The 68,941-nt window shown below is 55.8% G+C and overlaps 2 protein-coding genes and 2 long non-coding RNA genes across 5 annotated transcripts in view; 1 reads left to right on the top strand and 3 right to left on the bottom strand.

Annotated features, from left to right (window-relative positions):
- The first annotated feature begins 12,930 nt into the window (after positions 1-12,930).
- Positions 12,931-53,011, top strand: ASB2 (ankyrin repeat and SOCS box containing 2). The gene is made up of 10 exons (XM_059373873.1): positions 12,931-13,207; positions 25,522-25,802; positions 33,357-33,446; positions 36,711-36,877; positions 37,711-37,866; positions 40,148-40,393; positions 43,304-43,475; positions 49,517-50,081; positions 50,867-51,020; positions 52,339-53,011. Exons 2-10 carry the CDS (start codon positions 25,597-25,599, stop codon positions 52,473-52,475), a joined length of 1,893 nt encoding a protein of 630 aa, XP_059229856.1. The 5' UTR covers positions 12,931-13,207; positions 25,522-25,596; the 3' UTR covers positions 52,476-53,011.
- On the bottom strand, positions 48,002-50,015 carry LOC132000221 (uncharacterized). Its single transcript, XR_009399211.1, has 3 exons — positions 49,929-50,015; positions 48,364-48,419; positions 48,002-48,089 (listed from the first exon to the last, which is right to left on the bottom strand). It is a non-coding gene; the product is annotated as an uncharacterized LOC132000221 (long non-coding RNA).
- Positions 53,012-57,007: 3,996 nt separating the features above from the next.
- Positions 57,008-59,721, bottom strand: FAM181A (family with sequence similarity 181 member A). Of its 2 annotated transcripts, none has more exons than XM_059371338.1 (2): positions 59,569-59,721; positions 57,008-58,383 (listed from the first exon to the last, which is right to left on the bottom strand). In XM_059371338.1, exon 2 carries the CDS (start codon positions 58,294-58,296, stop codon positions 57,418-57,420), a length of 879 nt encoding a protein of 292 aa, XP_059227321.1. In that variant the 5' UTR covers positions 58,297-58,383; positions 59,569-59,721; the 3' UTR covers positions 57,008-57,417. The 2 variants fall into 2 exon arrangements, with proteins under 2 accessions (XP_059227321.1, XP_059227322.1); XM_059371339.1 differs by lacking the exon at positions 59,569-59,721 and adding an exon at positions 59,090-59,222.
- A 6,178-nt stretch (positions 59,722-65,899) lies between these two features.
- Positions 65,900-68,941, bottom strand: part of LOC131998911 (uncharacterized) — a 7,220-nt gene continuing 4,178 nt past the window's right edge. The window contains exon 5 of the long non-coding RNA XR_009398921.1: positions 65,900-66,186. This is a non-coding gene — a long non-coding RNA (uncharacterized LOC131998911). The remainder of the gene's footprint in view (positions 66,187-68,941) is intronic.

The following is a 68,941-nucleotide window of genomic DNA, read 5'->3' as shown; positions in this document are numbered from 1 at the left end:
TTGTGCGCTACCTCCCCACATACAGGGTAAACTCAAATCCTAGTCGGCTCCTGGAGGCCCCAAACAAAGAACACAGCCTCGTTTCTTTGGGGCTACCTTCTCCTGGGGCCTCCTCGCAAACCCTCCTCGGTGCTGTCAGTTGTGTCATTTCCGGGGGCAAGGAAGTGAGGCTGAGGCCACCGGCCACCACAGAAATGGTTTCCCCTTCTTCCTGGGAACAGAGCCAGAAAACGTTCCCCAGCCTGTCTGAAGTTACTAGTGGCCGGGGACCACGAGCTGGCCAATGTGACAGGAGGAGTGTCTAGCCTTCCCAGGCCGGGCCGACAGAACGTTCTCTGTGTCCTCTTTCACACTCTCTCTCTCTGCTCGCCCCTCTGTGCACACGAGTGCGGCGGCCCAGGAAGGCACACGTGATGGTAGAGACACACCACAGACACCCACAGACACAGCCTGGGTCCCTGCGTCACCTCGGGATGGACAGCTGTGAGCCGATGAAGACCAGCAGCTGCCTGTAGATTTTCAAGAGCGGGAAACACACTGTTGTGTTGAGCCCTTGTAAATTTTGGGATTTGTTACAGCAACAACTATTTCCTAAGTCAGAGGACGACAGGCTGGGCCTCGGGAGGCGGGCAGGCCTCAGTGTAGTCCCGAGCCTGTCGCTTACTGTGTGAGCGCCACGAGCTGTCCTTAACTGAATCTCACTGCGGGCTGCCCTCTAGGAATTACTGTCCCATGTTACGGATGAGGAAGTTGAGGCCCAGAACCCCATGGCTAGGGAGTGAGAGAAAGGGCATTCGATCTCTGCACCCAGTTTAAAGTTCACAGGAGGACACCAGATCTTTTGAATGCCCTCTCTCTCTCTCCAAATGTCCTTGTCCTGTTTGCCAGACCTGGTGGAGCGCTGCTGTGGCCTCAAAGGTGCTGAGAATCTGGTCATGTCACTGTCAATGGCCAGGACCTGCTCATGGGAGCAAGGACCCGGATGCCTCTGCGTGCGCTCCTGGGGACATTTTAGGAGCTGATGCCAGCAAGCGGGGAGATGTCTGGGTCAATCTCAGTTTTAGGCTACGTTCTGGTCCCCAGGGCAGCCTCCTGCTGTCCCATCTTGAGAAAGAAGCATCCCCAAGTGCTGTCTGTGCATGGGAACGTGTAAGGGGTTCAAACCCACCTGTTCTGGAAACATTCTATGACTCACGGGACACGTTAGTATCTATCAAGGGCCCTGCAGCTAGGACTGTCAGGTTTGGAAAGAAAAAGACAGGATATACAGTTGGATATGAATTTCAGATCAACAGCAAGGAATCAGAGTGTAAGTATGTCCCATGCCATACTGAAGATATACTTATACCAAAAGTGCTTGTTGCTTATCTGAAATTCAAAAGGAACCGGGCATCCTGTATATTATCTGACAACCCCAACCACAAAACACCGCAGGCACACGCGTCAGGTAAATAAAGAGAAGCAATGAACTGGTAGAGGTGTGGGCAAGTCAAGGGCGCTGAGACTGAGCAGGGCATCCGGAGTCCAGCCGGACAGGTGCTGCGGCCATGGCAGACGGAGTCCCCATCAGAACCCCGGGTGCCAAGCAGGGGAGGAGCTGGAGAAATAAAGCCCTTGCCCCCTTGCCCTGGTCCCGCCCACCTGGCCTCCCATTGGCTGGATTCAGTCAAAAGCCAGAGGGCGAGTCTGGGGCAAAGCTCTGCGCATAGAAGGGCTGGGAGCACCTGACAGCAAAGGAGGGGCCGTCTCAGTCTAGAAAAGGAATCCAGGGTTTCTTAATCTCCCTTGGGCTCTGTCCCCTTGATCATGTGTACTGAAGACACTCCTTGCAAAGATGGGTAGGGACGGAGACGGAGTCACAGATACTCCTCAGGGACCCCCAATCCTCCGTTAAGAGACTCTGTTAGGAGTCCATCAAGAGGTGCAGAACAGAGGCAGAGCGCTGGAACCTGATGTCCACGGGGTCTCTCACCTGCGTGGCAGTGCCGTGATCGGCTCCAAGCTCCTCAGGTCCCCGGGACCCTTGTGCCTAAACCTTCCCCTAAGATTTCTTCTGATGGTGGGGCCTGTGCTCTCCTGCCATCCAAGCCCCTTGCTGTCTCCACCCCGACAGGACCCTGTCCCCAGCACACTGGCCGCTGTCTTCAGCAGCCACCGTCCAGCAGCCCAGCTGGCCTCTCTGGGAAGTGCAGGCAGGCGGGCAGTCACCTGCGCAGGGCTGGCCCTCCACACCGCCTGTTCCCACTGCCCTCCTCCCTGGGCCCACACTCTTCGCTCCGTCCTGCAGAGGTCCTCCCCCTCTCTGAAGACCCCGAATGAGATGGGAGTCACATCCACCCCACGCTTTCATCCAAGTATTTCCCAACACGTCTGGCTCCCTCCTCCCTCCCCCCCTCCCCCATCTCGCTCCCTCTCTTCCTCCCTCCTTCCTCAGACCCCACCCCCAGCCCCTAGACCTTGCACTAGGCTGTAGAAATGAAAGAAAAGAGACGAATTCTGAACTGCTAAAAAACTTCCCTGTGCTGCTTTTGTCGAGGAAGGGTAAGCCGAGAAGGCAGCCATCTACAAGCTAGGGCTGGGGGCCCGCATAGACGTGGGGCTGGCCTTCCCAGCCTGCAGAACTCTGCAACCTGTGGCAACCACCCCTCTAAACATGCGGACGGATGGACAGACGGACGGCCACAGGCTTTAAGGAATGGCTGGCAATTTGGGAACCCGGTTCACCGACTGAGAAGAAGCAGAGCTCCCTGCCACCCTGGTGGGCTGACCTTGGGCTAATATATGAGCCAGGGAGAAATGTCTGCCTTTCGTAGGCCAAAAGCACCCCAACACCAAACCCCAAACCACCACACCCCCTTTTCTCTCCTTTGCACCCCCATACAGTACAAGCCCTTGACATGACGCACAGAGCTCTCCCGATCCAACCCTGCCACCTGCTCAGGCCCACGTTTGCCCTCTGGCCACGCCCATCGCCCGTGGCTGCCAAGCTGGCCACCAGCCTCAGTGCTGTGGACCTTGGCTCCTGCTGTGCCCCCTGCCTGGGCTACCCAGCACCCACCTGTGCACCTACACACTCCTCCTCTGCCAAGACTCAGGACGACCATAATCCCCTTTGTTGGAAGGCCTCCCCTACTCCCTCCTCCCCGCCCCACCCCTCCTCCCTGACCCGTTCCTCCTCCCACCCCTCCTCCCTGTCCCCACCTTCACCCCTCTTCCCTGATCCTATCCCTCCTCCCAGGGAAGCCTGGTTTGAGGCCGTGCCTCCCGACAGGGCTCGAACATCCCAGCAGCTGACATTGCTTCTGGCTCTCTGTAGGGCTCACGGCCTTTAATGTGTGCTTTGAGGATGGAAATAGGAGTCACAGTTACTGAGCACTCGCCTCAGGCAGCCGCTGCCCTAGACTTTCTGGGTGCGTTACTCAGGTCAGCCCTATACCAGCCCCATGAGGAAGATGCTAATTGTGACTCCGACAGATAGGTGAGAAGGGCCTGCTCCCTGAGCCGAGCCGGGGAAATCAGCTGCCTTGTGTATGAGACACTCAGCGGGAGCACCACCCACCCTGCACCCCTGCTCTGCAGAACCTGCCCAAGGGCCCAAGGGAATGTGCATTCGAGTCCAAGAGGGTCCAAGAGCCTGTGCATACAGACAGGGGGAGGGAGGAAGGGGCATTTGATGAAAAGAGGGACTGAGGAAGGTGTGCGGGGCTGGTCACGGGGGGACCTTGGAGACCCCATCAAGACGACTAAGCAACAGGCATGACCCTGGGCCTGTGTAGATTCTCCTAGGATCTGCTTTCCCCCGGGGGAGGCGGCAGCCCTCAGCCGGATGGCCCCGGACTGCCCCGGCCATGAAGCCAGTCGCTGGGCACAGCAGCCCACTGAGGACTCTCTCCCAGGCCTCTCTGCACAGCAGACACCTGCTCCTGTCGGCGCCAGCACTGCTGGTAAATATAGACCCGGGGCCCTGGCGGGAAGGGCGAGGACTGAGGGGCCACAGACAGAAAAGTCCTGCACGGACAGAAAAGTCAGCTCCCATCCAGGAGCCCTGCGGTTGGCAGCAGCCCCAACCTGAGCAGAGCCCTGGCCGCTGCAGGCGGCGGTGGCGGGGGGTGGGGGTGGGGATGTTGTGCCCGGGTCACACGCTTTCCGACAGCCAGGCCAGGAGCTATGACAGTGCAGTTTGGAGCCGATACTGGCTGGCATCAGCGGCCCCAGGAAAACTTGAAAGTGAAGGACAAAGGGAATGCACAGAGAGAGAAAGGAATTTTAAAGATCGGAACCCCGTACTAACTGAGCGAACTTGGAAATTCACCTTAAAGTCTCTGAGCCTCCATCTGCTTAGTAAGATGGGGTGGGGGTCACATCCCCCTGCCACACTCCGCAGGTGTGAGACACATCCCACCCTCCTTCCCAGTGTCCACTCAAGCCAGGGTTCCCTGAGGCCTGGCGGGCTTGGGGGAGGGGGTGCAGCCTCCCTAGGTCACGTGCAACGCGGCAAGCGTGCATGGGTGTGAGACTGTCTCCACGCACGAAGATCAGCGGCAAACACATTAACTAAATTGTGGCCAATAGCCTGTATTTGGAAATTACATAGGATGAGGGGTTGGAGCCCAGGATTCAGGGACTCTTCCAAAATCATTCTTATCCATTTTTTATTTCTGTTTTGAAAATATGTAGGGTAGGCTCGGTTGGAATTCCAGCTGACGAGTAGGAATCTTGATCTCAGAGGACAAAGGTGCGTGTGCCGACCCATCTCACAGAGACTCAGAGTTCTCAGAATAGCCCAGAATAGCCCATTCAGCATCTGGAGCACCAACCGGTGGGTTAAACGCACCTCTTTTCTTCATTTAAAGAGTGTGAGCTCTGTGCGTGTGGTGTGCCCCTGCACGTCCGTGTCTGAGTGCGCCCGCCGCCAGCAGGAGCCTGGCCCGGCAGAGCTGAGACTTACTTGGGGGCCGCCCTTTCCTGCTAAATGGAGAAACCCTAACCTTAACAATGATCACCGAAGCTATTCCTTTTGCTTTGCTCAAACTGTGACTGCATTTCCCTCTGCCTGTGACCTTCAGGTTTATGAGCCCCGTTCAAGGAGCCATTCCTGTAACAGTCAAAGACATTTGAAATCCAGACACCTGGGCCCCATTGATGGCAGCTCTTCCTGAAGTCCGAAGTCAGCCCAGGAGCGAAGGGGAGACCCCTGCGCCTTCCCTCATCGGCTCAGGGCAGACCTCATTTTTTTCCCACTAGCCTTTGTCCCATGGCAAGCCAGGCTTCTCCCCCACAGCCCTGCGGTCATCTGGGCTGTTAATTCCAACAGTTAACTCTGTGCTGATTCTATCCTGGGGAGGTGGTTCTCTGCTTTGTCGCGTGTTTGTTGTGTGTTTATCCTTTGTAGGATGTTTAGAACATCCCGGGCCTCTAGCCACTAGATGCCAGGAGCAATGCCCCTTCAGTCCTGGCTACCATACATGTCTCCAGGAATTGTCAAATGTCCACTGGGAGGAAATTGTCCCAGTGAAGTAGTTTTTTCTTTGCCAACCCGCATCTTCTCTGTCTCTACAAGGAAGTTTAAGCTAATAAGCACTACTAACATTTATAAGTCTTTATTCTAAGGAAGATATGGATACTTTCTTATGAGATCTGGGTACGGTCATTCTTTCTTCATTTTATGTACCAGGAAGCCAAGGCTCAGAGAGGTTAAGGAGGTGGTCCAAGGTCACAGAGCAAGCAAGGGGCAGGGCTGGTGGATGACTGCAGTCTGGATCCTTGGCCACTGGGCTCCACAGGGAGATCAGGGACAGTCACCTCCCAAGTGGTCCTACGCTGGGAGTGGCCCCAGTTTGACCTCTTGGAGTGGGAACGATGAGGCACAATGACATTGACCCCCAAACTGCCTGTGAAGCCTCCTGCCACTCACTAGGGCTTGCCGTCTATCGTAAACCTTATCTTCCCCACCCAAGCACCTCTGGGATTCACCGGGGGTAGCACACATCTTGAATGCACTCATGAGGAGGTCCAGCCTTGCTTTCTGGGCTCATCTTCCTCTGCTGTGGTGGGCTTGCTGCCCATCTGCCCAACAGGGGGAAGACAGGCTCCACAGCACCCTGTGACTGTCCATCGCTAAGGGCGCACTGTTATCCTGGGAGGGAGCTGCAGAGAAGGCGGGAGTGGGTTTCTAGAAGCCGAGGCCTCCACAGAGACTGGCCAGCTCCTCTTGCTCTTTGGCTCTGTCTCCCTGGCCTCCAAGAAAGGCTGCTGGATCCTACAACCTGCCCGTTCCCACATTCTTTGCTCTTTGGCTCTTATAGTTCTGTGTGGGAGAGAGGCTGGTGGTCAGATGTGTCACCGTCACCGAGGGCAGGTAAGTCCCAGGCATGCCCCGGGGCCTCCACCTATAATAGTAGGGTGCTGACTCTCCTGTAGGAGGCAGCCATGCCGCAGGACCCCCAGTCCACTCCCCTGGCCCATCACACCCAGGACCCAGGCCATCCTCATCAAAGCAACCCCAGGACCCTCCCCAGAGCGGCGGCGCTGGCCAACACCTCTGCGAGGTCACATCGCTGGCCACTTTGGATGCCCCAGGAGCAGGGCTGGGGTGAAAGTTAAGCCTGGGAGCGGTCCACTGGCCTGAGGTGCCAATTCTGGGACAGCTGCGTGTCTGGAGTGAGCTCTGCCTCCAGAGCAGTGGGCCCAGGGCCTGCGTTCGAGAGGCATCTGCTTTCCCCTGTTCATGGTAATTCCAGAGCCAACAGGTCCACGAATGGCACCGGCTCTGGCTGGACTGGGAGGGGCCAGCCGGGAGCTGCTACGTCCCCATGGCCCTACAGTGCCTGACCCGGCCCATGGCTCCTTCCTGGGGAAGAAGGCTGGGTGTGAGGGTCTGCATGCAAGGGTCCTTTCTCTCCTGCCAAAGGGTAGTAGGAAGCTCCAGGTCCCACCGTGGACACATTGGTGTTCCTAGAAAACCCATTCCCAACAGTTAACTTGGGTTGAACTTTGTTTCTCAGTTCCCAGGGGTGACTCAGGCACAGTGAGATCAGGCCCTCTTGGAGGGGGCCAAGGGACCTGACCCACGGATAGGGCCAAAAGCCTCCAGGATGGGTCAGCCTCAGGCCTGCCCACTGCCTGAGCTCACCCGACCCATGGGAGACGCCCTTCCCTCCTCCACAACCCCCTGCGGGTGGCAGGAGCAAAGAAAGAAATCCCGAGGATGAGCGTCCCCTAAGTCGGGCTCTCTGAGCCCTGGGATCTTATCAAACCCCCTACGAGCCGTGGGACGGAGGGTGGTCACTCCCATTTTTCTCCAAAGATGAAACAGATTTGGGGAGGTGCAGGGCCGTGGCCAGGGCCCAGCAGCAAGGGGGGAACAGGTGGGGATTATTGGACCCCGGTGGCCGTGCGGGAATTGGGATGGTGTGGCGCTCCCTGGAATTGCACGTGGGCAGCGTCTCCCAAAAAAGACGATACTGTCTGCACAGTGCAAGCCAAGCATGTCCCAGCCATGTCCCTGCCAGGCCCAGGACACCCTCCAGGGGCGAGACAGCCACCGGCGGGTGTCAGAACACTCACACAGAGGGTTCCGGACTCCAGGGTTTCTGCTGGAGATGGGCCTTTCCCCAGGGCTCTGAGAGCCAGGAGCGGTGCCAGGTGGCCTCGCTCTGTGCCTCTGGGCAGGGGTCCCTCAGCACGGCCAGCCAAGGGTGGTTGATGGGATGTCTGAGGGGTCTAGAGCAGGGAGCCACGAGGCCAGCTGATCCCAGGGCCCTGCCATGTCTTTTTGTCCTGTGGCTCTGTCCAGGCTGCTCTTGTCTGGGGTCAGTTATGGCTCAGGAAGGCCCCAGCTGGCTCCAAGAGCCCCACATCCCAGGATTGGGTTTCTACCTCAGATCTGCTCATACAAGGTAACCCTTGTAAGATCCACAATTCCTCCCCTCACATGCACTTGGGGCATTGGAGAGAGCAGGGGGACCAGGTGGCCTCTTGCCAGTCCCGAGGGCTCCTTCTCCATTCGCTCATGTAGGCTGTTGGCAGGGCACGAGGCCGGCCTGTGCTTTCCTCCCGTCTGAGGGCTGAGCGCTGTGCCCCGCTCTGCTCTCTAGAAATGGGAAAGAGCGTCTGTCTTTTCTCCCTTGGCCCCCTGAGCTGCGAGGTTGAGGGGGTCCGGATTGTTCCAGAAGAAAGCGTCGTTGGCCGCACAGCAGAGGACATAGTGCCCACTTTAAAGAAAGGCAGAGAAGGGGCGCCTGGGGAGCTCTCGGTTAAGCATCTGCGTTTGGTTCGGGTCATGATCCCAGGGTCCCGGGATCGAGCCCTGCGTCGGGCTCCCTGCTCGATGGAGGGCCTGCTTCTCCCTCTCGCTCTGCCTGCTGCTTTTCCTGCTTGTGCTCTCTCTCTCCTTCTCTGTGAAATAAATACATAAAATCTTAAAAAAATAAGAGAGAGAAAAAAAAAAGAGAGGCTGGGGTTTGTCTCTGCCTCCTCCTTGATCCCTGCTTTCCCTTTCCATAGATGCACCTTCCTCCCTCCCAGAACTCAGCCTTCGTGGGCACCCCTCCCCCCCTGCCGTCTGAGCTCTGTCCACCCTCCCTCCCCCATCCAGGAGGCTGTCCAGAGTGAGGACTGGACTCTTGTCCGTGCTTCATGTCTTGAAACCAAAATAAACTAATATCAAGAGGCAGCCAGGGCTGGGGGCCAGGATGCCAAGGCCACAGGGGTGCTTATTTTGGTGGCTGACATTCCATGGCTGGGTCAGAGCCGTCCCTGGACTTGGCACTGACCCACATCTCAGCTCCCTCCTCCCTGCTTAGCTGGTGCTTCCTCTTCTCGTGCTCTCTCTCTTTCTCTCGTTCCTGGTTCCTGGAAGAGGTGTCATTGTCATAGGAAAATATGCGGGTGTCGGCATCTTCTCTGGGCCCTGCTGGGGGTAGGGCTCTACGAACAGCCTCCCCATCACATGCACACACACACACACACACACACACACCCCTCTATTTATGGGAATTCAGATTAAAGTAAATGAGGAGGGAAGCCTGAAAGTGATAAGCTAGAGGTGTATGTGTGTGTGTGTGTGTGTGTGTGTGTGTGTGTGTGGCCAAGACTCAGGCTGAAGCTGGCAGGCAGGGCTGCAGGCCTCCCCCGTTCAGACCTAGAAGCTGTGTGGCTTGAATGTTAGCACAGACATTCAACACGTGGCGAGCCCTTACTACATGCCAGGCGCTGTTATAGGCACTGACAGCCAGCAGTGGACAGAAAGACTATTTTAGATGGGAGACATAGGCAATAAACCAATGACATAAATCTGTGATAAGAAAGGTGGGGGTATAAGGGTTATAGAGAAAAAGAAAACAGGTTAGGGGACTAGAGAGGGAGGGAGGGTGGGTTCTGTTTAGGATCAGAACGTAGAAGCTTCCTGGCGCCATGTGTGGGCCCAGGGGGCTTTGTCTCGCGGGTCGTGTCCTTGCTGCTCCCAGCAGGTTGACCAGTTGTTTGCTCGTGGCCCCAGCAGGGACCCATCCCTCTTCCACCCCTTTTTGTCCCTATAAAAACGCTCCCTGGAGGGCTGTTCCAGGGGCCCACCTCTGGGGTCTTGTACAAAATTGGTGACCCTGGGAGGGCTCCGGAGGTCGCGGGGGCCAGGGACTCTCTCTGGTGCTCAGTGTTGTTTGTCATCAGGGACATGCGAATTAAAGCTGCAATGAGATGTCTCCAAAGCCCATCAGAGCAGATAATATTAAAAATGTCAGAGCGACTGGAACTCTTATCAGCGCTGACAGGAATGCAAATTGGTACAACTTTGGAAAACTGATAGTTTTACTAAAGTTGAACACACGCCCATCCCAGGACCCAGTGACTCCCATCTGAGGTGCATCCCCAACAGACATGGGACATGCATGCAGCAAAGGACAAGTGCTGGAATGTCCATAGCTCTGTATTCCTCACTGTCGCAATGGCCCACATGGCCGCCCATAGTAGAACAGATAAGCTGTGGCGTAGTCTGGGTGGAAAACCGCATAGTCCTGAGAAGGAATCTTGCCATACACCGTGGAACAAAAGTAGACACAGGTGTGATGCCATTCGTATGACACTGAAAACAACATTTACCGTTAAAGGTCAGGGGAGTGGTCACCCACCTATGGCAGGAGGAGATGGGTGGTGGCTGTCGAGGCAGAGCAGAGGAGGGGTGCAAAACCGGGATGTCTTTTGGGGTGCTGCTAATATCCTCCCTTTGGTGCAAAGGCTGGGTGTCTTCCGTCTGTGAAATTCCATTGAGCTGTACACGTATGTGCACTTTCATGTGTACGATGCTTTAATAAAAACTTGTAAGAAATCAGGGCTGTTCAGGCTTCAACTCAGATGAATTCATAAGGATGTCTGGGGTAGAGTGACGCTTGGGTGGCTCAGTTCATTAAGCGTCAGACTCTTGGGTTCGGCTCAGGTCATGACCTCAGGGTCGTGAGATCGAGCCCCACATCGGTCTCCATGCTGGGTGTGAAGTCTGCTTAAGATTCTCTTTCTCGCTCTGCTTCTGTTCCACCCCCTTCACTCTCTCTCTCTCTCCTCTCTAAATAATAATAATAATAACAATAAAGAATCTCTGGGTAGAGTCAGGCATAGATAAGTTTAATGGGATTTCACTGCCGGGTCCAGAGGGAGCAGCCCATGACGTCAATAGCCAAGTGTTGGACGTGGGCTTGACTGCAGGGTCACGCCTCCCGACTGGGATGAGTGAGGACCAGGGGAAAAGCAAACATTCACTAACTGACTTTCATAACCTTGTGGGGTTCCTTGTTCTGCCCCAACGTTTGGATTCCCTGCTACATGGGGGGTTGGGCCAGGGGACGGCGGGCAGACCTGTGGCCGAAAGCGCTGCTTTTTATGTCAGGCAGTTGTTCGGATCTAAACCATCCCTTATACAGTTCCCCAACTCCCTGAGCCTCAGTTTCCTCATCTGTCAAGTGGGGGTGATGACAGCACCTGCCAGGAAGGTGGTGTGAGGACAGCAGGACGATGCCATTTAGTTATTTTTTTTTATTTTATTTTACTTAAATCCAATTCGTGAACATATAGCGTATCATTAGTTTCAGAGGCAGAGTTCGGGGATTCGTCGGTTGCGTGCGACACCCAGGGCTCGTTCCATCCCGTGCCCTCCTTAATGCTCTTCACCCAGTTACCCCAGCCCCCCCCCCCACTGATGATGCTATTTGTTAGAGGACTGGTGCCCGACCAGCCCCTCCCCCTGCAGGCCACCCCCAGAGCACTCTCTGTTCCCCGTGGCTCTTTACCCACAATTGAGGCTCTGGGTTCTCAAAAGCAAAGCGAAGGCATGAGGCAACAGGACTAGGAGAGCGAGTTTCTCCAGCTCGCTCCACTTCGAGAGGTTTGGATTGGGAGCGAGAGGAAAGGCGGAAGGCCACTGGAAAAGGGGCTCTTGAGAAGGGTTAGAGAGCAGAGGGGCCTGTGCCCTACCCCTGGGGAGCCCATGGAAGCAGCAGGACCCCTCCGTGGGCTCCGCTAGAACTTCTCCCGCCGAGGACAGTCCCCAGACAGAAAGAGAACTGGATGGCCCCTCACTGCCCTTCGCTCACCCCACACCATGTCACAGGGGTCTGGGAGGGGCTGAGCGTGAGCTAACCTTGTGGGGCCACCCACTGCAGTAGCCTGGGGGACGGGCAGCCCCGCCTGGGGTGAAACATGATTTAGCAGGTGCCGGAGCTGGGTGGCTGGGACACAGTCTGGGCCTGACCTTGCAGGGACTAGTCCCCTGCACCAGATTCGACGTCCAGAACCTCAACCAGAGCCCAGGGTACCCGGCAGTCACTGAGATTTATTTCCAGGTGGAACATTCCAAGAGCCCGTAAAGGCATCCTGAGGTTCTCTTGCATTTGACTCCATAAGAAAGCGTCCTGGGAGATTGTAACTCCAGTATCTTCCAAGGGGAATGGGCCTTTGAAATTGACATTTTTTTTCCATTTAGACCAAGTGACATTTCCGGCCCCGTCCCTCACTCTAGCCAGTGGGGGATGTAAGTGTTTGGCAGTGTGCCAGGAGCATCCTGGAGGCTCAGTGTGTGTGGCTGAGTTGAGGGTGGGGCTTGGGCTGAGTGTTCCAGAAACAGCGGCTTTCTTCCCTGGCTGTGTGCTGGGGGAAGTCTTCCGTCTGCTGTGTGCTGCTGCCAAGGCTGGTGCATGGGCTAGTTTGTTTGTTTGCTTGTTTGTTATCCTGCCTTTTGCAGCCCAGCCCAACCCAGAGACAGCCTCGGCTGTATTCCTGAACCTCCAAGGCAGGCTCTGCCCCTGGGGCATGCTCAGCAGACTCTGCTGCTAAGGCTGCTTATCCTAAACCCAAGTACCTTCCCTCCAGCTCTGCTCTGCTCTCACTGCATTTCCTAGTTCGTCTTCTGCCTCCCCGCCTTCCCTCTGGGCCCCCTTCTTCCTCCCGCCCTCTTCCCAGCCTCCCTGCCTCCCCCACCTTCCCTGTGCCCTCCCCCTTCCCTGCTCTCTCCCTTTTACTCTTCTGCCTTCCACACGCCCCTTTCCACCCCCGGATTAATCTCAGGGTCCCTCTCCCTTGCTTCCCTGTTTCCCCCAATTACCTCTTCTTTCTCCTCTCATGGATGCCTTATCCCCTCTCCTCCTGCTCCTGGTCCTTTCTTTCTTCCTCTCCATCATCTCTTTGCATGCACTTCCCTCCCCTCTCCTGTCCCCTAGTGTTCCCCCGCTCTGCTCTGTCTCCTAATCTCCCAGCCCCAGCTCCCCACCCTCTTTCCCTCCCTGTCTCTCTCCTCTCTCTCCTCTCGCTGCCTCCTGGGGAGTTCCAGAAACATACCCATATATGGCCTCCATGTCAAGGATCACAAATGACGACGTCACGTGAGGGCCAGCGCTCCGAGATGCTCTCTGCCTCGAGGTCCGTAATTGACGCACGGTGCAGGGACAGAAGGCGGGAGGGCAGCCTCCTCCGTGCGATCTTCAAACAGGACATCCGAGAGGCACAACGTCTTATAGTTTGGCTGGCCATCACTGGTCATGCGGTGGGCCCGAAATAAACTCCCTGCTTCAAAGGAAAGTGTTTCAGAACGGCCTGGCAGAGCAGCCAGGAGCTCGGGGCCAGGGCAGAAGGAAAACTCAGGGAGAATGTTCTGAATTAAGACACTCAAGAAAAGCTTCTTTAGTCCCCCTGAATCGTGTGCCCCTGTTTCAGAGCCTAACAGGTAATGCATGCTTTCAACTTTCTTACACTGACTTCGAGAAAGATTGTTTGGCTAGGACTTGACCACCGAGCTACTTGTTGGTGACTCCTTGTCGTCAAGACTCCTGTCTGCGTCTCTCTCTCCTGTCTCTTGTGTTACAAAGCATGCTGGGGACTCTGGCTTTGGAGGTGGGGGAGAGAGAACCAGCCGTATGCATGCACTGGTGCCTTCTCCACGGGACACTCGCACAGAATATGCCTCCTCTGTGCACTTCTAAACATGGAAATGGAACAGGGTTATCCACGGTGCTCTTGTGGGTGCCCTGGACCTTTGGCAGGATCTGTGGGGGACAAATGACCTTCAGAAAGGCTTTTAGGTCAGGTGGGTAGATAGCTCTGTTTATGCACGTGGGCATCAATGTCCATGGTGCTGAGAGAGAGTCTCTGTGTGCAGTTGTGCAGTTTGGGGGGAGACAGCCGCCAGGTGCCAGGAGTTGTACCTGCAACAGCTTGGGGCTCAATGAAGGGATGTCTGATCTGCAGAAACTATGACACAATGTAATGAATGAGATGTTTGGTCAGATTTAACAGAGCACCGTGGGATTGGAGAAATGCAGAGTACCTTGAGTGCGCATGCCTGCTGTGCGTGTGCCCCTGCGTGTGTGCGTATGTGTGTGTATGTGTGTGTGACCATGAGGACATATCCAGGGACGGGATAGCTTTCGAAAAGCTGGGTGGATGCCACCAGGCAGAGGGACAGGGACAGAGACCATCTCTGCAGAGGTGCAGCTCCGGCAAAGACAGACACGCCACGGGGGGTCTGGGGTGTCAGCGGGAATGCAGAGTGGCTACAGCAAAGGGTCATGAAGGGGAGAGGTAGGGACAAAACTGGTAGGGAGGGGAGGGAAGCCAGAGCGAGAGGTGGCTCCCACCAGGCCAGGCAAGAGGATGTAACATTTTTGGGTTGTTTTGGAGCAAAGGGGATGTAGGTGGGATGTGACTGCAGGGAGCTTCCCGGTAGCAGGGGGACATGGCCTGGAATGGGGGGGCGGGGTGGAGAGCAGTGCCAAGTAGGGAGGCCAGGTAAATGACAGAAACATGAATCAGGGCAGAGGCCAGTCCACCTCCCCCCTCCTTGCACAGGAAGGGTGGCGGGGGTCTCCTCACATAAGGGGCATGAGCCCAGGGTGGAGATGGCTCCAGGGCTCAGGCAGAGGCAGCTTGGGACCAGCCTAGCAGCCGCAGTCGGCGCCCTCTGCAGCGACGGCCCGGGGCAGAGCACGGCGAGGCAGCCAGTGGCAGAAGCTCCCGTCCCTTCCAAAACAGTTGGATGGGTCCCGACAGCTGGTGGCAGGCCTGTTTACAGCGTGGCCTCCTCCGGGAGCTGGCAGCAGCCCCCACCTGGCGCTGTTCTCCTTTGCATCATCCATTCTTTGCACAAACAGACCGGGCAGTGAGCGCCCGGGATCCTCTGCCCCCAGCGACCTTATAACAGACCACACGGCCATCCATATCCGTGGACGTTCGTGGAGCGCTGACTGTCAGCCAGATCCTGGCCCAGGGCTTCGGGTGGCTTTTCTCCTTGACTCTTCTCAAGGGCATCCTGCGTTAGAGGTGATCGTTAGTCCCATTTCCCAGATGGGAAAACTGAGCTTCTGAGAGGTTCAAGGTCTTGCCTGGAGTCAGACAGCCAGGATGCGTTGGAGTTGGAAAGCCGATCCTGGCCTCTTGGCCTCCAGCGTCCACATTCAACGCCATGGCCTCCCTGGGGCCCAGCACAGCAGTAAACAGACCCGTCCCTGGCACAGTCAGGGTATCATAAGGTCCCCGTATATTGTGGACAGGCTAGGTCCAAGAGAGTTTTCCCGAAGGAGGCACAAAAATATCTCTGGACCCGCCCAGTGTCCTTCCATTTCGGAGCTGCAGAGGGTCAGGCTGCCCAGGGGAGATGGTTGTCATGGGGCTGGTTTGTATCTTTTTTATCCTTAGCACCGTCTTTTGGACTAATTAGTGCCCAGGAATATCAAGGAAACCCTTAAAAGCTTTGCAGCCGGGGGAGAGGCTTTGGAGAGGGGTAGTGATGTCAGAGTAAGGGACTCCTAATTTGCCAGGTTTTTTTAAAGAAAGGGACACAAAGGAGAGAGGGTAGACAGAGGAAGCGCAGGGCAAGCGGAGAGAAGAATGAAATGATGGCCGGGGAGTGGGAGGGAAAAACAAAAGGAGAAAGATTTTGGTGGGATCCTAATTCAAAAGATTTCCTGCCAGTCCCTGGTGAGACATGAGACCAGCAGGGCTGGGAGGGCTCTCCTGGCCCGTACCCCACCCCAACCTTCCCACTGTGTGGCCTGGAGCTAGAGCTTCCAGAAGCCCCTGCTCCCCAGGGGCCAACTGAAGGCCCCCGCTTTCCTGGAGCCCAGGACAGGGCTGGCAAGGTGGGGCTTGGGCTGCAGAGGGACAGAGCTGCCCCAGAAGCCCCGCCCCTCCTCACCCCTACCCCAGGCTGCCCACAGAGGTGCAGAGGCCCGCACTGGCTGAGCTCCAGGCAGGAACTGGATTGAGGCCTGGAATCTGCCCCCAGACCTATATGTGGCCAAGTCCTGCTGATGGGCCTGGCTGCAGCAGGAGAAGGACGGGGAGGTGGGCTGAGGGGTGTGGAGGGGCGGGCTGGGCAGGAGGGAAGAGAAGAGCCCTCCATTTGGGAGACTGAGGCAAAGGCTTGCTGCCAGGGCCCTGGGACCGGAGATTCAGGTCAGCAAGGCACATTCACCTCCCCTTGAGGTGGGGCCCCCATCCCCCCACAACCCATCCATTGGGCAGAGTCCGGGGTAAGGTGGAGTGGGGCAGAGCCAGCTTTGGGCAGGTTCAAATCTCTGGTCCACCTCCCACCTGGGTGACCGTGGCTGGTCCTGACCCCGCTCCCCTCCTCAGGGCCTCAGCTTCCCCTCCATACACTGGGGGACAGTGTCCGTGTTGGGGGGTGCGGGTTGGCTGGGGTCCGCTGCTGGGAGCAGTATCTCTCAGTAACTTCCAGCCCAGCCCAATCTTGGAAGTGGGAAAGTCCTGGCCTGAGGGAAACCAGCAGCACAGTTTCACTTGTTTGTGGAGCATAACACATAGCATGGAGGACAAGAGGAGATGGAGAGAAGGGAGTTGAGGGAAATTGGAAGGGGAGGTGAACCGTGAGAGACTATGGACTCTGAAAAACAATCTGAGGGTTTTGAAGGGGCGGGGGGTGGGAGGTTGGGGTACCAGGTGGTGGGTATTAGAGAGGGCACGGATTGCATGGAGCACTGGGTGTGGTGCAAAAACAATGAATTCTGTTATGCTGAAAAGAAATTAAAAAAAAAAAAAAAAGATACATGAGGTGGGGGAAAGCCCTGGACTTTGATGTTCTTAATGAATCCTTACTTCCCAAGTAAAAAATTAAAAAATAAAATTAAATTAAATTAAAAAAAAAGGGGGGCTTGGGATTAGCAGAGCTGGGAGGAGCTTCTTAGAATCTCTAGAGTCTGAACAAAAGACCCCAACTCCCAGTAGCTGTGAGGCCATCAGCACTGCCTACCGGTAAAAACCCACCCTGGGGCTTTGACCTGGTGGCCTGGATTCCACGCCCCTCTCCCCAAGCCTGCTCACCTCTTCTCCAGAGCAGAAACTTCCGGAGTGAGTGACCTCTGGGTGCTGTCCTGAATACTCATTGCTGGAGGATCCGGGGAAAAGAGGGGCAGGCAGGCCTGTTCTCAACCTACTGTGCCGGCTGTAACTCAGTCTTCCCATCTGTGCAATGGGAAGATCCCTACGCCACCCCCCCCACCAGGGACCAGAAAGGTATACATGAAAAAGACCTCCAGCACCAGCTGTTTTTATGATTGTGATTTTTATTTATTTATTTTAAATTGTATTTATTCATTTGAGAGAGAGAGAGAGAGAGAGAGCACCAGCAGGACAGAGGCAGAGGGAGAAACAGACTACTTGCTGGGCAAGGATCCCAAGGTGGGACTCGAACCTAAGACCCTGGGATCATAACCTGAGCTGTAGGCAGGTGGTCAGCTGACTGAGCCCCCCCCCCCCCCCCCCCATGACTGGGATTTTAAAGCAGTAGGACCCAGGAAGGGAAGAGAATATTTTAATGGTTCATGGCCAAGAGCCCTCAAGCTGGAAGTGTTGCCATAGCTTTTCTGGGACCCCTCTGCAGCCTGGGGGGAACGGCAGACCAGAGAGAAGTTTTGACAGAAGATATTGAGCCCTGCAAGGGGTGATAGGGTCAAGGACCCTGGGGGGCAAGTTCCCACTTGCTGTCGGGATCACCTGGGGCCGAGGAGAGACCCTACACGTTTGAAGTCCGCTGAGGGGTGGAGCGCGAGTTGCATATACGCATGTGTAAGGTGGATATGCCTGTCTCATGCACTCCCAGTGCTTCTGAACACACACCCGCCGTCTTCAGCGGGACTCGGGCCTTTCCTCAAACCCACAGAACCCCCGGCCCCTGCTGTTGGTTACACGGGGTGAGGACAAGGGTCAAGTCAGACACGGCAGCCTCTAGTCTCTTCCTTGTCAGCTTTTCCCTGGTGTTCCTCGGTTTCCTCATCTGTAGAATGGGACCAATAGTCTTATCACAGATTTATCTTGTGTCTCAAACCAAGAACACACGTGAGACCATGAATGAACCACAAGAGGAGGCCGTACAGTGTTCTTTCTTTCATTCTGCATCCAGCATGACATACACATCCACCGTGTCTCTGGCCTTGGGTTATGTCCTTGGGGTCATGATACGAATGCGACACAGTCCTGCAATTTAGAAGTTTCTAGACTCAGTGGGAGGATAGGTCCAGAGCAGGCTGTTAGGGCAATGGAGGAAGCTCAGGATGCCTCAGACAGACATCAGATCAGGGAGGCTTCCTGGTGGAGGAGACGCTTGAACTGTATCTGGAAGGATGACGAGCCAGGAGACAGGCCGAGGGGACGGGAAGGCGGATGAGCAGGGCTCCATCTACAAACAGCCCGAGGCCGGGAGGAGCTTGTCCAGGCTCACACTCCTGACCCAGGTCCCTGGCTGAAGGGGAGCCTGGCCTGCTGGAGGATGTCTGTCAGTCCTCCTCTTTGCCCCTGGCCCTCCCGGCCACGCCCCCACCATCAGTCTTCCGACTAGACGTTCCAGGAGCCGCTCTTTCCATTGTAGCCCCCAAACCTTCCAGAGATCCCATGCCATGCACGGAGCCCAGGCCCCACTGCCATTTCCCAGACAGACCAGCCGCCCGGGACTAGGGGGAAGGGAAGGAACAGGGTTGGAGGGGAGGGGAGAGGGCGGAGAAGGACCACCTTTCTTTTTTTTTTTTTTTTTTTTAAAAGTTTTTTTTTTTTTTATTTGACAGAGAGAGATCACAAGTGGGCAGAGAGGCAGGCAGAGAGAGAGAGAGAGGAGGAAGCAGGCTCCCTGCTGAGCAGAGAGCCCGATGCGGGACTCGATCCCAGGACTCTGAGATCATGACCTGAGCCGGAGGCAGCGGCTTAACCCACTGAGCCACCCAGGCGCCCCAAGGACCACCTTTCTAATGCGAAGCCTTGGCACAGCCCTGAAAGGGCCATGTTTCTATACCCATTTCACAGATCTAGAAACTGAGGCCCAGCTTAGAGGAGCACTGACGACAGATGGACGGGGTGCTGCTCTGAGTGCTTTGGATGTGCTAACTCAAGGAATGATCATGAAGCCACTGTTGTCCCATTTTACAGATACCCCTGAGGAGGGGGTTTCACTGGAAATAATGTTTGTAGCACTGCAAAGGGGGTAAGGGAGGAGACCCTGGAGGCCCCAGTGGTGGCCCTGGTCTCCCCGTTCCAAGCTGGCCGTGGACTGGACGCCCTTGAACTCTATGCTCCCCTGCAGGCCCCTCACTTGCCTGGGCAAAGCTACCAGCCTCCTGTTTTTCCTGGGAAAGGGCTATTTTTTAATCTCAATCAGCCTCCCAAAACGTCCCTCGGGACTGCTGGCCTCTCTTCAGGACTCAGACCTAGAAGGTGGCCCAGCCCCAGGCAGGGGCCTCAGAAATCAAACTAGGCAGCGTGCAGAGTTGGGAAGCTGAGGCCGAAAGAAGGACAGGGCCCCCCGCAGGACCACCCCTCCCTCTGACGTGACACAGGTGATCTTACCACGTCCATTTAACAGACGGACAATATGAGATTCTAAGAGACCACACAGACAATAACTGGCAAAGCTGTGGCTCGAACCTGGTCTGAGCCCACCGGCTGCTTTATAACTGCCCCTCAGGGGAGACCGAGCAGCCCCAGCGGCACCCCCCCGCCCCTCTCCCCAGGGCCTCCGTGTCCCTGGCAGGCGTGCCTGAGCCCTGATTCTCGCGTTTTGCACATGTGGGAACTAAAAATCCAGCACTTCCCCAAGGACCCCCGATGGCTGAGGACCTCCGTGGGAAAAACAAGAGAAGTCTGGGTTCGCAGCAGACCGGGGGAGTTCGCCCTCTCCAAGGCGGAGACATACTCTGTCAGGGTCCCTTCAGGGTCATCCCCCCGCCCCTCACCTGCCTGTGTGCACCTTCCTCTGGGTCAGCCAAGACTCTGATGCGGGCTCCGCGCACAGGCGCAGGTCAGGTGGCCCGGCTGGTTGAACAGGCAATGTCAGCCCTGCCTGCTCAGAGCCCAGGTGCGAGTCGGTTACTTGGATCGTGCTCCTGGAACCCCCAGAAGGAGGGCTGGGGCTCCAAATCCCAGCTCCCCAGCTATCTGTCCTTGTGCAAACCTTCCCTTCCCCCTCCTTGAACCTGAATTGCCTCATCTGTAAAATGGGGAGCAATGGCGCTGGACCATCAGGTCCTTTCCAAAGGAGTGGAGGTATAGAAGAGTTAACATCAGTTCAGTAGGAACAATGTTCCTACCTTCTCGAGCTGTCGTCAGGGCCCTGCCATGAAATGACTGAGAGGCAGGAAAGTCTCTGGATGCCGCCCGCCTGGAACTGGCTGTAGGAGACTGGCAGGTCCAACTGACTGTTAATCTGGCCCCTCTTCCAGGGTCTGGTGGGGCAAGGGGCAAGGTAGCCAGGCGGGCTCTCTCCGTGAGCCTCTGATCAGCCCATGCCAGCCTGCAGGGCCGTGGCCGCCAGGAGGTGAGGGGCGGAGGGTTCCTATCAAACGCTGCTTTACTGCTTTATGAGCCACCACCCCAGTGCACGGACGGCTTCGACAGCATGGTGAAGTGGGTTGTCTCACTCCCATCTTTACTGATAAAGGAACTAAGACCGAGCAAAGGGAAGTGATTTAACCAAGGTCATGCAGCTTTTAAGTTGCAAATTGAAACCAGACCATGGGTTTTTGACATCTGGATCTGCGGTCCTTCTGCGTGGTTCCTTAATCCCCCAGAACTAACACTAAGCTCTTTGCATAGGGTAAACCTATTAAGTGGCTAGAGGGGACCCTCAGGGACAGAGAGTTTAGGGTTTTATAGCACGAAGATAAATCAGATGTCTCACAGAGTTATAGAGACTAAAGAATTAGAGAGCACTTGGAAACAACTGAGGCCCAGAGAAGGGTAGGGACTTGACCAAGGTCACACAGCACTCTAGTATCAGCATGGAGAATATAACCAAGATCTCTGTCTCTCTCTAGGGTTCCCCTTGCCTCCTGGCCTGAAGCAGATGCCCTCAGATCGGGGCACCACAATGGGGGCCCTGGGGAAGCTGAGTGGGTCACCTCTCACGGGGCAGAGCCTACTCCCCATCCTCCTGAAGGCTGACCTGGGTCCAACCAGACCTCAGGCACAGGGAAGGGGGCCTGGGCCAGCTGGGCCCCTGTGGGGCAGGAGGGTCAGAAGGCGTGCTCTAGGCCATGCTGACATTTAACGGATGGAAAAATCAAAGGCCTGGGAGAGATAGAAAGGTGCTCACGGTGAGCTGGTCTGTGAACCAAAGTCTCCCGATTCCCAGTCTGTGTCTCTTTTTACAATAAACAAAACTAATGCCGAAGTCCCTGCAGAAACAAGCAACACCCCAGTCAGGCACAAAATGACTTTGAGGTTACGGTGCCCCTTCCACTCGCCTAGTGTGGAAAACTAGCATGGCCACCCGACGTGTTGATCTAAAAAAAGGGTTCTCAGCCCTGGCGACCCACTACAATTGTCAGGAAAGCCTTGAACTCCAGGGAAGCCCAGAGGCTTTGAGTCCTTAGCTCTGGGGTGAGATCTGGGCCTCTCAAGATTCTGAGCAGACCTGAAACTCAGCATTAAGATGATTCTGACAGCATATGACAGAAAACCCAACCAACTCTGGCTTAAACCAGAAAGATCTTCAGTCTCTACCTAACAAGCAGGCCAAGGTGGGTGGACCCCAGTCATTCAGCAGATCGACAATATAATGAAAGACCCAAGAAGGCCTGTCATTCACTCTGTCAAACTCATTGTACCAGCACTGTTGCCCTCATGGTGACAAGATGCCTGCCCCTGCACCAACCATCAACTCCTCCAAGTTCAAAGCTGGGATGTGGGCAAGGAGTTATTGTCTTCACTGTTCTTTTTTTTATTAGGAAAAAAACAGTTGTTTCCAGGAGGCCCCAGCAGAGTTTTCTTTATGTGTCTTTGGACAAAGTGAGGCTTACATGCCCCCTAAACTAGTCACTGAGATGGTTCCAATGGGCTTGGAGCAATCATGATTCACCCGTGGGAGAGGGCACACATTTGCCTGAACAAAGCCACGTTCTGCTGGCAGAGAAGATGGGGGAACCAGCTGTTGGGTGGGCAGTCAAGGGGGTGCCTTCTCCTCCCACCACCTTAGGAAGAGGACCCAGGGTCAAGTCCACACAGGAACTACTGACCACGGCCCAGAGGGAGAAGTTGTGGTAACAGAACACTTCTTGGAAGATGGAGGCACTTGCTCTGGGTCTTGAGGAGTGAGAAGGGATTCTGAGAGTGCAGAAGGGCCGGAGACAGGTTGACACAGAACAAGCAAGGGCACTGGGGTGGGGGGCGTAGGTGGGTTGGGGGAAAGGTGTGTCTTCATCTTACCTGGCAGAGCAGGTGTGCGGAGGTCAAGGGGGAAGGGGCAGCGAGGACTGTATCACCAGTTGCCAGGAGGCCCGGGTCCCAGGCGCAGGCAGAGAGGGGACTTGGGGAGGTCTGCAGGGGGGGCTCAGAGAGGATGGTGGGTGGGTGGGTGGGTCTAGGACACCACCACGAAGCCACCACTGAGGCAGGCAGGAGGAAGTCCAGGCCTGAGCCAGGAGGAATGGGTGCAGAGGAGCAGACAGAGGGCCGCGACAGATAACCTGCCAGACTGTGGCACAGAATCTTCCATCCCAGATGCCCTCGGGCCACTACTCTGCTGTCTTCACACCAGCAGCCTCCTCTAGTTGTGTTCGGAAAGCCCAAAGCCCTGATCTGCTTAATAATAACTTTGCTGGTGTCTCATAGCACAAGAGTTGCTGGTCCTAAGGCTGTTATCAGAATTAGAAGAGTCTCTATCAAGCACTTAGCCAGGTGGCAGTTCCCGCTCCTGGTCCCTCCCCCACACAAGGGGCATCCCCCACCCTCTACTCCTGCTTTATGATTGATCCTTCCCCAAAGCGGTGGCTCCCCCCGCCCGGCACCTGCGGAGGTTTTCAAAGAGCTGGGATAGCTGGGTCCCACTCCCAGAGATTCTGACTTAATTGGTCTGAGACGGGGCCCAAGCACCAACACCCTTTAGAACCTTTTTATATACTTGTAAAAGTATATACAAATACATACTTTTTTAATTAATATTTTTCTTTTTAAAGTTCCTCTTCTTCTTTTTATGTAGACTCCGCACCCAACGTGGGGCCTTAACTCACAACCCCGAGATCAAGAGTCCCTCGCTCTACCGACTGAGCCAGCCAGGCGCCCCTATCCTTTAAGTAGAAGTGTCATTGCAGAATAATGTGGTTACAGAGGAGCGTACAGATCACACTTGAGCAGGTTCCTTACGAAGGGAGCCGACCGATCCCGAAACCGTTTAGGTCAAGAAATAGAGTGTGACTGGTTCCCCAGAAGCCTCTCTCATTTCTCCTCCCCAGTTAGTAACCAGCAACGGTCTGACTCCCATCCCCATAGCTTAGTCTGCCTGGAACTTTACAGCAGTTGAATCATGGATCTATGTTCATTTTTGCTCGCTGTGGCTGTGTGAGCTTCACCCTCTTGCGAGCAGTGGTGGTCTGTCTGTCTCACGGGTGCACGCTGTCTATCACGGAGATATCCCACAGCACCAGTCCGTTCAAATGCTGACAGACATTTGGGTAGTTGCACTCCGTTTTGTTATGAGTCGTGCTGCGATGAGTATTTTTGGACTTGTCTTATGGTGAATACATGGACCCAGTTCTCTCGGCCATGGAGCTACGTGGAATTTTGGGGTCACAGGATGCGTTGGCTCAGGTTTAGCAAACACCATTGATTTTCCAAAGTGGTTTGACCATTCAACACTCCTTTCAGTGGTGGTGAGTGTTCCCGATGCCCCACATCCTCCCCAACACTTGGCGGTGGTCATCTTTTCCACTTGGGCCATTCTTTTTTTTTTTTCTTCTTCTTTTTTTTTAGAGAAAGAGACAGCATGCAAGGGAGGGGGCAGAGAGTGAGAGAGAATCTCAAGCAAGCACCACGCCAGCCAGGAGCTCAATGTGGGCCTTGATTTCATGATCCCGTAATCATGACCTGAGCCAAAATTGGGAGTCGGAAGCTTAACCCCCGGTGCCCCCTGCTTGAGCCACACTGTTGGGTGGACGGTAGTACTGCATTAGGATCTTAATTTGAGTGTCCTCCCAAATGCTCAGAAAATCAAGCATCCTTACATTTGGTTTTTGGCCACTTGGATATCTTCTTTGGGATGTGCCTGGCCTAGTCTTTTGGGGGGTCAGTTCATAGGGCCACAAGAATGCTGGGTAGAAAAGCACTCCAAATAAGCACGGATTCTCGTGATCTGGGTCTGCTGGCTGCTGCAGAGGGGCTGACGTAGGCCATGGGGTGCTGGGTCTGCTGGGTAGGGGCCCCTCGTGCAGGTCAGGCTCAGGCAGCCCCAAGTTGTTCGGGTCACTCTGGGGCCCAGCGAACGGGCAGTGGCTCCAGGGGGAGCTCTTCTCCTGTCGATGCAGAAGGGAGCAAGCCCCAGGCCCAAGCACCTGTCAAGGGGCTGCTTTATCGTGCCCCCAACATTCATTGGCCGGATGAAGTCACATGGCCAAGCCCACTCTCAGTAGAGAAGGGAGGGGGGACGCCCTGCCTCCAAGGAGAGGGGAGTGAGTATTTGCCAAACAAACCAAATTATAACACTGGTATTTTGGATATTTTTTAAATGGCCTCATGTGGTTCTCGTATTCTGCTAAGGCTGAGAACCATTGACCTCCAGTCACATTGCATGTCAGCCAGTCAAAACAAAAAGCAGGCTTAGTGAGTTTACTTCATTTCCTAAAATCAGCTGATTCAACCAAAGTTCACTTCTCCCTGAGGCAATTTTTTGTAAGGAAGGGAGTCCTTGGAATTCACATGGCAAATTACTGTCATGATTGATTTTAACTAGATCATACACGCTGAAGCAGCAGGCCCATGTCTGATCTGTCTCCAACGTTCTCAGCCCAAGCACGGCACAGAGATGAGGAGAAATACCGGCACGGGATGTTGTCAGATAACTGGAAGGAAGGGATGCAAGCCCTGTTGTGTGAGCTCCCTGAAGGCAGGCATTTTTGTCCGTTGGCATCATTGCTGTATCACCAGTTGCTTAGAGGAGTGCCTGATACAAAGTAGGTGCTCACCGAGTACTCTCTCAGTTAATGAAGCATGCATGCACATGTGGACAAGCTGCCTGAAATGGAAAAATGAATGGTGGGTGAGTGGAGAGTTCGTTGGGTAGATAGAGGTATGAGTGGATGGTTGGATGGACGGATGGATGGATGGTTGGATGGACGGATGGATGGTTGGATGGATGGATGGATGGATGGATGGATGGATGGGACGGTGGATGGCTAAATGGACAGGTGAGTGGGCAGATAGATCATAGGATGGATAATGGTTGGATGAACTGATGATCAGGTCATTGGGTAAATGGACAGGTGTGGGTGGGTAAATGAGTAGATGGGAGACAGAAGGACACATGGGAGAATGAGTAAATGGGACAGGTGAGCGAATGGATGGATGGATGGTGAGAGAGGTGGGTGGACGGGTGAGAAGACAAGAGGATGGATAGATGTACAGATGAATGGGTGTCTGGGTGGTTCAAAGGACATGAATGGATAGAAAATGATTGTGAGCTTGCCACAGGAAAGTACAGCCTTCGCTGTTGGTGAATATTACTCTCTTGCAAAATTGTTAGTGACCAGGATGGTTTTGGTCTCCTCACAGGGCTTTCTGGTTTGCTGCTTCCTCCTCCCCACGGAGTACCTCTCTTCTGGTGGCCAAGGTGAGAGGTGGGAGAGGATGGCCACGGAGATCAGCGCTCGGGGCAGACAGCGCGCCATCGGGCATGAGGAGTATAGTCTGTATAGCAGCCTGAGTGAGGATGAGCTGGTCCAGATGGCCATTGAGCAGAGCCTGGCTGACAAGACTCGGGGCCCAACCACTGCTGAGGCCACCGCGTCCACGCGCATCAACCGCCAACCTGCCCATTTCTACCCATGGACCAGGTGAGTGAGGCGAGGGCAACTAGGGCAACGGTAAGGGGCTCATCCCAAACACTGTTAATCCAAGACCAAAGTCTCCTGGTCTATAAGGTGCATTTTTACACCTTAATGACTTCACATTTGTTATCTAAACCCTTCTGAATTTGGTGGTGCCAAGCACTGTGGTAGGTAGTCTACTCACTTCACCTTGTTTAACCCTCTTGGGGACCTTCCAGGAGGTTGTTTGCTATATTCCCATTTTACGGATGAGGAAACTGAAGCTCAGGGGCAGTAACTAGTTCCCAGGTGCACAGCTGATAGATGGTGTTGCAGAGACTAGAGTGATCTGGTTGCAAAGCACATGGCTTGGCTTGGTACCACTGGCTTTATCTTTGAATGCCGTGGAGTTGGTGTTCTGAGTCCAAGCAGAGCTCCCAAACCCATCTATGCAACCTCCCTGGGAAAAAACATGTCTGAGAAGCAGGTGACATCTGCCCAGCAAAGCCACCCTACCTCCTCGTTCTGGCTCCCCCTCCCCAGCATGACGTCAACATCCCAGTGGCAGGACCACACCACAGGGCAGCCCTGTGTTGTGTCCGTAGAAATAGGACATGGGCCACACCTGCAGTAACATATGCAATTTTGAATATCCTAATAGCCACACTAAAAAGTAAAGACGAACAGATAAAACTAATTTAGGTCTCAAATCATATCATCTCCACATGTCATCCATATCTAGTCCTTGGAATCCAGTGTATTTTGCACTCACAGAACACCTTCATTCAGCCTAGACGTGTCTCAACAGCTCACTAGCCCCACATGGGCAGTGGCTACCGTTCTAGACAGCATACCGTCTTCGTAGGAGGAGGCATCCCAGAGATGTAATTAAGCATTGGATCTTAAAATGCTTTTAGAAAGGAAATATATAAAATTAAAAATGCTTTTGTTCATCACTGAGTCCAAGTCAGGTATGTATTTGGGGGTGGGAGGCTGAGGGAGGGGGATTGCTGGATGACAGCGTTGTGTGGTCTTAGGACATGGGCCTCAAATCTCATTGTCTCCAGCCACCAACTGACTTGCTAGGTGGCCTTGAGCAAGTCCCTTAAGCCCTCTTGGCAACAGACAGAGACCATTTCCAATGTCCTGTCCCCTGAGGATACCCACCAGGTCTTCCCCACGTGACCCTGGCCCTTGCTGAGGCTGGACCTCCTCTGCCAGACAGATGGGGCAAAGGCCTGGGATGCCCCAGGCCACACTGAGAAGCCCCTTCTTTAAAGGGGGAGGCAGATAGGTAGCCTCCTTGGGCAGCTGGAGGAAGTAGGAAGGCTCCAGTTTACTGAGTTTGCCCTGAGAGGGTCCCATTCTGAAACCTAGCCTGAGAAACAGAAGCGAGGACCCAGAGCCAAGGACTCTCCATGGCCGGTGTTCGGGGAGGCCCTGGTTCCTCTTCTAGCTGGTTCAGCCCAAGTCAGACCACAAGTTCCTCTTTCTCAGGAGGGGATCAGATAGAGACAAGAGCACCCCCCAACCTGCCCCGGTGCATCTGCAGCCTTCTCTCCAGTGTGGGAGCCTCCCGGGGTGTCCTGGGGACACTTACAAACATTAGCACCGAGTGGGCTCATGAGGCCCAGGTCCTGACCTCTTCCTTCCTGTGGTGCATGAGGAAGTAGAGACCCACCATGGGACACAAACTCTTACCAACCTCCCAAGAAAAAGGCTCTCACGAGAAGGGAAGTGACTTACCCAGGGTCATGCACCCCTCACCTAAATTCCAGGCACAAGTAACTTAGGGGACAAGGTTCAACGAGCATCTTCTCACTCTGGATGTGAGCTGAAACCTCTAGATTCAGTTCTGCCCTTCCGTCTCTGGGAGAAGATGGGTCCTGCTGGGGGAGCTGAGCCCTCCATCCCCAGATGCACACTGAGGGCTTCCCATGTGCCCAGCATACGGCCACTCCGTTCATCCTTCCGGAAGCCATGCAAAGGCGTCATTTCTGTGACAGGTTTATGCACACATGCACCGCAGAGCCAGAAACGGAAGTTCAGACACTAACCAGCTCTGCCCAGACTGCAAAGGCCTCTTTCTGTTCCTGTCCCCCCTCCACTTTGAGGTGGGCTTTGGGTCTCATTACAGCCATCTCGCACCTACAGAGATTCAGGGTCCCCAGCAACAAGAGACACCCAGCTCGTGCGCACATTCCCAGATGTGATTTCAGAAAGTACAGGACCCAATGGAGTCCTGGGTCCCTTTTATCCCCAAATATCACAGTTTCCATCGGAAGACCCAGAGCATCTTTGGGAACAGGACATCACAGGCATCCCAGGGGCTGTCTCAGATTTCATGTCGCCTCCTCAGCAAAGCCCACCTCCCAGGTCAAGAAGGTCGCCCCCTCACTCGCTCTCTTGGCAGGCCGGTTTCCTTCATCACCCCGACTTACAGTTTCTATGTATTTGTTTTGGCCTTGAGGGCAGGGGCCTCACCCATCTTCCTTCCTGAAAAGCCTCCTGTCTAGCGCACAGCGCGTGGCCCGAGGCAAACACCAAACACTCGCTCTCTGTGAGCGAATAATGAGTGCATAAGAGAATGTGAGTGAAGAGGCAGCAGAGCAGAGTGGAAAGAGAAGTGGGCTTGGAGGTTCGAATTCTTCCTCTGTCACTTACTGGCTGTGTGGCCTCAGGCAACTTACTTAACCTTTCTGAGCCCCAACGGGCTTCTCCTTAAAATGGTGACAACAAAACCTAGTGTCCCCCAACTTGCAGTGTTTTTATGCAAAGCAAGTGAAATTTTGGCACCTTTCTCACTCCCCACAGCTTGAATCGACCTCCCCCAGCTCCTCCCTGACCACCTGGAGTGCTCATGTCATGACTGCCTCTGTTTCCTGGACAAGCTTCTGTGTCACTCTAGGAAGGCATTATCTCGCCTCCTGAGAGTGTCCCCAACTATACTATATGACCTCTTTGGGGACAGGGAACAGATATTGCTCACTTTTATATCCCCAGTGCTTGGCAAAGAGCCCCCAGGACACTGTAGGTGCCCCAGAAATGTTTTTAGGCAAATAAATGCATTTTGAAACCAATAAAATGCTTTGTTTTTATAAGATTTTTTTTTTTAATTTCTTTGACAGAGAGAGATCACAAGTAGGCAGAGAGGCAGGCAGAGAGAGAGGAGGAAGCAGGCTCCCTGCTGAGCAGAGAGCCCGATGCGGGACTCGATCCCAGGACCCTGAGATCATGACCTGAGCCGAAGGCAGCGGCTTAACCCACCGAGCCACCCAGGCGCCCAAAACCAATAAAATGCTTTGTAAATAGACTTTATTGATATCATCTTGTGACCAAAATGGCGGCTGTAGACATAAAGGTCAACTGAGCCATGGGGATCCTAAACACAAAAGCAAGATCAGCATCTCGGAGGAAATATAAGGTGCCCTTCTAAAACCATTTTTTTTAAAGATTTTATTTATTTATCTCAGGGAGAGAGAGAGAGAACACGAGTTGGAGGTGAGAGCAGCAGAGGGATAGGGAGAAGCAGACTCCCTGCAGAGCAGGGAGCCTGGCGCAGGACTCGATTCCAGAACCCAGGGATCATAACCAGAGCCGAAGGCAAACACTCAACCCACTGAGCCACCCAGGTGCCCTTCTGATGCCATTTTTTCCAACTTGCTTCTCTCCCATCGCTGTGTAAGGATGAAGTCAGAAACATGCATAGGGACCATTGGCCAAGCCTTAGCCCACTGAGTGCTCTCTGAAAGGCAGACCCAACTTCCCATCCCATAGAGAAGTAGGGTTTCAGGCAGTCAGGAAATAGGGAGCCCAAGGTTACAATGATGGACCAGCTAGAGTGGGCCTAGGAAGCTGGGTCTTCCCAGTCTTTAAACTTCTGAATTTTTTTAAGGTTACATTTCTAAGAATACAAAGGAGGAAAGCATGAAGTAGGAACGTGTTTGGGCTGATGTATGCACAGCTACAAATAATTCAGATTGAGCCGCCCACACCTACCATGTTCTTACAGTGAACAAGTTGCCTTCCTGGCACCTGGATGTGAATCAGGCCTCACCCCTTCCCTCCCCAGGTTTGCCATCTAACAAGGGTCCCAAATGTACATAACGACCCATCAGGAAGGGTGCAGCAAAGAGGTTTGCCTCAGTTTCAGAGGGACACAGAGTGGGTCGTTCACTCAGTCAAGCAGGTGGGCTTTGCAGGATGAACAGGAGTTTGCTAAGCAGGCTAGAGGAAGCAGACAGCTGAGCCTCAGTTTCCTCTTCTGCAAAAGAGAGCCAATTATGCCTCCTTCACAAAATGGACCAGAGGATGAAAGGAGATGCTCTGTGCCACGTGTCTCTATCACAAGGCAAGCCATGAGGCAAGCACTCAACAAGTCCCAGGTATGGACGGGAAGCAAAAAGTTGCCGCCCTTTAGAATTCATGGTTTCTTCTACAGGGGACTCCTCTCTGGTTGGCCCAGAAAGAATGGATTGGCCAGCCGGTGGGAGGCTGATTCCAGAAACCCAAGGGAAGGGGGGTAGAGGTGGCTTGACCACGTGAGCTCTTATTCTCCTTACCCTGGAGGGCTGGGGGCTGCTTCTCTGGGAACTTGAGGTCCTGCCACAGCGTCACACAAAACCAAGATTACCATTTGGGATATTACCCCTTTGAAGACTTTTGTTTTGTGTCATTTATTTAAATGTATCAAGCACCTGGTGTGTGTCAGGCACTGTACCTGACTCCTGTATTGATGAAGGCTTAGTGTGAGGACCGGAGGAGAGGACAAATAGAAGGTAGTGGGCTTAGGGCAGACTCTTGTACTCCCTAGCTGTCTCCCCCTTGAAGAGGCCTGCTTGTCTCTGTTCAGCCAGGTCCAGCCCAATTCCATGCCCTTCCTCGGGCTGGCGGCTCACTGAGAAGTTAGGGGGCAGAAGCTGTCCTCATAGCCTTTCTCTGTAGCCGCACCGAGCCTGACTTGTGTCTGAAGTTATGGGCCAGCTGGACTCCAGGACAGGGCTGTGGGGAGCTGGGTGACAGTGATGCCCTCCTGAGCCCCTCCCCCTTCCCGTCGCCCGACCTGCCGGCCCACATGAAGTCCCGGCGCCCTACCTGGACCTCTTCTAGGGCATGACCTGCACCCACATCCTGCCAGGTTCCTCTCACCTCTGATGACTCAGCCCCTGTGGTTTTCTCTGCTGGGAATTCCCCTGCTCAGGGCCGAGAGGAAGGGGAGCCAGCAGCCTGGACGGGACTGGGCCTCACTCCCCCTCCAGCATGCCTGTCCCTAAAGCCAAGTTAATGACCCTCTACGGGGCTCCCAGGGGAGCTCCTGCTCTCTTTCCCCCCTCCCCCGTGGCCTGTGGCTGTCTAGGTCCTTGTTTCCCACCCCACTGGCCTCCAGACATTGTGGGGGTGCACAAAAGTGTCCTGCTGACTGGCATCTCGGGCGCTGGCACGAAGCTTGGGATGGACCGAGGACTGGGGAACTCTTGCTACAGGGAACTCAGTCTGTCTGCTTCCTCGTCCATGAAACGGGAACAACACAGCCCCGGCCTGCATCAGCTGGTGGGGAGGCTGGAAGCGAGGCTCTGGCCTGCATAGTCCAGAGGGACACCCCCGACGCCATCACTGTCACCCCCGCCAGCTCACTGGCCGCATCTTGCTGCTGTCATTTTACCATCAGAGATGGCCCTGGCTTTAGGGTGTGTGGTGGGTTTTTTTTTATCAGCACTTTTCACCTTGCTAGACACATCCTAACAACAGTAGGTGACGGGAGGCCACACACACGGGCCCCGGTGCGGGCAGCCGGGACCTGGGATCCTGTGCGGACTGAGACCCAGGGCTCCGTCCAGACCACAGGCTGCGGGACTGCGAGGTGGGCCTGGACCCGGGGCTGCCTGCCACCAACCGCAGCGTGCACTCATTTCCCTGGGGGGTGGGGTGGAGAGGGGGCCTCGGCGGGGGGCCCGCCTTTGCACCCCTGTCCCAGGATGTGGTCTCCTAGATCTGTCTGACAGGCAGTTCCCACGTAAGCCACAGCGGCAAGGAAAACCCCACTCTGGTCCTGCCCGCGCACCTGGCAAATGGGGAAACCAAGGCACAGGGCTGTACAGGGCCTTGTGCAAAGTCGCAGGCCTGTCAGAATGGAGGCCTTCGAGCAGGGGGGGTGGGGGAGATTGAAGAGGGGAGAAGACCCCACCTCTGGGGAGCTCTGCACGCAGATGAGAATCTGCCTCCGCTCGCCTCACTTCCCCGCTGCAGCCATGAGCCACCTCTCGGGGCCTCAGTTTCCCCGTCTCTGAAGGTCAGGGACATGCACCCACTCTAGAGGACAAACGAGTGAGCACTTGCGGGCACCGTACTCAAGCTAGTGGTGCTCAGGAGGAATGGCTGCTGGCAGGAGACGGAGAGGGGGACAGAGAGGGGGAAAGGACACCATGAGGACGGTGAAGGCGGCCAGCCTGGTGGGCCCCCCGCCCCCAGGTGGCTGAAGCATAGGCGCAGGTTTTCCTTCCTTCTCTGCTCACTCACTCCTTCCCCTGCGTCCTGGCCTTGCCGAGGGTGTCCACAAAATCTGTAGGTTCTGCTCCATCTTGAAAGAACGTGGGTCCTTGTCAAGGTCAAGGTTCCAGCACCTCCAAACACCACTAGCAGCAGTGTCCCCCTCGATCCCATGGGGTACCCCTGTGGGGCGCAGGACACCAGGCCAGGCCTGCTGTGGGGTCCGTGGCCCCAGGGCCCAAGCTGTCACAGGTGCGGTCGGCATGGGCCGCGTGCCCCGTCCTCACGGTCACCCCCGCCAGTCACATGCGTGGAGTGGCCACCAGGATGGATGATGCGTGCCAAGCACCCCTGAGTCCGGACGCCAGCTGGGCTCACCGGCTCCAGCCTCCTCCGTCTTCCCACACTGGGCTCTGCAGGCAACAAAGCCCAGAAAAGTCCAACCTGTCTAATGTCCCTGGCCAGGATGTGCCAGAGCCTAGATCTGAACCCGTGTCAGTCTGACTCCATGCCCTGGCCGTGAAGCCTTTTGCACTAACTTCCCTACTGTTAGCTCCTGCCTCCAGGACGGCAGGACCTTCTAACAAGGACCCAGCCACATGGAGGTACGAGTACCTGGTCTGGCTTCCCAGCTCTGCTCCCCCGTCCCCCGCCCCTCCAGGGACCTCTTTGCCTATCCCCACTGGGACCGAGCCTGGCCGGCGCGAGATGGAGCCCCTTTCATCCAGGGACCTGCTGCTGACCCCTTCTCACATCCTCCCGGGTGGAGAATGTCACCTTGCTTCCTATCTGCCTCCTGCGTGGTTGGCTGGGGAGGGGGCCTGGGGGTGGGGATGAGGTTAACCTCATTGTTGTCTTATATGGTCATTTAAATCTCCCAGGGCTTCCTCCAAGGGCCAAAAATAATCCAGAGACACAGCAGCTGTGTCCAGCACACGAAAGAGGACCGGCCATCTGCTTTGGTTCAGAGCTCTGTGTCTGTCCGTCAGTCTCTCCCCTCGCTAGCCCTCCATCCCGGCTCCTGCCTCCAGCCATGACCCGCTTCTCATATGCAGAATATTTTTCCCTCTTTCATTCCTGCCCTGCGCCCTCCAGGTCGACTGTGCCTCCCGAGAACCCGCCTGCCTCGGCCCCCAAGGGCCTGTTCCAAGGGGTCATGCAGAAGTACAGGAACTCCCAGCTGGCGTAAGTGACCCCCCGCCCCTGAGAGCGGCCAAGTTCACCCTTCCAACTAGGGTTAGTGGAGGGCGGGGAGCGGGGAGCAGGCCTGCAGGCTGAAGGAAGGGGGGCGTTCCGGAGGGACCTCCCAGGCACGCGCCTCCCAGGTGTGCCCCCCTGAGCCCCAGCTGCCGCTGCTGAGCTGGGCTTCGTGCTCACAGACTCAGCTCCTCAAGGGACTGTAAGCCGTGCGGTGCCTGTGATTAACGCCTCCATGCCCCCAGAGTGGGCCCCGGGGGGCCCCCCCGGGAGGACAGCCCTGGGATCCTGGAGACCCAGAGGAGCTCAGAGCAGAAGCTGATGAGCCGGCCTTGCCTTCTATCAGCCCAGTTGCCCCCACGCGTCACTGCGGGGACATGGGAGCACATCCACAAGGCTCACACCCATGGGTTTTGTTTTGCTTCCTTGCCTCTCTCTATTTGCTCCATAGCAGGTGGTAAAATCCAGAATTAATCCGAGCTGTAGGAGGGGTTCTGTGCGCCTGGCCCCAGGGTGCCGGGCTATGTGTGTCCCCCTTTTCTGCTCCCCCATATGGCCCCCAGAAGCAGTTAAAAGCAAAAGAGGGGCCCCATCGTGGGAAGCCCTATTTCCTCACTCCAGTTAATGTTGCCGAGGAGAGGAGGCAATTGGCCAGTGTTCTGTGTCTCTTCCCAGCTCTTTCTAAACCCTGCTGTCCCCACTTTCTTGGTGCCATGGGGGGAATTCTAACCGTCTGGGAGACGGGGACCCGGGCTCTACTCTCAGCACTGCTGCCCCCTTCAGTGTGGCTGCCTGGGAGTCACCGTCCTCTCTCAATCTCCCCTCTCTGCGAGACAAGGTAGGAGATTGCAGAGTGGCCTCCCGGGCCCGTCCAGCTCCTTAGTCTCTGATGGTCTGACACCCCCTGCAGCCTCCCCAACCCTCGGGGCGGGGCTTGGGCTGAACTCACAGAGCTTCGGGTCCGTGCCTCAAGCTGGGTGGCAGGTCCGGGAGTGTTCTCAAGCACTGCACACCCCCAGGCCACAAGACCAGGCAGCCCTCTTCTCTTCCACTTCAGCCGGGGCCCCACAGGAGACCTCCTAGGGGAAACAGAATACATACCCCACCGGGGCTTCTCCTGACACCAGCAGGGGCTGCTCTGGCCGCTCGTAAGAAGAACCCAGCAAGGTGATAGTGACGGCGTTGATGGGGACTTTGGGGCTTATCTGGTCGGTTACCCTGCGTGCTCGCGGGTCTGTCCCTTAACCAGCATCTGTGCTCTGACGCTATTAATAACCAGAGAGGCTGAGAGTCAGGAGGAAGTGCCTGGGGCCACGGAGGAAGTAGCTGGAGTGGGGGCGGAGGGGCTCTGTAGACCCTCTGGGCTTATCCTGGCCCCTGACGTGGGTGAGGATCTTGGGAATAAGCCGAGCCTCCAGTCTCACCTTCTCCATCTAGAAAATAGACCACTTAGGCAGAACAGTCCCCGGGATTAGATCTGGGAATCACAGCATTCCAGGACGGAGGGAGGGGAGCTTAGTGAATGAATGAATGAATGAATGAAGTAGCAAAGAAGTTTTCATTCACATTAGCCCTGAAATCTTCCCGATATTCGGAAGTTTCACACTGCAAAGGTTTCAGATTTATTAATCTTTCAAGTATATAAGTCTTTCCGCCACTGAAGGTTCTGGGGGTGAGGAGCCAAGGAGGGGTTGGAAAGACCCCACAGAGATGCTCGCTGACAAGAGCCCCCCTCGGAGGGACTCTGGTCTCAGAGCTGCTTAAAGGGTAAACTGGCCAAGATTCTTGGTAAACTCCGGAGCGCTGGGCTGGACCCTGCCACGGGGTTAGCTGTCCATCCCTTTGGCGGCTGCCAGTGTGTGCCTGCATCCTTGTGGTAGAAATGGTCTCGGTGTGACCTTTGAGGCAGCCCTGGAGGCCGCGGGGACAGAGGGGCTCCCTAATTCTCTTTTGGCCACCAAGGAGCTCTAACAGAGACCCCCGGTTTCCATCTGTGGAAGTGAATGAACTTGCATGTTTCGGCCCATTTTGTGTAGACTTTCCCTGCAGGGTGCCCACTCGGAGCCAAGGGCATGGAAGTGCCCCCAGATCCAGGGATGCTCATGGGGGGCCAAACACAGATGATGCTTGATCAGAGCCCCCACAGTAACTTTTACAGAACAGTATGTCCTCCAAACACTCCCAAGCAGGTGACTGCAAAGAATGTTTTGAGCAAGATATTTTATTTTCTTTAAAGAATTTATGTATTTGTTTGAGAAAGAATGAGAGAAAGAGAAATCATGAGTTGGGGGGAGCGATAGAGGGAGAAGCAGCCCCCCCTCCAGCAGGGAGTCCAATGCAGGACCCCATCCTAGGACCCTGGGATGACCTGAGCTGAAAGCAGACATTGAATCAGCTGAGCCACCCAGGCACTCCTGAGCAAGATATTTTAAAAATTCCCAAAGAAACAAGTGAAATGCTAAGCAGGGAGAGGCCTTTTATTTATTTATTTATTTATTTATTTTTAAATAAAAGGAATGAAGGAGTGAAATAATTGTTGGAGGTCCTAAATTCTTATTTTTTCCCTCCCTCCCATCGCCCCTTCCTTCCTTCATCCCTCTGTCCTTCCTTTCTGCACTGTCTCCCTCTCTTCCTTCCTTCTTTCCTTTCTTTCTTTCTCTCTCTTTCTTTCCTTCCTCCAGCAAATATTTACTGAGCACCTATTACGAACCAGACTCTGAGCTGGGCCCTGAGAGTGAAGTCATGAGAGATGAAAGGAATAAAGAAATAAAGACACTGTTCCTGTCTTCTGGGAACTCAGTCCAGTGGGGAGACAGACAGTAGTCAAACGACCATTCAAAGCCTGGTCAAGGCCAGGGATGACATGAGGGCTCAGGACCGGAGGCAGGGAGAGATGCTGGCCGGGCCCCCCCGCCACGCCAGGCTGAGCCTGCCAGGCCTGAGGAAGCCGTGATGGAGAGCGGAGGGACGGATAAGCTGGAGGGTCCAAGGTCAGGGCCAAGGTCGGGGCTGAGTTCCAGAGCACACCCTTGTGGGTTAGGAAGGATTATTCTCCTTATTGAGGAGGATACGGGCCGCCGGGGGCCTGAGCACCTGTTCCAGACCAGCAGGGGCAGGCAGAACCGAGTGGTCCCACGGCCAGCACTGCCCCCGGCCACCCGTCGTCCTCTTGCTCCTCTGGGAGAGAGGCTGCCCTGCCCCGCTTCTGCCCTGCCTGGGTCCTGAGGAATAACCCTCCCCTTCCTGTCACAGGCCTGTGGACCCTGTGCTGAAGGCCATCAAGGAAGGGGACGAAGAGGCCTTGAAGGCCATGATCAAGGCGGGGAAGAATCTCGCAGAGCCCAACAAGGAGGGCTGGCTGCCGCTGCACGAGGCGGCCTACTACGGCCAGCTCCGCTGCCTAAAGGCCCTGCAGCAAGGTGAGGGGACAGCTCTGGGCGCAGCAGGGGGTGGGAGCAGGACTCCAGGGCAGAGAGTCCCTCCTTCTGGAGCTTCATGTTCTTTGCTCCACAGATCTTGGCAGGGCTGGTGGAGCCAGGCAGGGTCATCACCCCACTGCAGAGCCGAAATCACCAGGCTGGGAGAAGGAAGTGGCTTGTCCTCCCCCACCCCCCCGCCCCTCCCCAGCTGCCACCTCTGCAGGCCTTTCGGGACAGGAGAGCCCAATTCCTAGAAAAGGAATGAGGGAGAGCTGACTTTGGGGGAGAGCCACTGCCAGCTTGTTCCAGAATGTTCCAGGGGTTGATCTGGTGTGGAAAATACCACAGCTGTGCCGAGGCCCCGCCAAGGCTGTCCCCCACAGCTGTGGGAACCTGGGCAAATCATGCCTCCTCTCTGAGCCCCGGCTTCCCCCCGCCAGATGGGGATCGGTAACACCTGCAACAGGACTCAGCTCTGCCCTGAAGCAGCAGGAACCCTAGACAGCCCACCACCATATGCTAGGGCAGAAATAGCTGTCTGAGACAGAGCTTCTGGCCTTGGCTGGTGGGAGTATAAGGGAAGGACAGGGTCATTCAGAAAGGGAGGGGGCTCAAGCAGGGAAGGCTTTCCAGAGGAGGCGGCGTCTGAGCTGAGTCAATATGACTGGGAAGCTGAAAGAGCCCTGTGAAAGCAGCCAAGTCCAGGGCCAAGAGGATGGGTGATAAATTTAGGTAGAGGTCACACACATCTTTTGTGGAAATTGGGGTTATCTTTGTGTTGGGGAGGAGGGGGTATCTTTCCCCCTCGTGAACTTCCCATCTGTTCTCCCCAGCATACCCGGCCGTCATCGACCAGCGCACCTTGCAGGAGGAAACGGCCCTTTACCTGGCCACGTGCAGGGGACACCTGGACTGCCTCCAGTCTCTGCTCCAGGCTGGGGCCGAGCCTGACATTTCCAACAAGGCCCGAGAGACACCACTCTACAAAGGTGAGCCCAGCCCCCAAGGGTGGGCTTCCCCTGGGGAAGGCTCCAGAGAGTAGACGGGCAATCGGCAGCACTGGTCCCAAAGTGAATCACCGTCTCGCTCCCCGCTTCGCAGCCAGGGGTCTCCTTTGAAAGGACAGTCTCATTCAGGTGTAGGACTTGTATAATTGGGTCGTTCATTCATGCACCTATTCGGGCCCAACGTCCCAAGTTCTCCCTTGGGCGAGGCTCACTGAGGAGCGCCGAGGGCCCAGAAGCGAAAAGATATGATCCGAGCCCATGCGCTCTCCCAGCCCAGGGAGCATCAACACACAGACAATGTAACAGCCAGCTAATGGCCTCACAGAGCTCAGCCTGATGCTCCTGGGAGCTTGGGGGAGGGCCCTAAGGCTGGCGGGGGGGGCGGGGGGTAAGCCCCCACAAAAGGGGGTGTTTGTGCCGAGTTGGAAAAGGAGGGAGTTACCAGCTGGACAAACAGAGGAGACAGCAGAGGCAGAGGCAAAGAAGCATGAAAGAAAATGTGTACCTCTGGGATGTTTTAAAAAACCCTAGAAACTCCTAACTCACTCAGTATACCATCCAAGGATTTCGGCGTCTCTAGCATATGCCTGGAGTCAAACAGCGGGCATTTACTAAGTGTTTATTATGTGACAGGAGCTGTTCTTCCACTTAACCCTAATATCCATCTACATGTAAGACCAGCCCTACATGGGCAGTATCCCCATTTTACAGATAAGGACCCATGGCATAGAGACGTGGAACGAGACCCCCAGGATTCCACATGTTCCAGCAAGGGCCAGACCTGGGATTTAAACTCACGGAGCTAGCACTGCACGCTGAACTATGACATTTTGAAGCCTTCAGATCATGCCTGCACACTTAAGCAATCAGCCTCAGGGCTTATAAATAGGATAGGACCTTTAACTTTGAAACACTACAGAAATCCCTGATTTTCCCATGTGCCTGGTATCCAGTACCTGGAACATTCCATGGGAAACAGGAACTGGGTAGCTGGTAACTGGGTCCCTTGTGCACCCATGGGGGAAGTGTGTCTCAGAAGCCACATCCGCCTGGACACCAGAGCCATGGCCTGGAGACGCAGAGGTCCCAGAGAGAACTCCCGAACACTGCAGTTCTCAGCCACGGTTGAGGCCCCGGGGCTCCGTGCAGTCCTCCCATGGACGACACACAGTTCTAGAGCGTTCCATGCACTACCTCACCCGGGGCTCCCACAGGATCCTCTCAGGAAGGCTTTGTGATCTCTGGTTTACAGGTGAGGAAACCAAGGCTTTGAGAGGTGGGGAGGTTTGCCTGGGGCCCCTTCTTATGCTCACTCCTGATCGACTCGAAGAAGTGGTTAATTTGGACGAGAGCCCAGCCTCCCTGGTGATAACCCTGGGCCGGAGCCGATGGTGCATTTAGGTTCTAGAAAGCAATGAGGCTGAACAAGGAGATTTGAGCAGGTCGAGCAGTCTTGAAGAGCTGTACTCAGAAGTCCTATTTTACTTCAGTTTAGGCGCCTGGGTGGCTCAGTCAGTTAAGAAGCTGTCTTTGGCTCAGGTCATGATCCCTGGGTCCCGGGATCGAATCCCACATCTGGCTCCTTCCTAGTGGGGAGCCTGCTTCCCCCTCTCCCTCTGCCTGCCGCTCCCCCTACTTGTGCACTCTCTCTCTCTCTCTCTGTTAAATAAATGAATAAACAATCTTTACGTGAACAGCCTTGAGGGAGAGTTTCGAGCAGGAGTAGGGCTGCATTCCTCCACCTTTTCTGACCTTGGCAATGTGCAGGACTAAAGCAGGTGGCATCACAGAGGGAAACAAGTTAGGGACACCCTGGAACCTCCCAAGGGATAGAGACTCTGGACCTGACTGCCTGAGCTTGAATCCCTGTTCTGCCACTTACGTGTGTGACCGTGGGCAAGTCACTTAACTTCTCTCTGCCTTGTCTTCCTCCTCTGAAAAGGAATAATAACACGACATCCTTTAAGGGTGACTGAGAGAATCCTATTAGTTGGTCATGTAAGGTGCTTGGAACAGAGGGCCTGGCCCATAATCAGTGCCCTGTGCATCAGCAAATAGTATTGCTACGAGGATCGCTATTATTTTAGGTGTATTTCCTGGGTCGGGCGCTGGGAGGAACTGGACCCCAGTACAGACCCGGTGGGTATTTGTTGAATGAGCAGCTGGTGAATGAATGGGTGATTGGACAAATAAATGAGTGAAGTCTCAGCTGGCCAGGTCCTGCCAGGGCCCTGCTGACCCTCTGGCTTCTCCGTGGGCGCAGCCTGTGAACGCAAGAACGTGGAGGCAGTGAGGGTCCTGGTGGAGTACCACGCAGACACCAACCACCGCTGCAACCGAGGCTGGACAGCCCTACACGAGTCTGTTTCTCGCAACGACCTGGAGGTCATGGAGATCCTGGTGAGCAGAGGCGCCAAGGTGGAGTCCAAGAATGCCTACGGCATCACCCCCTTGTTCGTGGCGGCTCAGAGTGGGCAGCTGGAGGCCCTGCGGTTCCTGGCCAAGTACGGTAAGTGCTCGGGGCCCCTGGTTCACATGGCACATCTGAAAGGGGCGCAGCCAGGAGGGACCTCAGGCCTCCCGGGGAAGGCGAGTTTAGGTCTCACCCTATGGACATGCTCTGATCGATGCTAGTGTCGGAGAAGGAGCACTGTGTTGAGGACTCAGGGGCTGCGTCTGGGCTCGCTGGGAGACGTGAACCGAGCCACCTGTGACGCCTGCAATTAGGCACAAACCTGGGGTGGAGTGGGGAGTGGCCCACGTGCCACCTATTTGTCATCTCTAATCTAGCCCAACATCCTCATTTTACAAATGAGGAATCTGAGGCCCAGAAAGGGGAAGTGACTTATTTACAGTCACTTCGTGAATTACTGGTGGAAGGAGCCAGACTCTGGAGCTCCTGACCCTCAACCGTTTCTGTCTCCACCATGTCACACTTCAAGGCCACAAGGTGACATTTAGGTAACCTCCTCATGTTACAGGTGATGAAACCAGGGACCGGGATGGGAAAGTGATCCAAGGTCCAAGGTCACACTGCAGAGTCATAGAAGTGGTGGAATTTGAACTTGGGTCTCGGCACTCTTTGCCTGGGGAAGATCTTAGTCACTCACGGGGAGAAAATAAAACACCATGGCCCACATTAGGAACAGAAGACACCCCGGGACAACGGCAGACATTCTTCTGGCCAAAGAGCATCATTGTTCTATTCTTCCCTGAGAACACCTTTGATTTCTCTTCTCTCTCTCCCCGGAGGGTGAGACTCCCTCTCTAGCAACAGAGGGACCAGGAATAAAGCCAGACAGACCCCCGGGCTTAGTTGAAGTGGTTTGTTGAGGACGTGCTGTGTGCTAGACACTGTTGAACAGGAACACCGATCAGGCCAGCGGCCTTCTCCACAGCTGGGATGAGATGGGCCAAGTCCTTCTCCCATTCGGCACATGAGGAGACTGAGGCTGAGAGAGGTTAGAGAACCAGTGGTGATCAGAGCCTGGATTCCGACAGCATGCCTCTTGGGCGCTGCCACACCCTCGCGGGCCTCGAGAGTTACCAGCATGGGACTCTGCTTGGATAAACCCCCGCTTCCCCAGCACGTGCCAAAGCAGTTGGGAAAACAAACCTGGGGCACATCCTTGAAGCCGGGGACAAATCTGGACTGATCCGCTTGAGAACAAAGGGGCCCAGGCGGGGTCCTGAGGCTCCAGGCAAGGAGGCTGGGCGGAGGGCAGGGTGCTCAGCCGGCGGGGGGAGCAGGTCGACTCCAAACATCTGTCCAGCTTCCCCGCCGACAGTCTGAGTCAGGGGCTGCTCCCTGTGTGGGCTGCATCCACTTTCAAATCCAAATATTTTTCTGGTGAGAGCGGGCGGTTTTGCTGGTGGGGGTCCAGCTCCCAGGGAGCCCGGCTTCAAGAGCCTGGACCTGTTGGGTGACTTCCCGCCGGGTGGAGAGCGGAACCAGCCCCTGGGCCTCAGTCCCTCCATGCTGGAGGACTGGCCTTTGCGGAGCACCTTCTCTGTCTGGGCCGCTGTAAGAGAGCGCCGCGGACTGGGGACTTTCGGAGCACAGATGGTTATTCCTCACCGTTCCAAAGCCTGCGAAGTCCAAGATCAAGGTGCCGGCAGGTTTGTTGTCTGCAGACCGGAGACAGGCTCTCCCCAGATGAGAAGTCAGGCTGGGTCTTCTCACTGGGTCTTCACATGGTGGAAGGCACCAGGCAGGGGCGGGGGGGCAGGCAGTGTCTCTCTGGGAAGGGCACGAATCCTGTCGGGAGCACCGCTCCACCCTCATCACCTTCACACCCCCCCCAAAGGCCCCACCCCCAAACACCATGGCACTGGGGATTGGGTTTCAACATATGCATTTTGAGGGGACACAACCAACCAGCCCACAGCAGATAATTACTTATTTTATCTTATCTACTCCTGGAAGTCCCCGTAATTAGTAGGCATTATTATTCCCATTCAACACACGGGAAAACCGAGGCCCCTGAAGGCTACCCGAGGCCCCAGGCCTTTGCAAGCCACAAAACAGAAACTCCTGCTGATTCTTGTTTCTCAGAAAAGCCTGTGCTCTTTCCCCTAGACAGAAGTCAGTTATCAAAACTGAAAATTACCAGAAAGCCTGAGATAAGCAGAATGCGCAGGTGGGCAGAACTGTGGCTAACGGATGCTTCTGATTTCAGCCCTTATGACACACTGCTGTGTCTCAGCTCTGTCTCCTCCCAGAACAAGGAGGGACTGGTGAAGGGGCTGTACTTCTTCTTGTAGAGCAGCCCATGGGTCTCTCCTTTACCAGCAGGAGATGGAGAAGATGTAGGAGATGAGGCTGATGGAGTCTGTCCTTGGCTTTATTCCTCACCTCCCAACGTGCTCTCGTGTCCTCCGCAGAGGAGACGAGAAGCAATCCCTCTCTTACTCTTTGCCACAGAGGTCAGAGAAGAACAAATCCCAATTAATAGAGATCTTGGGGCCTTTCCTTATCAGGGGGATCTGCACGCTCCTAGAGCCAAGGGGTTTCCTCAGGACAGGGCCTGGATCATTTTCACAGGGAGTGAGGGTGAAGAGCATAGCCTCTGCTGTCAGACCATCAAGTTTTGTCTCTGCACTTAGGAGCTGGGTGGTCTTGGGCAAGTGGTGTCTGTCCTCTGTGCCTCCGTGTCCTTGTCTGCCACCTGCAGACGAGAGCACGAGCTGTGTTGTGGATTCAAAGAGAGAGAGCCCCCGTCACGCAGTGTGCTTCGCACATTTTAAGTGCTCATTAAACACCAGCATCATCAAGGCAGCTTTTCGATTCTAAGAGGCCCCCCCGGGGTCTCACTGTTGCAGACAGGCGTTGTTAAGTGACCCACTGTGTCACGGTGGTTGGCACAGTGTATAGCGGTGACCGCCCAGCTCATGCTTCAATCTGCTTCTCCTTGGCCAGGCGCCGACATCAATACGCAGGCCAGTGACAACGCGTCAGCCCTCTACGAGGCTTGCAAGAATGAGCACGAGGATGTGGTGGAGTTTCTGCTCTCGCAAGGCGCGGACGCCAACAAGGCCAACAAAGACGGCATGCTCCCGCTGCACATCGCCTCCAAGAAGGGCAACTACAGGTCAGCGCGGGCCCTGCCCGCCCTGCTCCGTGGCTCCCCACTGCTGGGGCGGGGGCTCAAGCGTCCCACCTGTGGGACTCGGGATGCCCAGGAGGGCTCGGGGTGGAGGGGACCTTCCAGGTAGAGAGGAGGAGGACATCCTGCGGTTGGCGAACTAGAGCCCGTTCCGTTATCAACTTACTTCCCCCTCCTGATGGTTCTGTGGTTAACAAGCCTTTTACCAAATCTCTGGAGGTAGATACAATTATCTTCATTTCCTCAAGTGAGGAAGCTTAGCACAGAGAGGTTGAGTGACTTGCCCAAGGTCACACATCTCGTAGTAGATGGTCAGAGCCCAGCTGCAACAAATGTCCCATCTACAGGGACAGGATAGGAGTCTGGCTATTTCTGTTGGGGATGCAAAGATAACCTCTCAGGCAATTAGGAAGCCTTCAGAGGATGCGCAGAAGAATAGAGTAGTACCAGCGAAACAGGACCACAAAGAGTGCCCAGGATAATAACTAGCCTTTCCTGAGCGCTTGTTATGTGCTGGGCACTTTGAGCAAGACAAGAAAAGCCTAGGTTCTTGAGGAGGGATCTGGTGGGCAGGGCACACACACACACACACACACACGCACACACGCACACACGCACACACAAATGCATAACAATAAAAGAGCATGAAGGCTGAGCTCCACGGCAGTCCTGGAGAAGAGAGACCAGCCTGGGCTGGACGCAAGGGTGCCCTACAATTAGCTCGTACCAGCTCACGGGGGGTGATTCTTCACAAGGGCAGCCTGAAATGTACACCACGGAAATGGGTGAATGCAAATTTCAGGGCCCCCTGTGCCCCCAAGAAGCCGGTGGTTAAACGTGCCTCAGCACCACCGCTGGCTGGTGGGCTCAGGGAAGACTCCCCAAGCAGGCAGAACCCCCAGCCGCTCTTGAAGGACGACGGGGTTCCGTGATACCCACCGGACCCGTGTTTTCCAAACTTGGACCATTCACAGACCGCCTTCCTGATTGTAGGCACCTGTACTCTGACTGTGGAGTAGATTTTCTTTTGAAGACCTGTTTGCTTAAAATGAACTTGTTTTCAAAAGGAAACATTCATCACACTATTAAATCGCTGAAATTGCCAATTTGCAATGAATAAAGAACACATTTCACATAAAACTCCATCGAGTGCACCCCGGAGGACACACTTTGGGCAACACCGCCTGCCATTGGGCAGAGAGAAGAGGGAAGAACACGTTGTGCACGTTGGGGGGTGTTGGCTGTGTTTGCAAAAGCAGAAGGAAATGTGGATGAGAGTGGCATCCAGGGGGAGCGAAATGGAGACAATGAGACAGACCCCCAGAGCCCCAGGCTCTACTCTGCAGGCTGTCTGCTCATATGGCCAATCAAAGATGCCCCCCACCCCCCACGATATATACGTGGAGGAGACCCCGCCTCCTCTGAACCCCAGAACGGGGTGCAAGGCACACAGACTTGGGTTTGCCTTCCTGCTAAAGCTTTTGGTCATGTTGCTTAATCCTTCTGAGCCTCAGTTTCCTCTTCTGTAAAATGGGGGACAGTTACACCTGCTTTATGGTGTTGTTGTTAGGACTAATAAGGTAGATAGACACCACCTTATTATTTGTGGATTCAAAGAGAGAGCCCCTGTCACACAGCGTGCTTTGCACATAGTAAGTGCTCATTAAACACCAGCATCATCTACATCTACCAGCTACAGAACGGAAGTAAAGCACGCCACGGAGTGCGGGGCACGGGTACCCCGCAGGTCGGCATTCACACTCTCTTAGGTGGGAAGAGCACGTTCCGTCATTTTTCAGTTCAGCGGGTAGAAGGAAGAAAGCACCAAGCCAGGCAGTGGCGACGGGCGAGATGGATGCTTTCTCTTCAGCCCCAGAAAGAACCAACCTCAGTCAACAAACAAGTTTTATCTCAGATGTGACCCAGAGGGACAGACCCGAAGAATGAAGGAGACAGCACTTGGAAGTCTCCAGACGCCCTGGCTCTCCACACCTCCCGGCACGGCACGGCGCTGTCTCTCCGGGCTATTTGTTAAATGACACATCCCAGAACCACTAAACCAGAACATCCAGAACATTCTGGGGGAGGACATCTAAGCCTCTACTTTTGAAAATCTCCCGAGCCAACCAGATATGGCCCATCACACCCTTGGAAGAATCACTGATCTAATACCAGGCCTGATTTTGCAGAGAGAAATGGGAAGCAGCTTGCCACAGAGTGGCTGAGCTGGCTGGCACTGTCTCTTGGCATCCTTCCATCAGCCCCGGATGCCTCAAATGGACCCCGATGTTGGCAGTCTGACCCCAGCTGGAGGGGCAGTGGAAGGAGAACTGGCTGTGCCTAAGGATGACCAGGGAGCAAGGCCAGTCCCCTCCGGAACCATCTATGTGAACAGCTTGTGTTCTCCCAAATCTGCTTTGGACTCATGACTCTCAAAGCGATTTCCCTGGTCCTCCCCCCCTCCCCCATTCCCAGGCCCCATTTCCCTCTGCTCTCCAAGACTGAGAGGGGCCAGACCACTCTTGAGGGCTGCCCAACAGAGGATTAAAGCTGGGTTCCCAGCAGCTTCTGCCACCTGGCAGGGCCCATGGCCAGGCAAGCCCTGGGCCCCTCACTCCCCAGGCATGGGGCACTAATGGCCCTCTCCACGCCGACCTCCCACAGGCTGCTGGGAGATTTGATGGGACTTCCTATAGGCATTCCATGCATGGCCACCGGCCAAAACTCCAGGCACATCTACCCAGCATGGAAAGCAGCACTCTGTGTTCGCCAGAGGGTGCCATCTCTACATTACCTTTAACCAGAGGGTGTGACATTCGGGCATGGCTGAGAAAGGAGCCCACAGGACAAAGCACGCTTTACCTCGTCTTCACTTCCAGTTTAGCAAAGACACCTGATGAGATTAAAACTCAACACCTAACGTGGACTTGTTAAGAAATGGTTGGTGTTGCATTAGACCAGATGGCTCACGAATCCTTTAACCTGAGTTTAGGAGAGCACCAAGACCGGGGTTCTCAGCCTTGGCTACACGCTGGCTCTGGAGGGCTCTAAAGTCCCGGATGTCCAGGCAGTCTGGGCTGGGCCAGGGGACTTAGGAGTTTCTAGAAGGTGCCCAGATGATTTCACCGTTTGAGCCTGTAGAGAATCAGGATCTTAGGGTCTATTTTGTGGCTGACACATAACAAAGACTGGCCTTTAGGGCCTCACATCTGATGCCCTCGCTTTTTTTTTTTTTTTTTAATATTTTATTTATTTATTTGACAGAGAGAGATCACAGGTAGGTAGAGAGGCTGGCAGAGAGAGAGAGAAGCAGGCTCCCCGCTGAGCAGAGAGCCCGATGTGGGACTCGATCCCAGGACCCCGAGACCATGACCTGAGCCGAAGGCAGCGGCCCAACCCACTGAGCCACCCAGACGCCCCTGATGCCCTCGCTTTTAACTATCCTTTCTCTTTTACTTCTAATTTACATTACTTTTGCAACCCCCTTCTCCCTTGTTTGGGGAGGGCCTCTCTGGAACAGCCCTGAGCTGGGTCTGCTATGGGGCTTGGGGTGGTAGGTGTGACCCTAGCACTGGGGAAGGGAGAAGGGGGAGCAGGGAACCTGGTCTCCCAAACACCAAAGGTTCTACTGGGCAGTGGGCACCTTTGTTCCTCTTCATGAGGTACACTTTGAGCCCCGTGGGTCCAAGACCTGCCTGTGGGAGGAGGAGGAAGGCTCCAGCCCTTCTCATGGGGTCCTGAGTGGGGCAGCACGGAAAGGCCTAGCCCTGGGCCTTCCAGACGCCTACACCCTGCTCTGGCTTTGCCATCCACCTCCAATCCGACCTCACTCTCTTCTCCACCCCGTGCCCAGGCCTCAGTTTCCTGTCCCATAAAATGGGAGGCCTGTCCCACAGGGCGCATTTGCTTTCAGATTGGCAGAGTCCACAGAGGCACACAAATGAGATGATTTTCCCGCGTTAGTAACAGGACGATTCCCGGATTCCCGGATCGTAGGCGGCTTCCAGCCATGTTCTCACATTCCGGCCACTTTCCCCTGGTTGGGCAGCGGGTCGCTGGAGGCCAGCTGTGACCTGCCAGGGCTACCACCCCCATCTGGCCGGCAGCCCCTGGGCAGTCGCTCTTGCTGTTTCTTCCCGAGCTCAGGCCTGCCACGGCTGTTAGGGAGCATTTGTTGGCGATGGCTGTGGTCCAGGGCGAGGCCACAGCCCTGCCTTTGACCAGCACCTCTACGGAGTAAGGTCAGGCCTCCTATGCCTACACAAATAGAAATTAGGAGGCAATTAGCCCCCCTGGGTGTGTGAATTTCCTTTTGAGGTTTCAGAGGCAGATTTTTAGGCAAACAGAGCGTCACTAACAATAATAAGACTTTCCACTGAGATCCTAGCAGGAGGCCACTGGCATGAGATTTCCAGGAAGTCGTAAAGCCAGCATGCCAGAGAGGCATGGGAACAGGCCTGGTGGCACCTGCTTGCCCCACCGTGGCCACCTCCTTGGAGCCTACATGGGGCCGCGAAGTCACCCACCAGCAAGGACTGGAAGGATTAGGGTCTGGAATCATGTTGGTGGCAGGAGCTCCTTCTTGCTCGTGGGAGGGGTCTAGGAGAAGAGAGCAAAGACAAGGGGTCAAGAGCCCCTGGAAATGAGCCCCCCAAATTGCTTACGACCTTTGATGAGTTGCTGCCTCTCTCTGAGTTAGGTCTGTTAAAAGGAAGGCCACAGAGCTACTCAAGCTACCCCACAGGGCTGCGGTGAAGGTAAAATGGGGTTGTCATGCAAAACCCTGCCTGCTACGCAAGACACAGGGCAATGACCGAGAGCGTGGCCTGGGCCATCAGTCTCCCGAGGTTCAAACCCTGGCCCCATCACTTACCGCCTGTGTGTGCTCGCGCAAGTTGCATACCGTCTCTGGACTTCATGTTTTCTCATCTGGAAAAGCAGACAGTACAAGTCCTAGGGCTACTGGGAGGATATAATAGATGGATGGAGATTAAGTCCCGAGAGCAGTGCCTGATTCAGCAGGAGAGACCAGATCCAGGGTTCCCAGGACCTCCAGCCTCTGCAGAGGCTGATCAACCCTCTCCAGGCCTCAGGCAAGGCAGAGGGCCTGGGGGAGGCTCGAGTCAGCCTTCAGAAAAAGAGGCAGTGAGACTCACAGGAGAGGCAGGGGGACTCGTGGTCACCAAGGGCTGACAGGGGCCTAGAGCAGGAGTGGCTGGGGCCGGATACCTTCGTCCCCTCCTATCCCCCAGGACTTGGCTGCTCCATAGAGATGTAAAACAGCTCAGTTCTGGGGCAGGATCAGGGTACATTTCTTGGTTTGCCTCTCCTGATACACGGCCTAGACAAGTCCCTCCACCTCTCTGAGCCTTGATCTTTCTCATCTGCAAAATGGGGATGGCAAGACATAACTTGATGGGTTGTTGAAAAGGTTAAACCAAAATGTGTTTGTAAATCCTTTAGATGTCTCCTGGCATATCCTGAGCTCTCAGATACAACTTTCACTGCCCCCCCCCAACCCCTACCTCACCTAGGCAGGGCAAGTGCCAAACTTCTGGCTCTAAACATCAGCCGGGTTCCACTGCCTCCTGAGTTAGGTTTGGGGGCTTTCCAGTCAATTCCCTCAGATCACTGAGCTGGGAATGGGGAACACTCCTTAGCCTGATATAAGTCTGCAAGGATGTCTTGAAACCACAGTCCTGTCGGGCCGAGGTTTTGAGGAATTAGGACTTGGATGGCCACGGGTTCTGGGTCTGAAGACCAGCTCCATCCCTTACTCACTGTGTAACTTTGGAAAGGTGGTTGAAGCTCTCCGAGCCTCAGTTTTCCTGATCTGTAAAATGGGGGATAGCAGCGACCCATCCTCCCCAAAGGGGTCATGGTGAGCAGGCTGGCTCCCCCGCGACCCCTGCTGGTGGGCCCGTGCCACCCCACACGGCAGTCCTGAGCGGCCGTGGCCCGGGGCCCTCAGCGCCCTCTGCCGGCGGGGCCGCCCCCTGACCCTCGCTTGCCTGCCCCGCCCGCAGGATCGTGCAGATGCTGCTGCCCGTGACCAGCCGCACGCGCGTGCGCCGTAGCGGCATCAGCCCGCTGCACCTGGCCGCCGAGCGCAACCACGACGGGGTGCTCGAGGCGCTGCTGGGCGCGCGCTTCGACGTGAACGCGCCGCTGGCGCCCGAGCGCGCGCGCCTCTACGAGGACCGCCGCAGCTCCGCGCTCTACTTCGCGGTGGTCAACAACAACGTGTACGCCACCGAGCTGCTGCTGCTGGCCGGCGCCGACCCCAACAGCGACCTCATCAGCCCCCTGCTCGTGGCCATCCGCCAGGGCTGCCTGCGCACCATGAAGCTGCTGTTGGACCACGGCGCCAACATCAACGCCTACATCGCCACGCACCCCACCGCCTTCCCCGCCACCATCATGTTCGCCATGAAGTACCTGTCGCTGCTCAAGTTCCTCATGGACCTCGGCTGCGACGGCGAGCCCTGCTTCTCGTGCCAGTACGGCAACGGCCCGCACCCGCCCGCCCCGTCGCGCTCCAGCCGGTTCAGCTACACGTCCGCCAGCGACAAGGAGCCCAACGTGGTCCAGGTGGGCGGGGGCGCGCCTGGCGGGCGGGCCGGTTCGCGCGCCCAGGGCGCACGGGTGTGGACCGGTGGTGGATGCCCGCCCCTTCCCGGGCGGCCGAGTGGCATCGTAGGGGGCGCACTCTGGAGGCAGTGGAAGTCCGCGGCGAGCCTGCCTCTGAGGCTGCAGAACTCGGTTCACAGGAACCGTTACATCTTTTTTTTTTTTTTTTTTTGCTCCTCGTTCTTGGGGAGTGTAAGGAACGACAAGGGAGCAGGGGATTGCTGGGGAGTGTGTAAAACTGAGGGGTCCGTCGCTGGCAGCAAACCTGGAATATGATGTTGCATGATCAGGATGGGGAGGGATGGGAAGCTAAGGTAAGATGAAGGGCAGGGTGGCCCAGAGGCGGGACCTGACCGCGGTTTGGGCTTTACAAGTGACAACTCTAATGACTAATGGGAATCATTTACGGCCACCTGCTGTATGCCAAGAAGGTTTTATTCATATATTACCTTAATTCTCATTAAAAAAAAAAAAAAAGCCTCCAGTTGTCATATTCCCATTTTCTAGATCAGGAAGTTGAGGCTGGTGATGGCCAGGCTGCCCCCCGCTCCCACTTTGGGGAGCAAAGGCTGTGTTGATGAGGGGGGAGGGGATCTGTTGAAATAGATCATGCCAGGAGTGCGCCCAGGGTCCATCCTTCGATCCCTGCCCTGCCCTCCCCAGCCGTGGCTTCCCTGACAAACATTCTCGCCGATGCACCGCCTCTGGTCTTGGGAGCCTGAGCCCCAATGCGTGATCTGTTTCAGTTCTGTGAGATCCTGTCTGCCCCAGAGGTGAGCCGCTGGGCAGGGCCCATCATCGACATCCTCCTGGATTATGTAGGCAACGTGCAGCTCTGCTCACGGCTGAAGGAACACATCGAGAGCTTCGAGGACTGGGCCGTCATCAAGGAGAAGGCAGGTAGGGGCTGTTGCAGCAGCTACTGGCCGGCCACCCTGTCTGATTCAGGCCCAGGCCTCGGGGCATGGGACTGCTACTAACATTTGATGAGCACCTACTGGGGGCAGAGCTCTGTGCCACATGTCGCATTCGGTGTCTCTGTGACTCTCTCCTATAAAGGAAAAGATGGACCCTCTGAGAGGTGATGTCGCCTGAGCCAAGGTCTCATGGCTAGTTAGTGGCAGAGCAGGGATTCAGACCTAGGTTTGGCCACCTGAGTCTCTTCGCCAAATCTTTCCAGGATGTTTTAACTGGTTCCAGCTTGCTGAGGGTTATGGGGACTTTTGGAGTATGTTGCCCATGTTTGTGGGTGACTGAGAGGTAGTGTGGCGGGGTAGAGGAGAGATGGTGGTCTTGGACAGTTGAAACTACAAAGTGCGTACAAAGCTCTGGGCATTTTGTTAAAAATACAGACTCTTGACTCAGCAGGCTTGGGGCAGGGCCTGAGAGGGCATTTCAGCATGCTCCCAGATACTGCCCTGCTGCTGGCCCACAGACCACACACTGGGAGCGGCACTGGTCGGGGAAGCCGGCCTCTGGAGTCAGGGGCTTGCTGCCGGGTGACCATTCACGGGATGGCTAAGGCTGTGTTGGGGGTCCGGGCTGTGTATATAGAGGAAGGAGCACAGGGCGAGAGGGATGGCAGCTCGGGTTCTAGGTGCGGTCCTTGCTACGTCCTTACCTGTGAAGTGGGTTTATACCTGCCTCATATACTTCCTTGGGCTACACAGATCAATGAGGAGCGACAAGAGGGAAGCTCCTTTGCCAGATCTTTTGAGTCGGCAGGAGCTGGGGTTATAGAGCACTGCCTCTGGTTTTTAAATACGCTACATGCTCAGCGTGGAGCCCAGCGTGGATCTTGAACTCACGATCCTGAGATCGAGACCTGAGCTGAGATCAAGGGTCAGCCACGTGGAGTGCCTGGGTGGCTCAGTCATTAAGCATCTGCCTTCGGCTCAGGTCCTGATCTCGGGGTCCTGGGATCAGGTCCTGAATTGGGCTCCCTGCTCCACAGGGAGCTTCTTCTTTTCCCTCTGACTCTTCTGCTATCCTCTGCTCATGTTGCCCCCCCTGCCCCTGATAAATAAATAAATAATCTTTGTGGGGATGGGGGGGGGGAAGTCGCACACTTAACCCCTTGAGCCACCGAGGTTCCCTTCTAGCACCTGCCTCTTCTCCAGTCACATTGACCCGGTGTCTCCTACCTGCCAGCGGTCACAGATGCAAATTCCTTGCGGGTTGCTGACGTCAGCATTTCTCTTTTCTCTCCTCGGCCCAGAGCTTCCCAGACCCCTGGCTCACCTGTGCCGGCTGCGCGTGCGGAAGGCGGTGGGGAAACACCGGATAAAGCTGCTGGACGACCTGCCGCTCCCCGGCCGCCTGATCAGGTACCTGAAGTACGAGATCAACCAGTAGCGGAGGCCGTGGACTGTTTCACTAAAGCCTCAGGGTGGCGGCGGCCCCGGATCCTGGCGGAAGGGACCCAACAATGGACCGAGGCTGTGGGCGGTCTCCCGGCCAGCTGGGACCACCTCTGTGACCTCGCCAGGTCTCTGGGCCAGAGCTTTGCCCGGACCAGAGAACAGAATGTGTCAAGTAGGAGAAAAACCGTCTTCATTTTCAAAAACTGCTGAGTAGACCCTGGACCCTCTGGGCCATTGGGAATGGCGGAACCTCCATTCCTGGGGCTGGCGGAGGGTAGCAGGGTGGCAGGGCAGAACTTGGGGTGAGGGCAGCCTGGGCCCCAACCCTGGGCTGTGGCTGGAGCACTTTCAGGGATGAGTCTGCCTTTCCAAGACAACCTCGCCGCGGGGCTGTCTCTGTCCCCTCCCCACTGTGCTCCACCGAACTCTCCACTTGACTTCTGAGCTTTCTTCCTGGAGCTGTGGTCTGGTGGGGGGTGGGAGGGAGGCCCACCTTCAGTACAATAAATGTTGCACAGATGACACCCAGCCCAGCGAAGTCCCTCTCATCAGAACCCCACCCCCACCCCAGGGCCTGGGGTCCTCAGCGCTGCTCCCTACAGGAGTGGGAGTGGGGCAGGCGTGAGGACAGGGCGCACAGACCCCTAGATGTGCTCTCCCTTTGGTCTTCTGGAGGCCAGAGCGGAGCTGGTGGCCCAAGGAGAGGGGCGGCTTCCTGTCCTGTGAGCCCAGCGGTAGGGGTTGGTTTCATTCTCCTGCTTCAATCACCATGGAAACGGGAGCTCCGTCACAAACAGGACTTGGTGTCTACAAGTCTCGTGACACCTGGGATTGCCTCGCACACACTTGTTTTCTGGCATTCCGTCTTCACGTCCTGCCTGCCCCTGTTTTGCTATAGAAGTTGAGATACTTGGGATGAGAAGACATGTGAATGCTGGCCACGTGAGCCACGGCACTGGCCGCCGTCATGGGGCCATGAAACCCTGCCCCTCTGCTGCCTTCCTGGGCCCCTGTGTGGCTCTGGGGGGTGCCCATTCATTTTCTGGAGCCGCCAGCCTGTGTTCAGGCAGGCGTGGTCATAGCACCTTCTTGGGCTCTGAGGCTCCGGCACTGAAACCGGCTTGCCCTGTTTCCACGAAGCTGCAGGCACCCACCAACATTCCCTGCTGGATGACCTGCCGCGTGATGAAAACCACAGGAGTCAAGGCCAGTCTGTGGGGACACCAGAGCAGGTGACCTCGCGGGGAGCCCGCACCTGCCCCGCCCAGATTCTGGAAGCCTCTTAAGTGCAGTCAGGGTGTCACTTCTGGGCTTGGCAAATTGAGAAGCTGGCCGTTGGGGGAGCACAGCTCGAGGTCCAGCTCAGCCCTTGGCTTGTTTCTCTGGGGCGTCGTGGTCCCCGGCATCCTTGCCAACTCCTCCATACTGGTTCTTCACAGACCCAGTAAGACCCAGTGTCTTTCCAAAGAGGAAAAGTCTGCCAAGCAGCATTTTCCAGCCACAGACCAGAGGGGACCCAGCTGCGTCTCACCCATTCCTTCCTGGTCTTGATAGGGAAACAGCACCAAAGAGGAAAGGGGACTTGCCCAGGCACACACAGCAAGTCCCTGAGGTTTTAACCCAACAGAGTCATGCAGGCTTGTTCCAAGGGATCCTAAGGAAATCCCCACAGAAACCCTCATCCTCTCACACTGCAGATGTTCCACTCAGGGGTCCGGGGCAGTGGCCAGAGAGGACTCAGTGCATCGTCAAAAATTGACCAAAGACGGCCTTTGCCCTTTGGGCAGTCAGAGGGAAAGACTTTAATCCTGGCTGGGGGCTCGGCAGTCCCTAATGAGTCAGAGCAGAAAGATGTGTGGGCTCATTGGGCTGGGGTTGGGTATCAGGCAAACTCCTCCATCTCTCAGGTGCCCTGTACACCCTGAGTCCTAACAGGCAGTGACTGCAGGTACCAGGCCAGGTGGGGGCTCTTATCCGAGGGCGGTGTCTCCCAGAGGAGGGGAGGTTGAGAAGATAGGAGAGGCAGGAGCACTCGGCCTCTGGAGTCAGCATGGGCACCACCGACTGTGGGATGCCGGGTACCTGGGGCTGGGAGGCGCCGGCACCACACTGCGTCCTCAAAATACTGATGCTCGTCCACACTGGGCCACAGGCACTGGTCAGGGCCCCTCCTCCCCAAGCGTCTTTCCCTACGTGGGCCTTCTCAGGTCCTGGGGGTGGGGGACCCCCACTTCTTCCCAACCCAGAAGCTGCAGGGTTAATGGTTAATGCCTGGCCAGCGGGAGGGGGGCAGATGCCGCTTCCAGGGGTGTGTTCTGATTGGTCAGTGCTCAGGCTGGGCTGCCGGTGACATTTCTTGACCACCACTGCTCCCCAGAGGACTTTAGAGCCAGGACCCTCTGCAGAAAACCCCTCCCCACCCCCAGACTTTGGCCTCAGAGATGTCTCAACAGCATCACCAAACATTCAAAATCCTGAAAGTGCTTCTGTGGCAAGACCACGTGCGAGCTAGTGCTGGAGATCGGAGGCTAGGAGGTGAGATCCCGTGTTTCCCTCTGGGCCAGCCCCACTCATGACTTACTTGTTGGTCAGGGGGTCACCTGCTGCTACTGCAGCTGCTTTCCCCCCCACCCTCCTTAAACCACAGCTTTCTTAGAGGTGTTTTTCCCTAACTTGCTTCTGCCCGGGGAGTCACGGTGTCCTGGGCTTCTGTCCAGCCGCTTCCTAGCAAATGTTTCTGCTTCCAGAAGAAGCCTCCTTGTGTTTGAATTCATGCATTAGGTGTCCCCTTGGGAAAGGAGCCCAAGAGGGGCTATGGGGCCCCTGGCATGGTGCGCTGGGGCAGCACTTGGAGAAAACATGCCCCGGGAGCTCTCCCCCAGGGAGCCAGGTGGCCAAGATGACCTAGGGAGGTGACTTTAGGTTGGCGCACTCTCCTTCGAGTGCGTTGCACTCAGTGCGGGACGATTAATCATCCTCACAACAACCTGTGAAGTTCTATTTTCAACCACATTCTTCTGATGAAGACATTTTGGCACAGAGAGGTTAAGTAACTTGCCCAAGGTCACACAGCCGGTAGGTGGCAAAGCCTGGATTGGGGCTTTTAACATCCCTCTGTACAGCACAGAGGGGCTGAGCCTCGTTGGAATGGATCTGGAAGGGCCTTCCTGATGTGCCGGAGGAGAGAAGGCACATGCAGAGCAGACGAGAGCAGTTTGACGTGAGGGTCAGTCCTCAGGCCCTATTCTGGGTGCTACCTAATTACTCCAAACAACCCTGCTGGTGTCACATGGCTTCCGGGGCTCTCAAGTCCCCCCAAAATTGGAAGATATAAACTGCAGAAATCTACCGGCTTCCTAGTGAGCAAGCTGCCCTCCCATGGAGATGCCCCACTCCACAGGAATCCTAGAGGAAAAGCAGGCAGGAAGGAGAAGGACCCTTAACAAGGACTAATCCTGGAGCTTTGGGTTAGGAAGGATTCTGAGGGCATATCTGGCCCCAAAGGAGATAGCCTCTGACTAGTAGAAGAACTGGTGGGCGCCTCTGTTTGCCGTTGCTGGCCTAGTCTCCTGTTTCACAGAGTGGGAACCAAGGCACAGAGGGAGATTAATTTTCCAACATAGTGCTGCTAATAAGGGCACCATAGCCACCAGCCGGGGCTGGCCCTGCACGCGTTGCAGCTTTGAGAACCGAGTTCTGACGGAATGAGCAGCTTGGTGCCCCCTGCAGGTCAGTGCGCTCTCAGCCACGGAGCCACATCTACGCACAGTAGGGCAAATCCCCGGTCATGGCGGTGCATGTCTCTCCCATGGCTGGGCCGGTTGGGCAGGATGAGGGCAAACCCTAGGGCCACCCCGTGCCACCAGCACCCCCCTCTGGGCATTGTCGCAGACAGAGGCCCACATCATTCCATCAATGGGACCCCTGATGGGTGCCAGGCACTGTACCAGGCCCAGGAATCAGGCCATCAGCAGGTCACCCAGGAATCGGAGTTAGTCAGATCCGCCCCCCACCCGCTTGTCCACAAGGAACCAAGATGCAGTTTGTCCTGATTTTTCCCTCTAACCAGGCACAGGAGGGACTGCCTTGGCCCAGCCTCTGCTCTGAGGAAGGCACAGCAGAGGGGGACCATCCTTGTCCTGCCCCTCGAGCTGCAGGTGGGACAAGGAAGCTTCAGGAGGAAGGGTCAAGCCCCATATCCCATTGCAGAACCGGGATGGGTGCACCCTGGTACTGGCCTCCCTGTTCTCCAGAGCATTTTAGACTGTCTGGAGAGCCAGGCCTCCCCCGCACTCTGCTCCTGGACGCGAGCAAGCAGAGCATCTCTCCCCGGGCGCTCCTCCCTGCCCCTCCCTCCTTTGCATTGAGCTGCCGGCCCACAGTGTCCATCGTCAGATGTCACAGAGCTCTCTGGGCCACTCCTGGCCTCCCCCACAGCCTCTGTGCGCTGCTCTCTGCCAGGACCCTGCCAGCATTTCATAGCCTGAGGACCATTCAACTCCATGACATCCAAGATGTGGAAACTGCAAAAGAAATGTCTTTATTCTTTTAACCTTCTTAATATTTACAAAAACCAAAACGAACAGAACTGAGATTGGCTTACACGGTGGGCAGCACGTGAACAGAGTGGCAGGAAGGCCAGGGCAGAGCCCCACCACCCAAGACCGGCCCAAGGACAGTGCGACGATCGGTCGGTCTCTGGTCTGGCTGGAGAGGGGCTGACTGAGCCCAGCCCCCCGGCTCCCAAGGCTGCAGGAGCTGACTTGGAGACTGCCTGCGAGGCCCCTGCCCCAAACCCATCCTCCCCCTCTCCTGGACATACACAAAGAGAAGGCTCCCACTGCCCAGCTCCCTCTGCACAAGAAGTGCTCTCGGGAGGGGCCCCCAACATCTCTGCCGGCCAGAGTGGGGGAGCCAAGGCCCTCCCAGCCCCGCTAGAGGTAGCCAAAAACATTGAAGATGGGCGGGGGCACCGCCGGCTTGGTAGGGATGGGCTTCAGAACCACGGGTCTGTACACTTTCTGCCCCGGCCCGTCCACATCCTTGCAAAAGTGGGCCAGCTCCCCAGGAGACGCTGGGCTTTTCCTCCACAGGCCCAGGTTGGGGACGGGGTTCTGAGGCAAGGCCCCCGGGGGGCCGGCGTAGATGGGCTGTCCATGGTACTGGAAGGGACAGTAGCCCCAGGCATTGACACGGCCCACCAGGGAGACCCCAGACATCTTGAGCGGCTCCTTGCCAGCCGGTGCCCTTGGGGACGCAGGCACGGGGGCCATCTCAGGATCCCAGGGCTCCAAGCCTTTGCAGTGTTTCTTACCCTCATAGGGAGATCCCTCCCTGGGGCCCAGCTCCCCCTCCAGCCCCAGGGAGTAGCTGTGGGCGGGCCGAGGCTCTTCCCAGAAGGAAGCGGGCAGCTGTCTTTTCCTCATGGGCACCTGGCCAGGCCTGGCCGCTTCTGGATTCTGCCTCTGTAGGCTCTGCTCCTTAGAGAGACATTCCTCCCTGTAGGGGTTCCCCAGAGCCTTCTCCTTGTTGCCCCCCGCCACGCCGGGACTGGAACCATGGCCGGGATCGAGGAGCAGCCTCCCAGGCCGGTCCTCGGGTCCCCTTTTCAGGTGAGGCTCGGAGCCTCTGCCGGGGAGGCCCCGAGGAAGCCGGGAATACTTCTGGGAGAAGCGTTTGAGCTGCTTCTGCAGGTACTTGCGATGGTCCACGGAGCGGCGGCAGGGCGCCGACTTGTCCAGGGCCGCCTTGATGTCGCTGGACGCCAGGTTCACAAAGTTCAGGAGCATCTTCACGTCACTGTCGGATGCCATCACCAGGGGGCCACGGCATGGGGCTGTCCATGAAGAGCGCGGGCTCTGCTGGTGGCCGGCAGCTCCAGGGACAGGCACAGAGCTGACCTAGGGTGCAGGGGACACGCCGGTTGTTGGCAGTCTCTCCAAGCCCCGAGCCCAGCCCTCCCCAAAGGCCCCAGGACCCCTCCAAGGGAAACAAAGTCCTGGGTCCGTGGGCCACCCATTCAGGCCGCTGAGGGTTTCCTCTTGTGTCGGTGAGGGCACAGGCGAACAGGCAGTCTGCCCGAGTCTGTGGCCCTCTGCTTGCCGCTGAGGCTCAGAGAGGTTGGGCAACTCGCCCAAGGGGACCCAGCTACAGGTGGCATTGCTGGGGACCAAGCGCGAGTCTCCACGGGTCCAGCCCACCGCGTCTCCCACACACCACGCTGCCAACGTGTACAAACTTGCCAGCAAGGTTTTTATTTTCTGAGCTCAGGCAACTGCTCCACTTTCAAGGAAGGCCAAGCCCCCTCTCTCCCTGGTGGTGCCCTCCTCCTCCCACCCCCCGCCCGGCTCGCACCAGCCCCCCTCACCGGGTCCCCACGCTCCACCCACAGCGCTCACGCAGGACCCCTGTCTGGCACTCGAGCCTCGGCCTGCCTGGCGGGCTGATCTCAGACTGCAGGCAGCAGGACGCCCCCGTAGAAGCATCTGCAGCAATTTCATGCCTCCTGGGCCACCACCCGAGGCACCTCGCCCCGCCCCCCGCCCCCGTCCAGCCCCCCGCCCCCACCCGGTCGGCTGGAGCCGCCGGAGGAGCCTCCACACTGACCAAGGGTGCGGGCCGGCCCGGGCCCCCGCCGCCGCCGCCGCCGCCGACGTGGCCTGGCAGGTTCCCCCGCCGCAGACCTGGGCCAGGCCCGGCGTGGCCGGCGAGCTCCGTGCGTCCGGCTGGAAACAGTTGTGCAGCCCTCGAGTGGGCTGGGTGGAGGACGAGTCCCCGGAGCTGGGGGGCCCCTCAGGCCAATCAGGAGCGCCTCTCCAGATACAAAGCATCCCAATCAGGCGGCAGCGCCCCGTTCCCACATTCTTTGCCGTCACAAATTGTCACCATGGGGACCATCACAAAAAAGACAGCTCCCAAATGCAATCATTTCCCGGTAAATTTCTACCCTTCAGCCCCTCCTCCCCTTGACCTCGGTTCCCTGGTTTCTTGAGGGGGCAGAGTGTGTGTGTGTGTGTGTGTGTGTGTGTGTTTAAAAAGTCCAGGATCGAGGAGGGGCTGGACCCAGAAGAGATGGGCTTACATACCTCCCCCAAAGGCTCCAGGCCTCCAGCCTCCAGCTGCCATGCTCCAGTGCGGACAGACAATCCGACGGGGTAAGCCGGGGCGGGCTGCTTCCCCCTCTGTCCTTGAGTGTTGAGTGTCTCTCCCTCTCTCTCCCCCTCTCTCTCTCCCTCTCTGCCCCTCTCTCTGTCTCTGTCTGTCTCTCCCTCTTCCCAGCCCCCGCTCCCCCCGCCCCGAGGCACCAAGCCCGGGCCAGCCTGGGAGGGCCAGCAGCGCACTTATGCCGGGAAAGGTAGCCGGGGAAGGACTCTGTAACGAGGTGCCGGGATATCCATGGGAAGGGAGCCGGAGCTCTCAGGAATCTTGTCTTTATGTTTGCTTCCTCAATTGAGCTGCACAAAGCCTGAATTGCCCATTCAGCGCGGCCGGACAAAAGGCTGGCGTTGCACGGTCCCCTCGCATTTGTAGTCAAACAGTTAGGGACTTAAATCGAGTCGTCATGATGGAGAAGGAGGTGGACAAAGCCCATAGAATTGCCATCAGCAAACATTTTCCTGTGTCATATTAGCCAGTCTCCATGGCTCCCCCTGGCCTGGGGACAATGGCACAAGTTTGCACACTTGGCTACTGTCACCGTGCCAACGCCGGCGGGGTTGCAAGCGGGCCGCTCCGAGCAAGGGAGCCCTGAGCCGGCCGCTGGCCCTGCCCACTGACTGGCGGAGGGAAGGTGAGGCCGCGGTGCAGGGGGGTGTCTGGGGAATGCTGCTGGGCGCCGCCTCCGTGGTGGCCCGCACCTCCCGCCCCCCCCCCCACCCCCGTGCTCTGCTCAGCCTCTGCTTTCCAGTCCTCTCCTTTCTCTTCCATTCCTCCTGCCCCCACTTGCTCTGCCACCTTCTCCTGACCACGGGTGGCCTATACCCAACCACACCTTTGCATGACAATCTGAAATGCCAAGGACTCCTCTCCAGGTCCCCCCCCACCCCCCCCACCCCGCCCGTAAGGGAGCAGTAGTGGGGGGGCGCCGGGGACTCACCCAGGAGGATGGTCCCACCCCCTCCTGCCGGCCAATAGCGGCAACTGCTGCTGGCACACCTCGGCCTGGCTTCAAGCCACCTCCCTCTCTGACCTGAGCGTCCCTACAGGCAGGGCAAGGGTTTGGAGGAGAGGGCCCTGCGCCCACCAGCTGTTAACTCAGTTGCAGCACTTAGGATCCAGTGCGATATTCTCCACTGAGGGAGCTAGGGGAGCGTGGCTGCCACGGAGGTGTCCTCAGGCTGGAGCACCCTGGACCAAGGACCGTCCCAGGCCCTGGAGAGTGACCCTCATCTGCTGAGCAGTGGGACTCCCTAAATCACGGTTGTTGTCAGCCCCTGAGATCTGGGGGTTGTCCCTGCGGTGGGACCTAGCCAAGCTGACCGAGAGGGTTGGGAAACATCCTTTTTGCTTCAAACCAGTCTTTACACGAGGCTGTGACCCGAGGTCACCAGCTTGGGCTCCCTGCTGCCTATTGCCTGGGGGCCTGGGAGCACAGCTTGGCCAGGGTTCGAATCCCTCCATAACCCGGCGCTGGCCCCCTCAACCCTGTTCTGCATCATTCTCTGCTGGGGCACCGGCCTCATCCCTGCCCATTTCCATCTCAGTCTCCTGCATGCTCTGTGCCTGCTCACGTGCTGTGGCCACAGGGCCTTGCTTGCTGCTGACATCATTCCCTCACGGCTCAGACAATGGCAAAGGTCGGTGAGCTCCGTGCGCTCCAAGTCCATATTGTAAAAAATCATTCCATAGCTCTTAATATGGGCTGTTCTTCTTGGATGTTCTTCCCGTGTATTAAAGAAGGGAGGGTAGGAAGCCCTTAAGTCTCATACACGCCATGAGCTGCAACCATGGATCACACGAGGAAGAGCCAGCTGACCCCGTGACAGCTCAGTACAGGGACTGTGGCTGCCACTTACACACGAGGAGTGTGAGGTTGAACTGCTTTCCCAAGGCCTCACAGCCCGGAAGTGGCAACACTGAACTTGAAGCCAGGCCAGTCTGCATGCAAAGCCTGGGTTGGTCGCACCGTGCATCGCTTCCCTGAGTGCCGACCCAGCCCTAGACCCTGATGAAGGGCTCTTGGGCTTGAAAGCATCGGAAACCAGATTTCATATGTCAGTCCTTCATGTCTTCCGTCCATCTGTCAGAATGAGACTCTTCGGGTGTATGGAAGCTGCAGCTCGGGGACATCAGTCAAGGTGACAGGCAACAGCCATGAAGAACTGTGGCCTGAGACAGATCCATGGCCCTACCTGGCCAGGGACCTGGCCACACCCAAGCTCTGGGTGCCTGCCACCCAGGCTGCGGAAGGCTCCTCTGGGTTTTTCTGTCCATAGGTCCTACTGGCAGGTGGGAGACATCCATAATACCAACTCTGCCTTATTCTAGAAAGACTTCCTTTCACAGTGCTTCTCCCATATGGTCCTCATCTGGACAGGGAGAGACTGTTTTCCTTGTGTACATTTGGTGACACACCCAGAGATAAGCTGCTCAGCTCAAGACTGACTTAGTCAACCCTGTCCTCTCAGCATTCTTCAAGGCCCAGCTTGATGCTGGAGGCCCAGCTTCCTCCAGGAAGCCTTCCATCAACTCCCAGCATTACCAGTGACACCCTCTCCCATCCCTATGTGCATAGATTCAAAATGAATTTTAACCTCCTTGGTTTAACACAGAAACCCTTAGTAATCTGACCATCAAACAGAGCCTGGCACAGACTAGTTTCTCACTAAATGTTTCATGGGTTAAATATTTTGCCCATTCCACTGAATAGAATTTATCCTGCAGACTGGAAACACAGCTTCCTGCAACTGTTTGTTTACTGTTTGTCCCACCTCCACCTGAGTGAGCTCCACAAGAGCAGGGCACAACAGCTGATTCATCTCTGTATGTCCATGGACTAGAATGGCCGTGGCACAGATCAGGACTCATTCAAAGATGCTTATGATCGTTGTGGTTGAACTTGACCATGAATCCTCTGTGTTCCTTCGGGACTGTGGGTAACTTGAAAGCAGGAAGACTCAATTCACCACCGCATCTCCCTGCACCAGAGAGGGACTCCCAAGTATCCGTTAAAGTCAAGTGAGGGGTGCTGGCTGAACTTGAGAGTCCTTCCTGATCCTCTACTGTCACAGGTACCGGTCTCTGACCTCCCGGCTGTGCAGACCCGTCCTCAAAATTATTTACATGATGCAGGGTCAGGGACCCTCAGCTTCGAGCAACTCCATTCAGCACCTATCGCGTGCTTGGAGACCAGAGGGCGCGGCTTGCTCCTGTCCCCAATGAAGCTCCCTGGAGGGGAGATTGACTCTGTTGTGACAACACAACAGCCATCTTCCATCTCCGCATCACTGAGAGGCACACCCTAACTTTCCCTGGTTTCTCAAACAGCTGGGAACCACCATCCAGAATGTCTGGATGTCATTTGACATAACCCATTTCTAGAATTTAGCCAACACAGCTGCAGATCGTAACTGAAAGAGAGAGGGGACAGTTGGCAATGACACACACTTAACCTGGAGGGGACCCGGGCTGTCATCAGAGGCAATGGGTTCTCAAGCTGCGTTTACGCAGAGGAACCCAATACCTAGAACAGCGACGCGGATGGGCTAGTTCAGATCTATTTCACACACAGGAATGCATACTTCTGCTTATTTTGCAAACAGTGGCTTCCAATGAGAAGGTGGTTTGAATGACCTACGACTTAAATCAGGGGTTGTGGCTTATGGGTCTGGCATCCACCATCTTTGGCGTTGGTTGCAGAACCCATAAACATTTTGACTTAGATAAGCAGCTGGAATGGAAACTTGTTCCGTCTACCTTGTGATCTCAGGATCATCATCCAGCGAAAACCGTTCACCCAGGAAACATCATCTAGTCCCCCGAGGCGTCATTAACCGGTTAACTGCCCAGGTTTACCAGTCGCCAGCCTCGTGTGTTAGCCTGTGAGCTAGAACTCATTTGAGTATGTGTTTATTAGTACAGTGTTTAGAATATGGTATTTTAAGTTGCCAAAAATAACTTGGAAAGGAAACTTTACTTATCCACACCTCGGTAGAAGAGCTCGGTTCCAGAAGATGGGCCATCTTCTCATTTTGGCAGCAGAGTCAACAAGGCCCAGGCTGGGGACATTGTTCACCCAAGACGGCTGAGCCGGGTAGGAGCAGGATGAAGATAGCAGCTCTGTCCCGCCGCCCACCACCCAGTCAGAGCCCAGCCCTAGCCAGCACTCACCACTCCATCACAGGAGGTAACACCTACTAAGCCACTTGCTCAGGAGATAGGAGACTAGTCTGAAGTCCTCTGGTCGGTAAAAAGCAGAGCAGGGATTGGGATACAGGCATCTAGGTCCAGACGCTTGATGGTGACTGTTGTACGGTACGGCTCCCTAATGGCCTAGGGGCTTCGCTAACCCAGAGACCCAGACATGCCCCTCCCGACCCCGCAGAGTTAGGTCTGATCCCCTCAACCCAGGAAACATACAAATGCCACCTCAGAGGCCCAGCGGTGGGGCCAGCACCTCCTGGACGTGTGACAGACATCACAAGGTGATTTATGTAACCCCCTTACATAACGGGAGCATTTCTATCAAAGAGTGGCCAGAGGGAAGCTGTCAACCATAATCAGAACAGACAGGCTTTCCACTGTCTCAGAATGGAAGGCATCAGGTTGAAATAAGCCCCTTTGGGGCTTCCTGGCCAGGGGCTTGCTGCCCTGGCGACCACCCCTCACTGCCCAGGCTGAGCACCAGCCCGGCAGGACCCTCAGAGCAGCCAGAGACCTCAGGATGCTCCTGAAGAAGTCACAGCTCAGCTCGTCAGTCCCTGCAGCCCAACCACAGTGACAAGTGTCAGTGTGACTATCATGAAGGCTTGCTGGCAGAGTGGACCGTGAGGATTAAGAGAGAGCGTCTGTGACCAAGACTAGTACAGTGCCTGGCTCAGAGTTGATGCCCTGCCCCCAGCTCGTCCCCTCTGCGCTGGGGCCAGGGCCGCCCAGGGCAGCCCAGCCTGGGTGCGTCTCACCCATAAAGAGGGGCTGATACGACAGGAATGACGTCTCAGTGGTGCCTCTGTGTCCCTGTTGGGCGACCCCCAGGGACCACCACCCTCTCCCACTGATCCCCACTACCGTGCCATGCATCCATCACCTGGACTGTATCTCCGGGAGCCTCTCTGGTGTGTCTCTTCACCCCACCCAGGGCACAGGCGGAATGAAAAGTCCGTTTAATCTCAACTGCCAACTCGGATTTGATTGGTGATGGCTGGCAGGTGCCTGGTGGGAAGATTCCGAGCCTCCCCCTCCCGCCCACCCTGACGGGACTCAACAGTTGGAATGCCCTGATCAGCTAGTCGTGTCTTCAGTGGACACGAACATAGATGGAGATGGGCTGGGGGCCCGCACCCAGTTCCCAATCACAGGCTGCAAAGCCAGGGGTGCAAAGTTTGGCATTCTGGAATTTTAATCAAGGGAACAGAGTCAGTCCTAGAAGAGGACGTGACTCCTCCAAGTCCTCCAGGGCTCCTATTTCCTGGACCAGAGATCCCGGACTCAGTTCAATGAACCAAGACCAGAGAATGGAGAATTTTGGAGAATGGAGGCAGTAAGAAGTTTAGGACAACCGGGGGGAGACATCACCATGGGGAGGGGCCAGATAAAGTTAGGAAGAAAGGCTGAATACCCTTTGGGTTTTTGCATGCAGGAGGCACATAATAAATGCTGTTGAACAGAGGAATGAACCAAACACAACAAGGAACAAAATGACTGGCTGGTTTCTGGACCACCATGGGGGCTCCTATAGCCAGTCACACAGCATCCTGGGGACAGCAGATGCTTCTTGGCCCTCCTGGCCACTGCTGTCCCTCAGCTACTCCGCATACACGGCATGCTGGACCGTCAGGGCAGAGAGGAGTCCTCGACTCCCCGAGCCTGGATTTCATAAGAGAAAGGTGATGGGGCAGGCTCCCCTCGAATATCATGATATGCCTAGCGCTTTAGATCTGCTATCTCATTTCCTCATTGGTAATAAATCAATGACTGAATACATAAAACTTTTTTGGGGGGGGTGTCATCCTTCTCCTTTGACGGATTAAGAAACTGAGGCGGGGGGAGGTAGAAAAGCTCTCCCTTGACCACTGAGCGAGGTGGTAAGGACCAGGAGTTTGGACTCAGTCTGTGCCTACACCACAGCACCCCTCAGAGAAGGCAGGGGACACATGGTCTTTTCTGGTATATCCCCTCTACCCACTCCCTGGGTCACCTGTCCCAGTTCAGTAAGATACAGAGGCTCCCTTTTATCATCTACTTTTTATTTCCTGACCTCTGATCACAACTGTGGTCTGTAGCCCAAATCCAGTCCAAAACACACATTTTAAGAATTCTCTGAATAAAGTCTTGCCGAGGGAGAGGGACGTTTGTACAATCAGCAGCTCCAGGCTCCCCCACATGGTCCTGCTCAGGTAAGAAGAGTTACCACAATGAAGTCAGGAGCCCCCTCCACCTAAGTGGAGAGACTGAGCTCCACGGGCCAGGGTCATCAAGCATCACCCCCGTGGATGGCCTTCCAGTGCTTGGGACGTGGTATGTACTCCTTGGAACACACATGGGTCCTGGAAGCAGAGGTAATGAATATATCTTAAGAGTCAGACCACAGCATTCCGGTCCTGCCTCTGTTACTCTGGGCAAATAATTTCACCTCTCTGGACCTCGTTTTTCTCATCTGTAAGATGGGGGCAATTCTACTTCCTCTGCGGGCTTGCTGGGACCGTGGAGAAAGACTTGGGTCTGACCAGACTGTAAGAAGTACCAGGGGTTGGTGGAGGGGGAGAGAGAAACACCCGTCATGCCCAAGGGCTTGACCACATGTAGTTCCAAGTTCAAAGACGTCTGTCTGTGTGGGGCTGGCAATGGTCATTCCCATCAGACTCTGAATGAGGACCAGTGGTTCTGGATGATAAAGGGGATGGAAAGGCAGCCCAGTTCCACAGGCTGAAGGATGAGGGGCGTGACTCTAGCTCTGCTGAGATGGAGCAAGGGGACTCTAGGGAGGGAGAGTGTAGGTGGAGGAGGGAGGGAAGAAGCTTCAGACGTGGGCTTTCGGGCAGGTCCCTGTTCATCCTGTCCAGAGCAGGAAGCCAGGCAGTGGAGGTGGGCTCAGCATGCGTCCAGTGAAGGCTGGAGTTGGGTCCTTGGCCACAGCTCCGGGATCGGGGGTCGGGGGGCCCTTCTCTCCTCTCCTGCACCCGCTGCCCAGAAAACCCCATGGATCACATGAACTTCCAGTCCATCATGATCATTCCCAGTTTTAATCTCCAGCCCAGACCTCTCCCCTCAACTCCAGGGTCCTACCCAGCAGCTCCCTTGCCATTTCGCCAAGGACCTTCAAGATTCCCCAGCTTTCCATGTCCCAAACTCAGCTCTGGGATTTCTCCCCAAGTCTGCTCCTACCACGGCTTTTCCATCTCAAGTCACGGTGGCTCTATCCTTCCTGGCGCTCAGGCCAGGCCTCAGAGTCATCCCTGACCCCGCTCTCATCCTCCGGACTCTGCCTGCAAACGACCTCCAGAATCCGACCACTTCTCCCCAGCTCCCCTGCTCTACCCTGGGCCCATCACCCACCATCTCTCACCTTACTTGCATGGTTTCAGGGCCCCCTAACTGGGCTCTTTGTCCCCCTTCCCACACACAGAAAAGTTTTGCCAATATTTGCCCTAGATATTTGTCCTGAATATAACGTTGAGAAGGGAGGAAGCAGGCTCCCTGCTGAGCTGAGAGCCTGATGCGGGGCTCGATCCCAGGACCTTGGGATCATGACCTGAACCAAAGGCAGAGGCTTTAACCCACTGAGCCACCCAGGCGCCCCAAGCATCCAACTCTTGATTTCAGCTCAGGTCATGATCTCAGGGTTGTGAGATCAAGCCCCGCAGCACGCTCCATGCTCCGTGCAGAGTCTGCTGGAGACTCTCACTCTCTCTCTCCCTCTGCCCCTCCCCCTGCTTGCACACTCCTGCTCTCTCTCTAAAATAAAGAAATAAAAAGAATCTTTAAGAATAAATAAATAAATAAATAAATAAATAAATGTTAATGAATAAAACCCACGAGGATCCAAGTGAACATCGGAGTGTCACTATTTCCCCCTCCCCCTTCAATTCTGTCAAATTATCATCTCACTTGGATGGAACATCCAAAATCTGGTCCAAAAGAAAAAAAGAGTACAAAACTTTGGGCGCCTGGGTGGCTCAGTGGGTTAAGCCGCTGCCTTCGGCTCAGGTCATGATCTCAGAGTCCTGGGATCGAGTCCCACATCGGGCTCCCTGCTCAGCAGAGAGCCTGCTTCCCTCTCTCTCTCTCTGCCTGCCTCTCCGTCTACTTGTGATTTCTCTTAAGTCTACTTGTGATTTCTCTCTGTCAAATAAATAAATAAAATCTTTTAAAAAAAAAAAAGAGTACAAAACTTCAAGAGGGGGCCGGCTTCTAACTCCCAGGGAGAGTATCCTGGGTATCCTGGAGGAGGGCAGGAAAGCATCTGACATAGCCTCATCCTCCCCTCCCCGCTCCCACCAGGCCCTGCCCCAGCCAGCTCCTAGGAGCTCCTGCCCAACACCCCACATGGGGTGCTGCTGCTCTCTGAGACCAGTAAGTAGTGGCAGGGCCTTATATGCTGCAGAGAGACCCACAGCAGCTCCAGGCTCTTCTCCAAATCCTCCAACTGTCCCATGGGGCTCCTCTGAATGACCCTGTTTCACAGAGGAGGAAACTGAGTCACACGACGATTTGCCCAGGTTCACTCGGCTAGGAACCGGCACACCTGAGATCTGAACCCAGGCCTGTCTGAGTGGGGAGTCTCCTTACCTCTTCTCCTTGCTTTCTTCCTGAGGACTAGTCCTACAGAGATGTGCCAGCCCAAGGAACAAGGGACAGAGTCATATATGAGCTGCTCAGACATGCCCAAATCATCCCACAAGGGCCCCATCACCTCAGCCAGACCGAGAGGTAGATATATCAGGTAAACTGAGGCAGCATGAGGCCCTGGATAAGAGCTGAGCCCTGGGGCCAGCCTCCTGCTCCTGCTTCGGCAGTTGGCCCAGAGAACGTTGTTGTGATGGCTAATTGAGTGGTGGCCTAATTGTTTCCCCTGCAAAGGCTACATTTTGTGTATGGGGTCACTCTCGGCCTGGATGCCCAGTCAGCTGACTCTTTCCTTCCAGTCTTGGCCGTCTGCAGGGACCTTAATGGCTCGCTTAATGAATGAGAATCTCTTCTCTCCAGCAGGCCCCCTGAACCACAGCAGAGGTCAGGGGGATCTTGGAGACCCTGAGAAACCACAGGGAGTCGGAGGAGGGGACACACTTTGGGGTTACAGAC

Source organism: Mustela nigripes, chromosome 13 (genome assembly GCF_022355385.1).
Source record: "Mustela nigripes isolate SB6536 chromosome 13, MUSNIG.SB6536, whole genome shotgun sequence".
NCBI classification, from domain to species: Eukaryota; Metazoa; Chordata; class Mammalia; order Carnivora; family Mustelidae; genus Mustela; species Mustela nigripes.
Note: the sequence above shows the minus strand (reverse complement) of the source record. Positions and strands in the feature narration are given on the sequence as shown.

What these genes read in the sequence shown, in the direction of transcription:
- ASB2 (XM_059373873.1), top strand. Translation starts at nt 25,597, where the DNA reads ATGGCCACGGAGATCAGCGCTCGGGGCAGACAGCGCGCCATCGGGCAT. An exon ending in CCTAAAGGCCCTGCAGCAAG is followed by an intron (nt 36,878 to 37,710) that starts GTGAGGGGACAG and finishes TGTTCTCCCCAG; the next exon opens with CATACCCGGCCGTCATCGAC. An exon ending in TCCAAGAAGGGCAACTACAG is followed by an intron (nt 43,476 to 49,516) that starts GTCAGCGCGGGC and finishes CCCCGCCCGCAG; the next exon opens with GATCGTGCAGATGCTGCTGC.
- FAM181A (XM_059371338.1), bottom strand. Translation starts at nt 58,296, where the DNA reads ATGGCATCCGACAGTGACGTGAAGATGCTCCTGAACTTTGTGAACCTG.